A 72,089-nucleotide genomic window follows, 5' to 3' on the forward strand; every position below is an offset into this window, starting at 1 on the left:
TGGAGTGAATAAAATAACAACTTGCAGCAGCTAATTTACCTCCTGAGCTGCCATGTCTTTGGAATGAGGGAGGAGCACCCGGCAGATACCCATGGAGTCACAAGAGAAACATGCAAACTGCACACGGATATCACCCAAAATCAGAATTGAACCTGTGCCTACCATTAAGCTGCAGGACTACCAGCTGCACCACTCTGCTGGTAGTACCTTAACAGAAGAATGGCACACGAAAGCCCAATGATCCACAAATCTGATGCCCTCCCTCCTACACCAAATCCTTAGCCACAACTGTATAATCTTCCTATTTCTAGCCCCACTGGCAGGTGTTACATAGCAATCGTGAGATCACAACTTTGGAAGACCTGCCCTTTAACTTAGCACCTAACTCCCTGAACTCCTTTCTATTTCTCTAACAAATCCACTATCACCACAGCTCACATCATATTCCCCATTCTCTTATGAATCACAGAGCCAGACTAAGTGCCAGAGACATGACTGCTGTGACTTTCCTCAGCTTAGTCATTCCCCCACCCCCTCCAAAATATCCAAATTGGTATTCCTGTTGTTGATGGGAGATGGCCAAAGGAGTACTTTGCACTGGCTGTTTAATCCCATTCCCTTCCTGACTGTCATCTAGTTTCCTGTGTCCTGTGCCTTTGGTGTAACTACCTCTCTGTATTTTCTATCTGTCAACCCTCAGCTTTCCAAATGATCCAGAGTTCATCCAGTTCCAGCCCCAGTTCATTAACATAGATTGTTAGAAGCTGCAGCTGGGTGCACTTCTCATAGGTTTATTCATTAGGGATACTGGAGGTCTCCCTGCCTTCCCACATCCTGCAAGAAGAGGATTTCACTATCCTGCCTGTCCTCACTACTGTTTTAAATATAAAGAAGGAAAGAACAACAAATTGTTGGGAAAACTATCTACCTACAGCTCACTGAAGCTTCGAAGCTGAAACCTCAAAATCTCCATCCTAACAATCCACTCAAACGATGGCTGCTCCACTTGCCCCTGCCTTCATTTAGTTTGTTCTTGCAAATAATGCTGATGGCTGATTGGCCGTAGCCCAAAACACCAAACTGCCACATGTCAATGCTTTATATACTCAATTGGCAAACGTAAGAGAGCAACATCTTCTCAGGCTTCATATCTCTGCTGGAAATATTCAAGATCGCTCAGTACCTGCAGAGAAAGGAAATATGCTTAGTTTCAGTAGAGCTGAAATAAGAGAGAAAGGTTAGGGTTAGAAAGGTAAAGCATAGTAGGGACAGAGCTACTGATCCTTCAATCTCATGCTGACAATCGGTTAAAAAACTTGATGGATCTTCTGTGCTTTGATCTCCAGTGGTAAAGAAAATGAGAGGGGGAAGATTCGGGCAAAGAGTGAAAAACAATAGAATATTGAGAGAGTGAAGATGAATAGAGTGGATATTAGACCATAGATGCAGGAACAGAATTGGTCTATTTTGTCCTTCTGTTCTGCTCCATCATCAAATCATGGCTGATTATTTTTGAACGCCATTCACCCTTCTTCTACACAAAACGTTTCACCCCTTTACCAATCGAGAACCTATCAATCTCTGCCTTAAATCCCCGAACAACTTTGCATTCACAGCCCTTAGTGGAAACAAATTCCACAGATTCAGGCTGAAAGAATTCCTCCTCTTTCCAGTATTAAAAAGAAGTCCCTTTATTCAGAAGTGTGCCCTCAGATCCTAGACTCTCCTGCTGATAAGAATATCCTCCCCACGTTCACTCAATCCAGACCTTTCAGTGTCCAGCAGATTTCAATGAGATACCCCGCCCTCCACCCATCCTTCTGAATTTCCTTACAAGCCAATAGAGATCAAGCACTCCTCATATATTGAGGAGAGAAGGAAGAATATGAGGGATCAGAAAGAAAAGACGAGAGCAGGTGGTCAGAAATGGTTTTGAACCCAGGTAATGTAATCTTTGAGTACTGAGGAAGGTCTAATTTGAGACTGTGATGTGGTCATATGGGGGTGGTAGTGTGACACCCTCAGATACGGGGAGAGTACTACGCTGACAGTGGGGCCATGTACTGTGGAGGGGCAGGGAAAAGTTGTGGGGTACTGAAGGAGCAGCATTGCACAGTCAGTGGACAGATACCATCTGTCGTCGGGGAGAGGTGCTTTGTTAGCTCTGGGGAATGCAATGAAGAAATGGCACTCCATCAGCAATCAGTTGCAACACATTGGCAGGGAGTAGTTCAGAGGAACATAATATGTGTTTTTTTTTTAATTAGAAAAGTAGGTTCATTATATACTACAAGTACCACATTAAACAAGGAAGGTAGGGAACAGCCCTTTCAAATAGGTAAAGAGGGGCTGCATCCTCATACACACCATATACTTTTGATACATGGTCTCTTACAGTCCACAGAAGTGACAAGCAGCTCGGACACCTATTACAGAGCTCTCTGTGTCAACATTGGGATATTGCTTTGTGCTCATGTTTCCTGCCTGGGGATGGAAAACATCATGGTCTGTAGGCTCTTGTTAGTGGGGGAAGTTAGTGCTATTGTTCTGGAGGAAGAGGGTGTGCACACATGGTGAATTGTTGGAATGGTGCCACTGAACTGCTTTCTCTTCCTCAAGAAAGAAATGAAATCAAGGTTCCCCAAGAAATAGGGAAAGTTCAGATTGTGCTAACTTCACCTATATTTTCTTATAGCTCAGGATAGTAGAAGCCTCTGGGTAAGGACATTCGAAACATGGTTCTGCACCTAATTTTATGCAGCAACAAATACTCTAGGGATATGGATACGGAGGGAAATGGACAGTTGACATTTCAAGTCAAGGTCCATCATCTGGATTTGATCCAAAATATTGACTCTCCATTTCCTTCCACAGATGCTACTTAACCCTTTGAGCTCCCCAAGGAGTTTGTGTGTGACTCCAGTTTCCAGCGTCTGCAGTCTCTTCTGTCCCCCTAGGTAGGGATCTGTTGTCTGAGATGCAGAGTTACATTTGCTGTGCACTACCCACTGCACCCCACTCCAACCCCAGCTGAGTAATGGTACACAGGTTCCACCTACTCCACAGAGCAGATGAGGAAGAAGAATAGTTCTTAGCGTCTGCATGAGGAATTCAGAGCAAGTGATAGAGAAGTGTGATTGGATGGGCATGGGGCTGTGAAACCTGTGGAGGAATGGAGTTTAGACTGTTTTTGAAGGCCTGGAATTTAGCAGCTAGAGCCTTGTGTTTGGACAAATGGCAGGGACTTAGATGGTAAAAGGAAAATCCCGAACCAAAGAAACACAGAAAAGTGCACTGGGAAACAGACAGTCCTTGTTATTCCTCAACCTGGGGCTACGATGACTGGAAGTGACAGCAATATAAACACCTCCTGAATCTATTTACTACCCTGATCTTCTAACCTAGGCGTTAAACTACTTCCCCTAATGGCCTATTTCCCCATAATCATTTTCCAGTTTATTTCACATCAATGAGGACCATAGGGCAAACGTTTCCAATTTTGTTATGATCCCCAGAGATTCCTTCTTAAGTTTTTGTTTCCCCCCAACCCCAATGATTACTTTAGGTCTCAGCCTTCTACTTATTAGACCATTTTGCTGCTATCTTTCCTATCTACTGCATCCTAGCCCCTTACAACTTTTCTTATCTCCCTTTAATATCCTGTGCTCCTAAGAAGCAACTGCATCTGTTCAATTGTCCTCAAAAACAGAAGTAGCTAGACTTTGCAGATCTCCCGTACACCCTCACTTGTGCTGTATCATTTGTGTAGTTCACCTAACATGTACCAACTTTACTTGTTGGGCAGGACTCAGTGAGCCCCATGGAGCAGGTCCCATACTACGGTTCATGGCTATGTTTGCAATGATTATTGAAGTGATGTAGAGGTACTGCTTAGAGTTAGCTGAGGCATTACTACAGGTGGGTAAACACAGATCCATTAGCTAATCCTCTTTTCTGTTGCAGTTTTGGACAACCAGTCTCATTTGTCGTTTGCAAATAAGTGTTTGGCACTAACTCAAGCACAGCTCTGAATACAGGGTGGAGCCTCAGCCTAGTTTGGTGATGAATGGCCACATATTTCAGTAAACTTAGTGTTGTGTCAGTGTGGAAACTTATTAGCTTAATCTTCCGCTGCTTTGCAATGCATCTTTTTACCAGTTTTAACTTTTCTTACATCTCATTCACAAGGTCTTATGTGAGATGAGTTGCTCTCCTCAGCTTTATCTAAAACATCGATATCATATATCAGACCATTCCTGTAAAGGGCTGTGGCCAAGGAAAGTCAGTCAGACAGAGCAGAGAAAGCTTTGCTGGGTGATTGGAAATATCTCATTGGAAGTGGGAATGCTGTGCACATTGGACACCCTAAAGTAATTCTTTCCTCAATGGCATTGCGAGTGTCCAACATTTAGCTTAAAATATGAACAGAAGTCTCTGGCTAATGGAGCAATTTGGTTTGAGATAAGAGTTGAAAATATTTGAGAATCATAAAATAATTGTAGATAGATACATGAATATGCATGCGGCAACCCGTCTCTCTTTCTTGCTTCTGCCAAAGGAAGGTTCTTGCATTCTAATGATCTATCTCTCTCCCTCAATGCCGTCAGAGGATGGTGCCAGAGCAGGGTTAGTTTTTCTGGTGGGTCACTGTTTAGTTACTTGTTTGTGTGATAGTGGCACATATACATGCAGCAGTTTCTCAGGGGCTAATGAGAGGAGCTTTAATCTTTGTTAAAAGTGTTTTTATACATAGTAAAACTGTTCTTGACTCGAATAACTACAAGTGCAGCAGGTCTACTGCATCAGTGAGCTGCTCATTGTTTGGAGTAGTCGGCTGGGGTGCCATAAGTGCCAGCTGGTGGTTCAGAGAATGTGAGTTGGCCCATTGGGCTAAGGAAGTTAGGTCAGGCTGTTGGGCCAAGAGATGTCAGTCAGATCATCAGCCCAAGGGATTCGAGTGGAGGCACATGATCTGGATTGGGTTTGGGAGATCTGACCTGGGTGCAGACCACGCTGCTGCCTGCTACTTGACGGCATTGGAGTTGCTGCCTTCAAGATGACACAAAGATGTTGTGTCGTGAAATTGGCTGTATCCATGTATGGTTTGAATGACAATTAAATTTGATTTGATTTGATTTGGTCAGATTTTGATTTGATTTTGAATCGAGACAGCCTGCAAATAAGGAACACTGAGCTGAACTGAACTATGTGTTTGATATTGTGTTTTATATTCTGTGTTTTTTGCTTGGTTTGTTGCTGTTTGTGTGATTTGTTTTTCTTTTGAGCATGGGGGGAGGCACACCCAATGTTATTTTCTCTTTGAATATGTTCCCTGGTTCTTCTTTGTTTCAAGGCTGTCTGTGTGGGGAAGATGAATTTCAGGGTTGTATACTGCATAAATACATTGATAATAAATGTACTTTAATTCTTTTAGAGTGAAAGGATGTGGATCATGTGAAGACAAATAGATTTAGTTTACTTTGGCATCATGGTCATCAGAGACATTGTAGGCTGAACAGCCTGTTGCTGTGCAGTACTGTTCTATGTTCTAAAATCTAACACAATGATCATTTATTTCCCTGCATCATGTGTACCATTTGCTGTTACTGGGCAATCTACAATGACAGAGATTTGCCTTTGCTATTGCCCTGTGATAACACTGTTTGGATGGGGGAACCAGTCATTTCCTTGCTATTTGAAGCTCGTGCCTTAGTACTCCAGAGATCCAGGTTCAATCTGATCTCCAGCATTGTCGGTGTGATTTTTTTTCACATTGTCCCTGTGACTGCTCAGAGGTTCCAGTTCCTTCCCCTATCCAAAACTTGGTCACTGTAAAGTTTTTCTGGTGTGTGTAGTAGAATCTGGGGGCAGTTGAGAAGTGTGAAGGAGAGTAAAATGGGATTGTGTACAGGGATAGATACTCAGCACAGGCTATGTAGGCTGAAGAAAGTGTTTCCATGTCCTGATGCAAGGGAAAGAACCCCATATGAAGAAGTGTCTGTCTTCACCTGATGTTTTTAAGAGTTCCTGCTCTGGCCCTTTGCCCTGTTCTGACTGAAACACAGGCTGTGATGGAGGGGCAATAGCAGACTGGAGACTGACCTGACTGTGCTGATTACCTCTACAGGCATAGGGGGTCCCGAGGATTTGGAAAAATCCCTGTCCAGCTTCAAGTGACTAACAAAATGTACTCTCACCTTACTGCATGAATGCTTGAAGCAGACATGGCATCTCTGTGTTATCCAGTGCTACCTCCCTGAGTTTGCGAAGCACCTAGGGGAGAGTTATTGGGGGAATATGCATGATCCCAGCCCTGAATATGGTCCAGAGAGGGTCTGGGTTCAGCAAGTGCTTCAGTCCCACAGGTTGTTCTGAAACTTGAGGTAAGATCATCAAGTGCTACAAGTAATTTTTTTTTATTATCCATGTGATTTCTGCATTTAATGATCTTTTCAGATATACAGCTCCTCTAAGGCTTTAACCCCTTCCCTACGTGGGATGTCCAGGAATGTTTTGCCGTCCATTAATCCTGCTACAGTGTAGCCAAGTTGTGAAGTAGGAGTGGGGATATTCTATCTGTGAACAGCGGGATCCCACCCAGAGCAATTAAATAATTACCAGATGCTTCTTAGCTGTGGGCTGAGGGGAACATTGGCCTGAATGTGGTGACAGCTCTCCTGCTCTTTAAAACATACTGTGGGATTTTCTACACCCGAGGTGCAAAGGAGGATTGGTCTAATGTCTTAACTGAAACACAACACCTTTGACAGTGTGGAAAACCGTCTGAACTGCTCTCTGATCGTGTAAAATTCCCCCAATACCAAGACTCTGACAAGCCACCTGTACTCTCTATGGGGGATGGGAGGTGACTTAGTAATGGTGTGAGAGAGCCATCAATAAAGTGAAATCTCAGCAACCTTTTCCCAGGCAATCGCCAATACCACCAGACATCATTTAAGGTGAATTGAGGGAAGTTTATGGAAGATGTCAGAAGTAGATTTTCTGAGACAGTGAATGGCGGGTGTCTGGAATGCATTGCTGGGGGTGGTGGTAGATGCTAATACAATGGGGATATTTAGAAGTCTTTTAGTTGGGCATATAGATTTAACAAAAATAGATGGTTTGATGCAGTACTAGGAGGAAAGATTAACACTGATCACACAGTACATTTATATCGGTCAAAACAACATCGTGGGCCAAAGGGACAGTACTGTTCCATGAAACACAATTGCAGAAATATTGCTGAACTGCTCTCTAATCATGTAGCACAGCACCCCCCCCCCCCAAGGGTGCAGACATGCAATGCTGCAACATTGCCCCACTACCAAGTCTTTGATCATGCACTGCTCGCTCCGTGCAACAGTGCAGCTCACCAATGCCACAGTGCTCCCCTAGCACTGCACCTCTGACACTGCTGCACTCTCTCGGCAATGGTGGATAATTCACTTCTGAATGTGAACCAGTGCCATTGCTCCAGTGGTGGAGACCATCACTCCAGAGGTGCAGTGCTTCCGTGTTATGATCAATTTGGATTAGACCAGGTGAAAAGGAATTTCAATGGAATTAATCCCAAATCCATGTAGCCAGACCAACCATCTCCCAGCACTCAAAGGGCAAAAAGCGTTGTGATCCATCTGTGCATGTTCAAAATGTTTGGATTTGACTTCTAGAAACATAGAAACATAGAAAATAGGTGCAGAAGTAGGCCATTCGGCCCTTTGAGCCTGCACCGTCATTCAGTATGATCATGGCTGATCATCCAACTCAGAACCCTGGAGCTTTCGCTCCATACCCCCTGATCCCTTTAGCCACAAGGGCCATATCTAACATAGCTCTGTTCTGTCTTCCCCAATCCATCTCTTCCCACTTCTTTTCATAACATCACTTAGCCATGGAGAGACTGGCCCTTCAGCCTGCTGAGTCTGTGCTAACACCCACACCCCAGATTTTCATACTCACTCACACACTAGGAGGAACTTACAACTGTTTGCTAACCTAACAAGGAACATAAGGGACATTTCTTAGACAGGGAAGGAAACAGGGAGATCTGAGGAAAACCATTGTGGTCACAGATTTTGCACCAAAGCAAAACGAGGAGAGGAAGTTGTTGAGTTACACAAGGCACCTGCTCCAGATAATTCAGATTTGCTCGTTCTCCCTGTATGCCCTTGGAATTCTTCCTGGGTGGTTTGGTTTCTCCCCCCATCACAATGATGCACAGGTAGGTGCATTAAATGGCAACTGTAAATTGCCACTAGTGTCTGGGTGAGGGGCAGAATCTGAGCAGAAGATTGTGATAACATGGGGAGCATGAAATAAAAATATAGAACTAGTAAAACTGGTTGCTTGCTGGCAGTGTGGACACTGGGCTGGATAGCCTGTTTCTGTCATTTTTTTTGATGTTTTGCTTTTCAAACAGGCATTCAGCTTAGTTGTCTCAGTTGAGTCTTTTTGCACAATTAGACTGGTAACTCCCTGTTGCTTTCCTGCACATAGACATAGACTCATACAGCACAGAACTGGACCCTTTGACCCACAAAGGTAATGCTGGCTATCAACCACCTATTTGCTCAAATCCTACACTGATCCCATTTTGTTTGTCACACATTTCGATAATTTTCCCCAATTCCCACACATTAGAGACAATTTGCAGCAGCAAATTTATCTCCAAAGATGTTTTGTCTTTGGAATGTGGAGAGAAAAATGATGCATTTGGGGGAATCTTGTGGGGTCACAGAAGTAAGTTGCAAACTCTTTGCTGACAGCACCAGAAGTCGGGATCAAACTTGGGTTTCTGAAGCTATGAGGCAGTGACTCTCCCTTGCACCACTTTGCTGGATGAGCTTTTCTGCAAGTGAGAGTGTTTTCTGAAGGTTGCACACAGAGTGACTAATAGACATTGGACAGCACAGTGGGTGGAGGCAAAGCAGGAGTGAAGTGTGGGAGGTAGAGAATGTGGTTCACATAATGAGTGGGAGAGGTAGGGGAAAGTGAGTAGTAGAGGAGTGAGGGTGACATGTTCAGGACTGAAGGTGAGTGGTGCAGAGTAAAGGAGGTAAAGAGTGACAGTGCAGGAATGAGGGTAACTGTAAGGAGTGTGGGTGAACATTGAGGGCAAGGCTTCAGGAGATGGAGGTCTACAGGAGAGTGAGGGATCTGAGGTATACGAGAATGAAGGATATAAAATTCATTGAAAATTTATTATCTAAACTATATAAACTACATTTCATGTTACCATATACTGTACTAACTACAGATTCCTTTTCTTGCAGGCATGTAAGGGAAAGAAAGAAATACAATTTTTAAAATAAATAAATGAAGGAAACCTGACAAACAACCACTGTGGAAAAGAAGACAAATTGTAAATACAAAAAATACTGAGAACATGAGTTGTAAAGAGTCCTTGAAAGTGAGTCTGGAGCTTATAAAACCAGTTCAGAGTAGTGGTGAATGGTTATAATGCCAACTTAGGAGCTGATGGTTGTAGGGCAATAACTGTTTCTGCCCTGGTAATGTGAAGTCTAAGGTGTCTGTACATCCTACCCAATAGTAGTTGCAAGAAGACTGGATGGTAGGGGTATTTGAAGATAGATATGCTTTGTTTTAACAGCTCTCCATGTAAGTGTACTGTAATGGACTGGTCTGTATATACCACTTTCAGTAGACTTTAAAGCTACTGACCCTCTTCACCTCTGATCAGCTAATAAGGACTGGCTTGTGAACCTCATGCTTCTTCCTCCTGTAGTTAATAATAAACTCTTTGGTTTTACTGATGTTGAGTGAGAGATTGCTATTGTTCTACAAGCTCCCAAATCAATCCCTCCCTTTCCAATCGTAAATAAATCCTGTTCCTTGGAATTTATTCTAAATGACTTCCCTACAACTCAGATAATGACTATCAGCCTCTAGTTACTTTGCACATTCCTGGTGCTCTTCTTGGGTAAAAGAACATTACGTATCCTCCAGCTCTCTGCTGCCTCACTGTGGCTAACAAAAATGAAAAATTCTCCACTTGGCCCGAACTAACTCTAACTTTACTTCCTCTATTATCTGAAGATAGACCTTCTACCAATTTAGGACAGGATATCGGTTGTGGTTGAAACCTGGAAAGTATGGCACATTGGGGAAGAGGGAAGAATGTGGCAGGGTGGGTGGTGGGAACGGGACTACAGTAGGAGGAAGAACACCCGATGGATGGCGAAGGGAGAACGAATGGGGAGTGCAAGTGCACAGGGAAGGAAAGTCATGGCCATACAGCATGAAACAGGCCATTCAGTCCACCATGTCCATGTCAAGCAGTGAGTAACCTACCTTATTAAACTGATCTTCCAACAATTGTTCCTTTGTCTTCTGCAGCTGGGAGATACACGTGTTTTGTCCAGATGCAACTTCAGTGCTGTCAGTGATTCTGCTTCCAGAACTAACTGGCAATGTGTTCCAGATACTCACTGCTCTCTGGCGGAGAAGGTCATCCACTCTTTTCCCTATTACCCAAGTCAATCCCCTCAATAAATACCTGTGACACGAGGAGTACAGTCTTGTACTCTATTTATACACAATGCAATTTCAGGCCCCCTCAAACAGCCTCTGTCCCGGGGAGAACAAACCCAGCCTCTCCAGGCTCTTCTCATATATCAGCCATTCTAGATGCACCTCTTCTCCATCCTCTATACTGTTCACAAATCCTTCTTGTAGTGTGGAACTGCACGCAGGCTCCAACACTCAAGAGGGAGGAGAGCGCACACGGCGCAGTCGACAGTGCATGAGGGAGGGTAGGGATGCATGAATGAACGTGGGAAAGCGTACGGGGGTGGGGGAGATTTGGGGAAAGAGCGTGCGGGGTTAGAGTGTGCTTGGGCGGCACGGGGGCGCGTGCACGAATGAAGAACGCACACGTAGGAAAAGGGTGTAGGCAAGTGGGGGAGGGAGAGAGAAAGGTGCAGCTTGGGGAGCAATGAGTTTGCAGGGAAGTCCGCACTGGCGTCTGGCAGTGTGTTGTACGAAGAGCGGGGGCGCAAGACACGAGATCCGCAGAATCGAGTGGATAGAGCCTCGTGAGTGTACAGTCGCTAGAATTTAGAGCAGAATCTAAAATTCTGGGGGATCTCGTGTGGAGGGAAGTGGACAGTCGACATTTTGGAATCTTATCTTTACTCTCAGTCCTTCACCTAGCTGGCTACCTGCCCTTTGACCTTCCAGTCTAGAGGAGGGATCTCGACCCAAAACGTCGTCTGTGCATTTCCCTCAATAGATGCATCCCGACCCGCTCAGTTCTTGTATCAGTTTTGTTTTACAGCAGGGGTTCCCAACCTGGGGTCCATGGGCCACTTGCTTAATGGTACTGCTCGATGGAATTAAAAGGATTGGGAACCCCTGTTTTATACAGTGGCTGGAGACGGTTTTTGGCGAGCATCTACTGGGAGGATCCTGGAAACCTGCCCAGAGACATGTCGGTGACTGGGTGTTGCTGCCTGCGCCCCCTTTCGCTGTCTGCACGTGTCCACATCCTTACATGAAGAGGTTTGGCTCCGCACCCTGCCTCTGCACATCCTGTGCCTGGCCGGCTGTCTACCGCCCCACCTCCCTCCCTCCCTCTCTCCACACTCCGGAGCAGCGGCGGGGCTGTTTATTTCTGCAGGAAGATTTTTAATTACAGGAGTTCTTACTGGTTGTTCCTTGTAGAGAGCGCTATTTATCCCCGAATTGCCTCCGTGAATTTTATCTGCGCCCTCAGCAGTTTATTGGCAAACGAGTAGATTTGTCGAGGTGCGGTGACACCGCAATGGAGAGTCGGAACGGACCGGGATCGCTTCTTTTTACCATATTGTCTCTCTGCGGGAAGCCAGGCTGGGAAGGCAAGGCTGTGTGATTGTTTTAAAGGACTGTGGTTGCGATTTGGAAACTCACCGCTAATCTCGAGAGATCCCAGGCTCTCCATTAAAGATCCTCCATTAGACTGGAGAACGGCTACATCGCACTGATACAGAGGAAATCCAAGATGCTGGGGAATTTCTGGAGTCTATAAGTTCGGGATAAAATTATCACTGAAAATGTTCAACTGGTCTTTGAGATTTGTCGCGGATTCCAAAAGATCTCTTTTCTCTATGAAGTTTAACAGCAGTTGGCAGATCTACATAAGGTGCATTACCGCCACCTACTGAATTGCGGTGTGGAGTAAAGAGACGGGACTAATATCCACGATATCACCTCACCCCGCCCCCCAACACAAACCATCACCAAGAAATCCTCAAATAATATCAAAATGAAAGTTAATGCTCACTTAAACACATGAGATGGCAGTGGTATCATAACAAACTTTCTACGTTCACCTGTGTGCCAAAGATCGCAATTCAGCAATAAGATGTTTCCTTTCCACCTCTTAGGAACTACATTCAAACAATGTATGCTGCACTGTTTCTTGACAAATATACTCACTGCAGATGCTAATGTCATGCATATTATTCAACTTAGTATTTCCAATATGTAAATGTATAAGTATGACTTCTTTCCTTTCATACCCATCTGCTAGTTGAGTTCCCACCATCCTATGAATTTTATTTAAAAGCCATTGTTTTATTCCCTTATCCCAACTAAAAAGGTACTTCACCTATTTATCCCACTAATAGTGGTATTTGGGAAATTAAATAGTACCACAACATAATCTGAATGCATGAGCTTGAATTTTATTTAGAGTCTTTAAGACTTCTAGTGAGGCTGATCCATAAGTAACACATCCATAATCAAACAGATCTGATTAAAGCAATATACATTTATTTAACTGACCTCCTACTCACACCCAACTAAGCAACTGAGCACATTAACGGCTTTTTATATTTCTCTGGAATTTTATTCACATACACTTTTCATGTTACCCTTGAATCTATCCACATATCTACCACAAATATAAAACTTCATCAGTATCTTTTGTTTAAGTGATGTAGTATATAACTTGAGATCATGTCTGGGTGTAATGTTCCTTTCAGAAAAGCAAATAAATTTAGACCATGCAAGAAAAAATTTAAACACACACGGACATCACACAGACCTCCTCTCCAGCATTAACTCAAAAGAGTCCGGATTGTAGCTAAGGGTGGATCCAGCCTTTCTGATGAGTCTATTTAGGCTTTCTGCATCATCAGCACCGATGCTGCTCCCCCAACATAAAGCAGCAAAGGAGACTTGCTACAACAGACTGGTAAGTGATTTCCAATATCTTGCTGCACACATTGAAGGATCTCAGCTTCACTAAATTTCAACCCACAATTGACTCGTAAACAACCCAAAACTCAAAAGTCTACTGAATATGCTAGCTCATTTTTGTTAAATGTAGCCACTCCTCCAATGCCCATTTTCCAATCATGGCTTATGTTAACATAGTTTTGTATTTTGAAACTTACAGGATTTCAACCAGGTTTCCTGTACACATGACATGAGGTTTATTAGTAAATCTTCAATAAATGTCTTAACATCTTGACCAATAGATAACAGGCTTCTAGAATTCCATTGTAAGATTAAAAAGCCATTAACAACTCTCCTTTGAAATGTGAACATTTTTACTCCTTGAAAGGCATCATTAATAGCTTCTGGAGTCTTTTTTCTCAATGTTTTCTTCTGCTTTTCACATCATTTTAATATTTTGTTCTATTTTAGTTTGTGCTGTACAATTCACCACATCTGCCATGAAAGTTTATCAACAATCAGAGAATCCCTTATTATACAATAATGCACTTTACACAATGCCATTAAACTATCTGCATTCTGGATATTAATCGATCCCATTGACACTGTCTTCTATACTTTCTGCAGAGCCTCTGCATATGATATGCCTATTTGCATCCAAACACAGAAATATGCAGGACATCCCGGATAATCAAGCTATGTCTTCCTTTACAGTTGCTACAATTTAGCTTAATGCTTTCTCCACAATTGCCATAATCACCACATCTACCACACTGCTTTTTACCCTTACACACTGCTACTACACGACTGAACAAGTTTTAACTTTGCCATGGATACATCTAGAGGCACTCCAGAGATTACACCCCAAAGCCATTGTGTATAATTATTTGGTGTTATTTTTTTCCTCCCACTGCTTTTAACCCCCTTAAGTTTTCTCACATTGCTTTCTATCCTTGTAATATCTCTATAAAGGTTTTGCATGCACAATATTTCACAATTTTTCAGATCGATAATTACTATGATTGGACTTATATTGGAGGCAGATCCACATTCAAAACCTTAAACTCTTCCTTCTTTTAGTTAAATCCTGTCGACTGCCATCGTCACTGGAAGATAAGCCTCTACAATCTTCAAAGAGCTTTTTAATTCTCAGTTTCCCAGAAATCTGCCATTTGCCTTCCTCCATACACCTCTCAGTCGCTACTGCCAAGGTCCCCGTCGCTTCCAGCCATTTCTACCCCCTCCTGCCTGACAGAAAACTCCCAACGGTGGGCTTAGTCCATTGTTCCAACCCCAGTCAGCTTAATTAGCTCTGTGGATGACTTGCAAGCATACACAAACCTTCCCAGCCCCTCAGATGCCCAAGGATGACAACCGCATCACCTTAAGAAAGACATCACACAAAAACCACTGATTTCCCTCAGGGTAGCAAACACCTCCTCCTCTGTAATCTGTCCAGGGTCCATGAAGTTGATGCTGCCTTGCCTCACTTCTGTTAAGTCTGTGTCTATCTCCAGAGTAAATATAGATGGAAAGAATGTATTTAAGATTTCTCCCATCTGTTTCAGCTCCACACTCAGATTACTATTCTGATCTTCCAGTGGACCAAAGTTGTCCCTTGCAATCCTTTTGCTCTTAATATATCTATAGTATCCTTTAGGATTCTCCTTGACCTTCTCTGCTTGAGCAACTTTATGTCTTAGCCTTACTGATTTCTTTCTTAAGTGTTCTCTTGCATTTCTTGTACTCCATCAGCACCTCATTTGTTTCCCCACTGCCGATGCCTGCTAGACACTTCCTTTTTTCTCTTAACCTGGGACTCAATATTTCTTGAAACCCACGGCTCCCTGCACTTCTTATCTTTACCTTTTATTTAGCAAGTACATACAGCTTTGTACTCTCAAAATATGTTTTTGAAGGGGTCTCACTTTCCAAGTACTCCTTGACAAGAAAATAGCCTGTCACAAACCACACTTACTAGATTCTTTCTTGTACCATTAAAATTAGCCTTTCTCCAAGTTAGAAACTCAACCAATGGACTGGACCTATCTTTTTGCATATTTACCTTGAAACTAAATGCATTATGGGCATTGGATGTAAAGTGTTCCCCTATACAAACTAATGTCACCTGCCCTGTATCATTGTGTATATGTGTATGTGTGTGTGTGTGTGTGTGTGTGTGTGTGTGTGTGTGTGTGTGTGTGTGTGTGTGTGTGTGTGTGTGTGTGTGTGTGTGTGTGGCCTTCATTGTTCATGGTCGTCCATGGGTACTGCACCTCTGGTAGTCACTGCAGTGGCCTCTTCAGGGTGCAAGCCAGGGCAGAATTGATATGGAGATTCGTCTGTTGCCCATGCAGTGGGACCCCTCTCTCCATGCTGATGACAGGTCCAAAGGAACGATGAAGGTCGATACAATTTGGTGCCTGCAGCATTGCAGGAGTTGCCCTGCTGGTTCTGGGTACAGCAGTCAGCCGCTTTCGAGACTCTGATTCTGGATTTTTCCTCGGGGTTTACCCCAAACCCTTTCCCATGAGCAGGTATAGTTGCACGGCAGCGGAGGTTTGAAATTGGAGTTTTCCTTCTCCAACATGAGCTACCATCCATGGTTAATGAGCCCCACCTGCCCAGTCATTCCCTAATAGCAGATCAAGTATCCATAATGCCATAAGACATAGGAGCAGCATTAGGCCATCTGGTCCATCGAGTATTCTCCGGCATTCAATCATGGCTAATCCTTTTTTTTTTCTCCTCCTCAATCCTAGTTCTCGGTCTTCTCCCCGTAACTTTTGATGCTAAGTCCAATCAAGAACCTATCAATCTCTGCCTTAAATACACCCAGCGACCTGGCCTCCACAGCTGCCTGTGGCAACAGATTCCACAAATTCACCACCTTTGAGGGGAACGGCCACAGGGGTGCTCTGCTGTAACTGCCTATTTCTATTTTCCTAACTCCTGCAGCTTCGGGGTGCATACTACCTGTAACTTTGATCAATTATCTGCTCAGTCTCCTGTATAATCCAAAGGTCATCCAGTTGCTGCTCCAGATCCCTAACACTGTCTTCAAGGAGCTGCAGGCAGATGCACTTCACGCAGGTGTAGATCTCCGGAAGAATCTGGGTCTCCCAGTTCTCCAACATCTGGCACGAAGAGCACATTACAGCCATTTAAATAGTACTGTAAAAGAGGATTTAAAAAAAAAACAAAAAGCAAACGTTAACAGACACCTGATAGACCCACCCAACCTCAATTTAACTGTATATTGCTTAAAGGGAAATTACACACTGCAGATTGCAGTGAGAGTAATTCAAAAGAGATATATTTAGAAGTATTGTACATAGCCCACAGAATGTCTCCATGATTCACCGGCACCATATTGCAGCTTTAGCAAACCCCATTTTTAGAGTCACCCCATAATGTATGTGTGGCGTGTCATGACGAAGGCCTCTTCCATGTCCGACCTGACATGGGAGACATCCAAACCTCTCTTCAGCACTTAGTCGATGATATCCCTGAGAAGCTCGAGTCTGTCAGAGATTTTCCTGCCCGGTACAGAATACTGAAGAGAAGTGCTGCGGGAGCTCTGCGCTGTCAGAGCAGCGGTATTTAGTGACTTCAGCAGTGGTCGGAGACAATACTGAGAGAGCACTGCCGAGTGAAGCGATCGGCACTGATGGGCTTGTTGAGGCTTCTGTCGGTCAGCGTTGACCATGGATGTGGCATCCTAGCTGTCCAGATACGCAAGCCTGGGCAATACAATGTGGAGAACGAGCTGTTGCCCATGTAGCAAGCTCTCTCTCTCCGGGCATCTGATGAACCGAGAGGAACAGCAGAGACCGATACACGTTGGCACCAGCTGAGTCGCGGGATTTGCCAGTCAGCGATAAACTCAATGTACGGACTGCAGCTCCAGATTTTTCCCTCAGGGTTTACTCCCAAAGCCTTCCCCATGAGTGGGTATAGCTGCAAGGCAGCAGAGGTTTGAGATCAGAGTTTTCCTTCTCCTAGATCAATTGCCAAGCAGGGCTGGCGAGCCGCATCTGCCTGAGGTGACTGGTTTTAAAGTGACAGTACGGTAACCCAGCTTTGGTCCTTCTCCTGTCAGTAGAAACAGTTCCGCTGGGCGAGGTAGCTGAACCACACAGGAAGATCAGGAACTGGACTGGGTTGTCAGGCTATTTGAGTCGCACCCCATTAGACAGTGGCAGCGTATCCCCATTGCCACCCCGGCGATAGCAACCTTAAGGAACTAACTGATGGACGTCCGCACTGTTAGAAGGACAATAAAGTAACACTCCAATAATCAACTAACTGGCTTTGCAGCGATCACAAAGGTTCAGTATCCAGCTCAGCAGTTAATGTTTGCCGGGCTCCCTCTCACTCACTGAAGCCCTGCTTCTTCCGGTCCATCACTGAAACCCGTTTCCTGCGCACCCTTTCTGCTTGGCTGGTTCATGGCAAAATGTATTCTCATATTATGTAATAGTTCTTATAAACGAGTTAAGAGGCTGGTGAGGTACCAATGCAAATAATCCTGAGAACCTGCGGATCGAACCCCACCAGAAAACACCAGAACATATGAAGGTTTCAATATGCAGGTCGTTCCCGGGTCCTGTGAACTGGCCATCACCCGAATTCCTTTGTGTGTGGGAAAGGATTGTGGGAACAGGAGAGACGGGAGAACGATGTAGACACGGAAACAGCAGCCGCCAGAGGGTTACAACCATGCTTAGGTGTCCCTGGAGAAGGCGTATACGTGTCCATGGCTTTTTCAGAGATCGGTGGGCACCTCAGGGGCACAAGTGCGTTTGGACAGTGACTTCTTCTTCTGCTTATCGTGGAGAGTGACGTTCGTATTATAATATGAAATTGTAAATAGTGTGTTTGTCCTGTAAAACGTATAATATTGTATTCTTGTGATATTGTAATGGTATATATAAACCTTGGTTTAAATATAAAGTGCGTCCAACAGCTGGCCTAGTTGACTCAGCTCCACCCAGAACCCAATTAGTGCAACTTTGGTTGGGGAGCGAGCAGGCACGGTAGATGCCCCGTACCCTCCCGGCAGAAGGTGCCCGCAGCTCCGTATAAGCCCCAATCCACCCTGGTCTGGAAAATGCTCGATTCCGTGAGTGTCTTTAAGTGTCCGTAAGTCGAGCGTTTGTAACTGGGGACTGCCTGTTCCGCGAACAGAAGAAAGAATCCCCAAGAATTCCAGCAGCACAAGCGAAGTGCTGAAGGAACTCCAGAGGCCAGGACCCAGGTGAATCTCCACCGCATTCCCTCCATAGTAAGTCCTGTGAAGCTCCGATATCCCAGCACGCTCAAGACTTTAGAGGAACCAGACAATCAGATTTTCACGAGTGCTGAATTTTAACCCAATTTAATATCCCAGTGTGTATTTACCTCTTTTAAAGATCTTAAGCAATGTTATGATAAATTTTCCCTGACCCCGGAAGAGTGCACGGGATCAGGAGCCTGGTCAATTTACAGAGAGCGTGGTATCCGGGACACTAACAAGTTTCTGGGGAGGCCGAGAACAGGAACTCCAGTTGTGTTCCGGGGACCCTGTGAATTCAGTAGAGAATAACCGGTGAGTTTGAAGGGAACACAGAAAATAGAAGTAGAGACCCAAGTGAGTCTCCTCGAACTATGGGAATTGAGGCAACAGTGAGGCTCAGGGAGCAAGGGATATGTTATATGTGACCCAGATGCTGATAAATCAGATTAATCAAAATCTTATCTTGTATAGCTCCTCCCTGGAGAATGAACACCCAATTTTTGGACAAACATGAATGAACTAACTAACGAAATTTCAATTTGCCTGAAGGTTTCCTATAATTTTTTTTAACAATTTTAGAACTTCCCTCACTTTAGAGCTGAGATTCGTGGTTGAGTTTGTGAGCTGAATCCAGTGATCTGGATTTAGCCAATGTAGTCAGAGCCTGACCATGCATGCAGGCACTTCAAGATGGGGGTAAGGAACCTGAAACAGGAGTGACAGGGTTTGGGGGGGGCTATACCAGCAAAAGCAATTGCAATCAGCAGAACAACATCTGATAAGCTGGCGGTGTATACAGTGGAGATGCTGGCAGTGTTGGTTGCGTTGCATTGGGTGGAGAAAGCTAGACTAGTCAAAGCATTGATATGCTCAGATTCATCCTCAGTTCTAGCAAGGTTAAGGTCTTGTCACTCAAACAGCCGGCAAGATGTACTTCATGAAGTTCTTCAGTCAGTCACAAGAGTTGCAAATCAGGGAGGTCAGGTTAAATTTCTATGGGTTCCAGCTCATGTAGGGGTGAAGGGGAATGAGAGGGTGGATGAGTTGGCAAAGAGGGTGTTAAAGAAAGAAAATATAGAAATGTACATTAGTATCAGTAAAGCAGAGGTTAAGTGTGTTATCTGGGTAAAAATCAACCAAATGTGGCAAGAAAGATGGGACAGGGAGGGGAAAGGGAAGCATTTATATCAAATACAAAAAAGTTTTGCAGGTACTAGGGTAGGTAGTAGATACAGAAGAGAGGAAATTGTCTGGACTAGGTTAAGGTTGGGGTACTGTGCACTAAACCAAACATTGAAATTGATAGGGAAACACCAAACAGGACTGTGTGAGGAATGTCAGGAAGAGGAGTTAGTAGAACATGTAGCGCTGAGTTGCAGCAAGTATGGGATATAGAGAGAGATGATGAGAATTAATCTAAGGGAATTGGGGGTGCAGGAATTCACATTAAAATGGTTGCTGAGCATGGGTGAGAGAGCAGCAGGTTAGGGGATTTTTAGCTTTCTTAAGGGGTACAGGGGTTTTTGTTTTTTATAGTATATGATAGATAAACAGGAATGGGTACTAGGATGGCTAAAGATGGGAGGATAAAGTGTAGGTTAGGGTATGTGTGTATGAGATTGGGTAAAGAATGTGAGACTATCGCAACCTCCGGAGCAGAAGGTGGCGGTAGTGCACCACTAAGCTGGGTGCCAACCGCCATAAAACAAGGAGAGAGAGAGAGAGTGCTCACTTTCCCATTTCTGTTCAAAGTAAAGATATTATCAGAGTATGTATATGTTACCATATACAACCCTGAATTTGGATTTCTGTTGGGCATACAAAGTGAATCCAAGAAACTCAACAGAATTATCTAAACAAAAAAACTGTGCAAAAAAGCTGTGATGCAGCCAGACAATATACTCTCTACCATCCATCTATAAATGTTTATCAAGGTTTTATATTTCATGCCGAATCTTTGCAAAATTAAGGAAGTAGAAGCACTGCTGTGCTTTCTTCATGATGGCACATATGGCTAGGCCCAGGACAGATAATCTGAAATGAGAACACAGAGCAATTTCAAGTCACTAACCTTCTCCAGCTCTTATCCCCCGATGAGGACTGGCTCATAGACCTCTTGTTTCTTCCTCCTGAAGTCAATAATCAGCCCCTTGATCATGCTGACATTGAGTGAGAAGTTGTTGCTGTGGCACCACTCTGCCAGATTTTCAATCTGCCTCCTATATGCTGATTCATCACCACCTTTAATTCGGCCAACAACTGTGTCATCATCAAACTTACATATGGCATTGGCGCTACGCATAGCCTCACAGTCAAAAGTATAAAGCAAGCACAGCAGGGTGCTAAGCACATAGCGTTGTGGTGTTTCTGTGCTGATGGACTTGTTGCTAATCTGATGGACATGTTGCAATCTAAACTGACTGGTGATAACATGCGAGGACATTGAGAATCCAATTGCACAGAGATATTAAGGCCAAGGTCCTGAAGCTTATTGATTACTTTGGAGGGAGTGATATTATTAAAATGCCTAGCTGTTCAGTAGTCTATAAAGAGTATTGTGATGTATGCATCTTTGTTGGCCTGATGCTCCAGGGTTGAGTGAAGAGCCAATGAAATGGCACCTGTTGTGATGATATGCAAATTGAATGGATCCAAGTTGCTTCTAAGGCATGAGTTGATATGTTTCATCACTAACCTCTCAAAACACATCATCACAGTGGATGTAAGTGCTACAGGATGAAGGTCACTGAGGTAGGTTACCACATTCTTCTTTGGCACTGGTGTGATTGAAGCCTGCTTAAAGCAGATGGGTACCTCACACTGCTGAAGTGAAAGGTTAAAGCTTTAAGTGAACACACCAGCTACTTGATCACCACAAGTCTTCAGTACTTGGCCAGGTACCCCATTGGGGCCGGATGCTTTTTTGTGGGTTCACCTTCCTGACGAATGCTCTCACAGCACATCTGTGACTCACTCCACTTGCACTTCGCAGGAATGGAATTCATTCATGATCCATGTGTTATCTTTGTTGTGAAGCCATGCAATATAGGAGGATCAATAGTATGGAAAGCAGCATTTTCTGTGCTGAGTCATCAAGGTACAGATAGAGGGAAACACCCGGAGTGCTGCACTGCTGGGCTCAGTTCTCAGAATGCTACTTGCGGAGGCCAATTTTGAGGGAGTGTTGCATTGTCAGCTGGTAATATTACCCTGTCAGAGGGCAGAACTGAGGAAATATTGTACCATTTGAAAGAGTAATACTAAGCAAGTGCTCCACTGTAACAGGACATTCCAAGGAAGCACTGTAACAGCAGAGGTGTGTACTGAGACAATGAAAGGGAGATACTGAGAGACTGTGCTACTGTAAAGATTAAACTTAAGGAAGCAGTCAAAGAGGGATATCGAGGGAGAACTGTTCTGTTGAGAGACAGTGCAAAGGGAACACTGTGCAACTGGAGGGGTTGTGCCAGTCTCCACTGTTGTAACTAAGGTTCTGATTCACACAAAGTGGATTATCTGAAGGACCATTGCCGAGGGTCTGCTATAGTGTCAAAGGTGCAATGCTTGGGAGCATTGTGCTCCTGTCAGTGCTGAGGGTGCAGTTCATATTTAGAGACTCAGTCATGGAGAAATGTTGCGGTATCGCATGTCTGTATCCTTAGAGGGGCTGTGCTGATTATGGATTATAATTTAATTATTGTGTTCATTTCAGGCCATTTCATTAAGGTGCACTGGAGGTTTACCAGGATGCTGCCTGGATTAGTGAGTATGTCTAATGAGGATAGGTTCAGTGAGCTAGGGCTTTTCTCTTTGGAGCAAAGGAGGATGAGAGGTAACTTGATAGAGATGTACAAGATGATAAGAGGCATAAGAAAAATAGATTAAGTGGGTAGCCAGAATTTTTCCCATGGTGGAAATGACTAATATGAGGGGGAATAATTTCAAGATGATTAGTAGAAACTATAGGGGGATGTCAAAGGCAAGTACTATTTTTACACAGAGAGTGGCGCATTTAATATTTGACATTTATAGTTTGTGGAAAAAAACTGACTATCCCATCTCTGTATGTCCTCAGGATTATATAGATCTCTACCAGGTCTGCCCTCAACCTCCAATTCTCCAGAGAAAATATGAGTTTGCCCAACCATACAACAGGGAAAGTAACCATGTTTATTCCATTGTATAATCCTCATATTTTGTACTCTCTCATTCTCCAAATTGCCAAAAAAATCCCAGAGTTTCTGCTCATATTATAAACTAAATGTTTGACCCTGCCAATCTCTGATGAAGAAAAGAATTACTCTTGGGTGTGCAGCGTTCAAAACAAGCATTTGTACTTCAGAGCAATGATTTGACATTTGGCATTTGTGGTGGAATTAGGACTGGAGGGAGGAACTCAACTCAAGTGGGTCCTGACAGACCTTACAGTTCACTGCAACACTGAAACTTGAATACTTTCTCAGATGTAAGAAAAAGTTAAAACATAGCTAAACGGGAGTTCGTTAAAGCAGCAGAAGATTCAGCCAACAAGTTCCCACAGTGGATGTAACACTAAACCTATCCTTGTAGAGGGATCAGAAGTGGAGAGGATGAACAAGTTCAAGTTCCTGGGTGTCAACATCTGAGGATCTAGCATGGATGCAACATATTGATGCAGCTATAAAGAAGCCATGACAGTGGCTATATTCCATTAGGAGGTTGAGGAGATTTTGTTGTTCTACTAAAACACTCAAAAACTTCTACAAATGTACAACGGAGAGCATTCTGACTGGCTGCATCACCATCTGTTATGAGGGACTACTCCACAACTTGTAAAATTAGTCAGATCTATCAGGGGTACCAGTATCCAAAACATCTTCAAGGAGTGATGCCTTAGGAAGGCTACATCTACCACCACCCAGGACATGCCCCCTTCACACTGGAGCCATCAGGAAGGAGGTACAGAAGCCTGAAGACAGACATACTTTATTGATCCCAAGGGAAATTGGGTTTCGCTACGGCTGCACTAACCAAGAATAGTGAAGAAATATAGCAATATAAAACCATAAATAATTAAATAACAATAATTAATCATGCCAAGTGGAAATAAGTCCAGGAGCAGCCTATTGGCTCAGGGTGTCTGACGTTCTGAGGGAGGAGTTGTAAAGTTTGATGGTCACAGGCAGGAATGACTTCCTATGACGCTCGGTGTTACATCTCAGTGGAATGACTGATTGGAAAGCACAGCTTCTTTCCCTCTGCCAGCCGATTTCTAAATGGAAATTGAACCCATTAACGCTACTTCACTACTATTTTTATTTCTGTAATTTTGCACTACTTATGTTAACTTAATAGCCATAAATATGCTTTATGTAACTCAGTTTTTTCCTTGATGTTTATTTATTGTTAATTTCATTTTAATTTCATTGTACTGCTGTTGTAAATTTAACAAATCTCAACACCTATGCCAGTGATATTAAATCTGATTGTGATTAAGCTTGCTGAGGTGTGCAGTCACTCATCACAAAACCTGTTTGAGGCTCCACCCTGTGGTCAGAACTGTGGTTGAGTTAGAGCCAAATGCTCACCTGCAAAGGAGAAAAGAGAAGAGATTGAATGTACAGTATAATACTGTAGCAGGTTTAACAAGCCATCTGTATGTTTACCCACCTCCAGTGATGCCTTGGTTCTCTCCTTACTGCACCTCTACATCACTCCAAAGATTATCGCAAACACAGTCATCATCCCCAACATGGGACCTGCACAATGGGGCTCACCAACTCCTGTCCACCAAGTAAAGATTGGTAAATTTATAAATTATGTTATTATTGTCACCAGTTACCAGATACAGTGGAAATACTTGTTTTGCATTCTGTCCATACAGATCTTTACATCAGGATATTCAGGTTGTACAAGGGAAAGCAGTAACAGAATGTAAAGGAATGTATTACTTTTACAGAGGATGTGTGGTGCTGGCTGGCAATAAGATGCAAGATCAAATAAAAGTTAAACTGTGAGGTCAGATGTCCATCTTACTCTGTTTGGAGACTATTCAGTTTTCTTACACCAGCAAGACAGAAGTGTTCATTGATCATAGTAGTACATGCTTTCAGGCTTTTGTATCTTTTGCCTGATGGGAGCTGGGTGAAGTGGGGTGGGGGGGGGGGGGGGAGAATAATCCTTCTTCTTCTTCTTCCTTGAGTTTTTAAGGCAGTTGGCATCCACATTTTTGCCTTACTGCCATCTTCAGGATTTATGGTCCCTCATTGTCCATTCACTTGACTGCCTAAAGTAGTCTTTCCAGTCCCGTCACCGTCACCACTTTACTCCCCTACTCCTTCCCATATCTACTCTGTTCTGAATTGAATGTAAATGTCTTCCTTTTATTGCTCTATCGCAGTGCTGCTGCCACTATTGATTTATCCTTCTCCACACTATGCTCTTCCCTTCTGATTTTGAAAGTTTATTATTGACCTCTACAAAACCTTTTTTGACTGCTGCTTTTGCCAGCTTATCTGCTGTCTCATTTCCCATAATACCCGAATGTGCTGGAATCCACATGAATGCAATATTTTTGCCTTGTCTAGCCAGTCTTGAATTTGCAAACAGGATTTCATAAAGCAGATCCTGGTGTTCTCTAGCTGTACCTGCCTTAATGCTTGCAAGGGCCGATACAGAATCGCTACATATCACAAAATTACTACAGTCAACCTGCGCACTCTATTCTAGTGCTAATAGTATGGCAAACATGTGAACTGCATAAACACTCAAGCAATCCGGCGTGCTCTTGCTAATTTCCATTTGATAACTTGGCACAACAATTGCAGACCCTGTTGCACCCATTTCTGGATTCTTTGATCCATCCATAAAAATCTGTACGTCCTTGTATTTACATTCCCTATACCTATAATATTCACTGAGTATAGAAGCCGTTTTATTACTGCATTTAATCTGAAGCAATTCAAAATCTACAGAGCGATTTTCTACTACCCAGAAAGGTCTGACAGGCCACACCACACTTGGACAAAACTCTTTAACATATACACCCATTGTCATGATTCCAGTTGGCTGTTCCCCTTTAACACTTCTTTCTCCCTGATCAAGCCCCAATTTCAGTCAATTGCTGCTAGTTACCCAATAATTGTACACCTGGCTTTCATCAGAGACTGGGAAATAAATACGAGGACAACTCTATCACAGGTTGCCAGTTCATTGGTCAATTCTCCTATGATACTTTGTTCCCTGTTCTGATTAGAACCGTTAGTTCTAAGTTCTGCTCTAGTTTTTAGTGAGTCCCTGTGAATCCCGTCTCCTTATTAAGATTCCTCTGGTTTCCTGCTCTACGTTCAGGTCTACGCCAGCCTCCCCAACTGAGTCGATGTGCCAGTGTCCTGCACTTGGGTTCTCCTCGGTCGCCCCTGTGTAACAGAACAAACTGACCAGAATGAACCCAGCGGACACGGACCCGGTGCAACAGGCCCTCGTTAGCCAGGGCTCCTGACTGGGCATACATGACCAACTACTCGGAGAAATCATGAAAGATCTTAGTGCCCTATCCGAGGATGTAAAGAAGGTCAGTGAGCAGGTTGACTGGGTATCCGCTCCCCTGACTCCGTCCCTTCCAAGAACCCAGTCTGACCAAACCGCACAGCCTGGGATGGCTACGCTCCTTGGCTTGGCAACACAATCACCTTGAGAGCCTTGCGTAACCGAACCAGAGCCCTACCCTGGGGACCTAGGGAATTGCCGGGTTTTCTTACTGCAGTGCTCTCTGGTTTTTGAGCAACAGCCATGTATGTACAGCTTGGACAGATTAAAAATTACGTACATCATGGGGATGTTAAGAGGGGATGCCTTAACATGGGCCACCACGATCTGGGGCAACTGGCCAGAGGTCTGCTCCTGCATCTCCACCTTCATCTCCAAAATGAGGAAGGTTTCTGAACAGCCGTTTCGCGGGAAGGATGCCGCTAGGCGCCTTCTGACTCTCTGTCAGGGCTCGCGAAGCGTAGCAAAATACTCCGTAGAGTTCCGAACATTAGCGGCCGACTCTGGTTGGAATGACGAAGCACTACAATAAGTGTTTCGACTGAGTCTCTCTGACAAGATAAAAGATGAATTAGTGGCCAGGGATGACACGAACAGCCTGGACTCTTTGGTCTCTCTAGCCACCAGGGTAGATAATCAGTTTCGAGAACATCTGAGAGAAAAGACTGGTCACCCCGCTCCTCGGGTCATCCTACGGCCCACCTTACCATCTGCGGCCAGCCTCTCTTCCCCGTCCGCTCCTAGGGTAGCCCCCACTCCAACTGTTCTGGTGAATCAGACGACACTCCCTTCTGTTCCCCAAACCCAGATGCAGATCCAAGCTACTGTAACCTACAACCAACAGTCCCTATCCTTGTCTACCTTGATAGACTCCGGTGCTGAGGGGAATCTGTTGGATGAAGACATAGCTGCCCAGGCCAGAATTCCTCAGGAACCGTTGTCTACCCCTCTGGAAGCCCGGGCACTGGACGGAAGACTTCTGGCTCGAGTCACTCACCGTACTCCACCACTGTCTTTGATCCTCTCTGGGAATCATCAAGAGCAGGTACAATTTAGATAGATAGATAGATACTTTATTCATCCCCAAGGGGAAATTCAACATTTTTCCAGTGTCCCATACACTTATCGTAGCAAAACTAATTACATACAGTATTTAACTCAGTATAAATATGATATGCATCTAAAATCACCCTCCCAAAAAGCATTAATAAATAGCTTTTAAAAAAGTTCTTAAATAGTTTACTAAAGTGCGTTGAGTGGTAACTTAAGCTCAGTCCTAACCCCGGCACTTTAACATGTCTTGCCCCTGGTGGTTGAATTGTAGAGCCGAATGGCATTGGGGAGTAATGATCTCTTCATCCTGTCTGAGGAGCATTGCATTAACAGCAACCTGCCGCTGAAGCTGCTTCTCTGTCTCTGGATGGTGCTGTGCAGAGGATGTTCAGGGTTTTCCATGATTGACCGTAGCATACTCAGCGCCCTCCGCTCTGCCACCGACGTCATACTCTCCAGTTCTGAGCCCACGACAGAGTCCGCCTTCCTTACCAGCTTATTAAGACGTGAGGCATCCCTCTTCTTAATGCTGCCTCCCCACCACAAAGAAGAGGGCGCTCTCCACAACTGACCGATAGAACATCTTCAGCATCTCACTACAAACATTGAATGTCGCCAGCCTTCTGAGGAAGTACAGTCGACTCTGTGCTTTCCTGCACAGGGCATCTGTGTTGGCAGTCCAGTCTAGCTTCTCGTCTAACTGCATTCCCAGATACTTGGTCCTAACCTGCTCCATACATTCTCCATTAATGATCACTGGCTCCATATGAGGCCTAGATCTCCTAAAGTCCACCACCATCTCCTTGGTCTTGGACGTTGTCCCAACGTTCGGGCCCGGAACAAAACGACATCCCTGTGCCGCCTTCTCTCGCCGACTGTCCCCGCTGAATGAAACTACGACGTGGGGAACCGGGAGCTACTAGCGTTCAAACTGGCGTTGGAGAGGAGGCACTGGTTGGAGGGGGCGGAACACCCGTTCATCATCTGGACAGACCACAAGAACCTTGAATATATCTAGACTGCCAAAGGTCTGAAATCCCGCCAGGCCCGTTGGGCATTATCTTTTGTCCGGTTCAGGTTTTCCCTTACCTATCGTCCAGGGTCCAAGAACGGAAAGCCCGATGCCCTCTCCTGCCAATACATTTCCAAGAAGGACCTTCACAACCCCAAGACCATTCTTCCACCATCCTGTATAGTGGCTGCCCTCACCTAGGAGATTGAGTCCAGAGTCAAAGGCCCAAAGGACTCGACCCAGGCACCGGACTTCCCAATCGCCTCTTTGTACCCGATGCTGTTCGATCACAGGTTCTACAGAGGGGGCACACTTCTCGTTTTGCCTGCCACCCCAGAATCGATCGGACCTGACACACCTGAACAGGCATTTCTGGTGGCCCTCCATGGACTCTGACACCCATTCCTATGTTTCTGCATGTTCCGTCTGCGCCCGTGGAAAGGCCTCCCATCGGCCACCTGCGGGATTACTCCGTCCCCTACCTGTCCGTGGGCGTCCCTGGTCCCACATCACTTTAGATTTTGTCACCGGTCTACCCTCTTCACATGGAAACACTGCCATACTGTATTGGACCGTTTCTCGAAGTCGGTGCATTTTGTAGCCCTTCCTAAACTACCTTCTGCACAGGAGACCGCAGACTTTCAAGTCACCCACGTTTTCCAATTTCATGGAATCCCTTCGGATATTGTCTCCAACCGGGGACCTCAATTCATTTCACAAGTTCGGAGATCCTTTTGTCGAACCCTTGGTGCCTCAGTTAGCCTGTCCTCCGGGTTTCACCCACAGACGAATGGGCAGACGGAGCACATCAACCAGGAGTTAGAGGCGGCATTACGTTGTAGACAGCCAACAACCCATCTACCTGGAGCAACCATCTCGCATGGGTAGAATACGCCCACAACTCCCTGGTCAGCACCGCTACCGGAAAATCTCCGTTTGAAAGCTCTCTTGGGTATCAACCCCTGCTGTTGCACACCCAGGAAGAGGAAACTGTGGTGCCGTCAGTCCAGGCCCATATACACAGGCGGAAGATCTGGCAAGACACACGCACGGCCCTGCTTCGCTCCGTCAACCTTAACCAAAAAATTGCCGACTGCCATCGTACCCCTGCTCCTGAGCATTGACCTGGGCAGATGGTGTGGCTCTCGTCCAGAGACATTCTTCTCAAGAACAAGCCCAAGAAGCTTGCCCCCCACTTCCTGGGACCCTTTGAGGTTGAGAGCATTATCAATCCCACGGCAGTGCGGCTCAAACTGCCTACGTCAATGCAGATCCATCCTACATTTCACGTCTCCCAGTTAAAACCTGCTTCTGTCAGCCCCTTATGCCTTCTGACTGAACCCCTCCACCACCCCCTCCCCCCGGATCATCGACGACCATCAGGATTACACCGTCCAGCAGTTATTGGATGCCCACTGTTGTGGCAGGAGTGTCCAGTACCTGGTCAACTGGGAGGGGTACTGTCCAGAAGAACGTTCCTGGATCCCCCGCTCCTTCATCCTGGACCCCTCTCTCATTCGAGATCTCCATCGGGACCATCCAGAAAAGCCTGGGGGGGTCACCCGGAGGCTCCCGTTGAGGGAGGGATACTGTCATGGTTCCGGTTGGCCGTTCCCTTTAACACTTCTTTCTCCCTGATTTTTGCCCCAATTTCAGTCACTTGCTGCTAGTTTACCCAATTACCACACACCTGGTGTTCATCAGAGACTGGGGAACAAATACGATGGCGACATGATCAAAGGTTGCCAGTTTGTTGGTCAATTCTCGTGTGATACTTCGTTCCCTAGTCTGATTAGAACCGTTAGTTCTAAATTCAGCAGCAGTTTCTAGATAGTCCGTGTAGATCCCGTCTCCTTGTCAAGATTCCTCCAGTTTCCTGTTCTATGTTCAGGTCTATGCCAGGCTCTCCAACTCAGTCGATGTGCCAGTGTCCTGCACTTGGGGTCTCCTCAGTTGCCCCCCCCCCCACAACAGTAACAGGAACCTAAAGGGCAACATTTTAACCCATAGGGTGGTCAATTTATGGGTGCTAGAAGAAGTGGTTGAGGCAGACAAGTTAACATCTTTTAAAAGATACATCCAACAGTAGATGGATCTAAAGGGTTTAGAGAGATATGGGCCAGGATATATGGGAGTTTCTTGAAGGGGAATCTTGATTGACAAAGGTGTGCTGGGCTGAAGGATCTGTTTCTCTGCTGCCAAATTTTATGAATCTATGACAATCAAACACTCAACAGCCAGGCAGTGACCACTTGACAGTCAGGTCTTCCCCACAGTCCCAATTGCTTCTTAGTTGTTCTTTCTGTTGAGTTCCTATTGTGTTTCTTTGACCAACAGCTCAACTGTTTCTGTAACAGCTGGTGAGCAGAAGGAACAGATTTAATTTGAGTGGCAAAAGAGCATAGTAAATAATAACTGACAAAATGGAAATGGGATATGTTCTTAGAATTAAGAAATTTTCAGGTGTGTGAGAAGAAGTGGGGCTACTTGAGCAAGTCTTTCAAAGTAGGGGACAGGGTGGTGAAGATAGCCTACAGGATGCTGGATTGCATTGATCAGGGCATAGAATTCAAGAGAAGGGAACTAATAGTGTAGCTTCATGGTGGAGATCCTTGATTAGGTCTTTCAAAGAGTTAAATAGGGTGGTGAAGGAAGTGTACAAGATAACAATTATCAGTGCTTCGAATACAAGAGCACAGAAATTATGGTACAGCTTTATAAAACATTGGTGAGGCTACATTCTGAGTATTGTTTACAGTTCTTGTCACCAGAGGAGAGGTAAGATGTGATTGAATTAGACAGAGTGCAGAGGAGATTCATCAGAATGTGGCTCAGATGGATTGGGAAGAGAAAATGGATACACTGGGTTTGTTTTCCTTAGATGGGAGGAGACTGAGGGTGGACCTGATGGAGTTATACAAAATTATTAGGGTTGTAGATAGGAAACACATAGAAAATGTTGGAAGAATTTTTTTAAATATATATTAATTCTGTTATTGCACTATTTTCAAATCTGTTTAACATATATATATATATATACATTATAGTTGATTTACTTATTTTATATTTCTTCTTTCTATATTATCATGCATTGCATTGTTCTGCTGCTGCTAAGGTAACAAATTTCACAACACATGCCAGCAACAATAAACCTGGTTTTAATTCTGAAGAATGCTGCAGGTTTTGCTTGCTGCAGTTTATGCTTCCATTTCATGTGTTTGCTTGAAATGTAGTAAACTTTTCCCCATAGTAAAGGTGCCTGTAACTCGAGGTAGGTTTAAGATAATGATTAAGAAGTTTGTAGGGAATCTACAGATGAATGCTTTCACCAAGGGGGTGTTGGAGTTGGGAATGGACTGCGTGAGGAGATGGTGGAGGCAGAGACCCTCATAATTTTCAAGATGTATCTAGATGAGCACTTGACTCATCAAGTTAGAGAAGGGGACGGGTTGTGCTTTTGAGAACTAGAAGGTTTGCATGAATCAGGTAGGCTGAAGAGCCTCCTTCTCTGCTACATGAGACCATGAGCCACCACAGGCAGAATGAAGCAAATTCTGTACCGTATAATGACCTACCTCCCTTCACCACCAGTGCCTGTGTCAGGCTGCTGTGCTCGACGCGACAGGCATAGATGTTTGGGTTGTTGCCCTGCAGCTCAATGACTAGTTCCATCCAGTATGTATCATTGAAGTTCGGTAGCACGGTCACCTTGTAGCCCTCAGAAACAACCTGCCCATTCTTCAACCACGAGGCCTTGATAGCACGGGGGTAGAATGGAGTGATGATGCATGAGAGACTCTCGCCTGCAGTAGCTGTTGGCCTCCTTGTCGACACCTGAGCCTCTGGAGCAACTGGGGAAGAATCAAAGATTATGTCACCATCTCAACACAGGCTGATGTTACCTTACTGTTACAGGCTGAAGTTACAGTGTTCAATTTTGATATTACTCTCACATCCGTCACTACCTCAGAACGTGATCTTTCTCACTATTACACTCACTATCTGATCTGAAATCTGCCTCCCCAGACCAAGCTCATGCAGACGACAGACAGAGATTACGTTCATTCATCTGACAGGTCCAGATCGAGGTCACAGGTACTGTTCCCAATCCAACTGTCATGCAATATCCCAAATTAAGATCATCTTCAAACTGCAAGATGGAGAATGTCCTCAGCACAGCGGTGGTGATGAGAAGGTCTCTCACTGCCCCTGATCGGGAGATCAGTCAATGTCTCGATTTGGGGGCGCCCTCACTCAAAGATTTGAAGTACATTAATTATCAAAGTGTGTATACAGAATACAACACTGAGATTTATCCTCCAATGCAGCAAAGAAACAAAGAGACACCAGCGAACTCCTTCAAAGAAAACATCAAACACCAAACATGCAAAGAGAGAACAGATTGCACAAACAGCAAAGTGAGCTAGCAACACATGGAATATCAAACATCTGAGCAGGAGTATTTCTGTTCTTAATTGTCCATTCCCCATCTGTTAGGGCATAATAGTGACAATGACTCCAGGGGCAGTGTCTTGTACTGTGTGAGAGATGTGAAACATTCAGTGTCTCAGATAAACACACCTGCACCAGGTGTGTCAAGCTGAAGCTCCTCAGAGAATGTGTTAAGAAATTGGACCTGCAGCTCAATGACCTTAGCTTCATATGGGAGAAAGAGGAAGTGGTAGATAGGATCTACAGGGAGGTAGTCACCCTAGGTTGCAGAAGATAGATAAATGGGTGACTGTCAGGAGAAGGAGCCTGTGGACATTCCCCACAATATAGTGTGCCACTTTAAATACTGTTGAGGGGGACAACCTACCGGGGGTAACCATAGTGATCAGGTCTCTGGCACTGAGTCTGGTGCTGTGGCTCAGAAGAGCAGAGAGGTGAAGAAGACTGCAGTGTTGATAGCAGATTACATTGTCAGAAGAACAGAGACAAGATTCTATGGTTACTATGGAGACAGCCGGATGTTATGTTGCCTCCCAGTTGCCTGGATCACAGATGTCTCAGATCAGGTCCATTGCATTTTCAGGAGGGAGGGTGAGCATCCAGAAATCTTGGTGCATATTGGCACCAATGACATGGGTGGAGAAGTTGAGGAGGTCCTGAAGAGAGATTTTAGGGAGCCGTGTAGAAAGCTGTAAAACAGGACCTCCAAGGTAGTAATCACTGGATTTCTGCCCATGCCACACACCAGTGAGGGGAAGAATAGTATGATTTGGCAGGTGTATGTGTGGCCAAGGAATTAGTGGAGAGGGCAGGGGTTCTCTTCTGGGTATGACCTGTACAAAAGGGACAGGTTACACCTGAACCCAAGGGGGCCCAATATCCTTGCATGCAGGTTTGCTGGAGTTGTTCAGGAGGGATTAAACTAATTTGACAGGGGGATAGGAACCTGAGAGATAGTGCTGAGGATGGGGTAGTTGGTTTATAAACAAATGAAATTTATAATAGGACTCGTAGCAAGGAGAGGAGGATGATAGGGCAAAATTGCAATCAACAGGATGAGTTGCAATGTAAAAAGTGGTCAAAATCAAAAATGGTGAATACAGGACTAAAGGTGTTATATTTGAATGTGTGCAGTATATGGAATAAGATCAATGAAATTGTAGCACAGTTACAGATTGGCATGTATGATTTTGTGTGCATCACTGAATCATGACTGAAAGAAGATTATAGCTGGGATATTAGCATTCAATCATACCCATTGTTTCAAAAGGATAGGCAGGTAGGCAAAGGGGGAGGTATTGCTCTGTTGGTAAAAAATGAAATCAAATCATCAGAAAGGCGATGCAGGGTCAGAAGACATTGAATTATTGTGGGTACAGCTAAGGAACTTCAGGGGTAAAACGAACCTGTTGAGAGTTTATACAGACCCCTAAAAAGTAATAAGGATGTGGTCTCCAAATGACAATGGGAGATAGAAACTGCATGCCAAAAGGGCAGAGCTACAATAATCATGGGGGATTTCAATATGCAGGTAGATTGGGAAAATCAGTTTGCTGCTGGATCCCAAGAAGCGGAATTTCTAGAATGCTTGTGGGATGGCTTTCTGAAGCAGCTCATGGTTGAGTCCACTGGGGTATCAGCTATTCTGGATTGGGTGTTGTGCAATGAACCAGAATTGTTTACAAAGCTTAAGGTAAGGGTACCATTAGGGGTAAGTGATCATAATATATTAGAATTCACCGTGCCATTTGAGAAGGAGAGCTAAAGTCAGGTGCATCTGGATTACAGTGGAGTAAAGGAATTACAGAAGCATGAGAGAGGAGCTGGCCAAAATTGATCTGAAAAGAAGACTGAAAGGGATGATGGCAGAGCATAAATGGATGGAGTTTCTGGAAGCAATTCAGAAGGCGCAGGATATCTACAACCAATAGAGGAAGAAGTATTCCAAAGGCGAGATGACATAAGGCGGGTGGCTAACGAGAAGTCAAAGCCAACATAAAAGCCAAAGAGAAGGATATAATAGAGCAAAAATTAGTGGGAAGTTAGAGAACTGGGAAAGTTTTAAAACCCAGCAAAAGGCAACTAAGTAAATCATTAAGAAGAAAAAGATGGAAAATAAGAGTAAGCTAGCCAATAATAAAGAGGATACAGTAAGTTTCTATGGATAGATGAAGTGCAAAAGAGAGGTGAGGTTGGATTTTGGACGGCTGTAAAGTGATGCTGGAGAAGTAGTAACTGGGGACAATGAAATAGTGGATGAATTGAGGAAGACACTAGCAGTATGCTGGAAGCTTGGCAGTGTCAGGGGAGCAGGTGTGTGTGAAGTTGCCTTTACTAGACAGATGTTTCTTGGGAAAATGAAAGGTCTTAAAGTGACCTGGACAGATGGTGTTAATGCCAGGGTTCTGTAAGAGGTGGCTGCAAAGATTATGGAGGCATTAGTAATGATCTTTCAAGAATCTTTAGATTCTGGAATCATTGCAGAAGATTGGAAAATTGCAAATATTATTATACTCTTCAAGCAGGGAGAGAACCAGAAGAAAGGAAATTATAGGTCAGTTAGTCTGACCTCAGTTGTTGGGAAGATTTTGGAGTTGATTGTTCAAGATGGGGTTTTGGGGTACTTGGAGGCACATGATAAAATAGGTCGTAGTGGACATAGTCTCCTCAAGGGAAGATCTGTTGGAATTATTTGAAAAAATATCAAGCCGGATAGACAAAGTAGGATCAGTGGATGTTGTGTACTTGGATTTTCAGAAGGCCTTTGATAAGGTGTGACAGAGATAGAACAAGGAAAGAGGTTCTACTGAGGGAATTTGAGCAACTAGGGACCAAATTAAAAAAGCAGAACAAATAAGGTGGGAATCTCTAGATTACTACTGAGCCACTAGCAAATTGGCATAGGGTTTAGAAGATTAGAGAGTAAAGTGTGTGGCTGAAGGATTGGTATGGGAGAAGTAGGTTTGAATTCATGGGAAATTGGCACAGTATCGGAGAAGGAGGGAGCTGTACCAATGGGACAAGCTCCACCTGAAATGTGATGGGAACTGGATCCTAGTGAATCGCATAACAAGGGCTGTGCATAGGAATTTAAACTAAATAGTAGGGGGGATGAGTTCAACAGATTAGAAAAATATAGATAAAGTAAAAGAGAAAAGTGTGGATAAAGAAAATGAAAAATCAAAAGATAAAAAAGAGAAAAGTAAGAGTGGAGTAAAGAAAAGTCAAGTCCAAAAGAGAAAAAGATTACAAGATTTTAAAAGCACAATGAGTGGAAGGGCACTTTATCTGAATGCCAGTAGTAAGGAAAATGAGGTCTGTGAACTTTTGGCACAAATCAGTACAAAGGGGTATGATTTCATGGGCATTACAGAATTGTGGTTGCAGGGTGGAGAGGATTGGGAAGTAAATATCCAAGGATATCAGGTAATACGGAAGGATAGGGAGGAATGTAAGGGAGGTGGGGTAGCACTCGTAATTGAGGATCAGATCAGGGCGATAGTGAAAGACAATATATCTAATGAGCAGAATTTTGAATCCATCTGGGTAGAGATTAGGAATAGAAAAGGGAAAAAAAATCACTGGTGGAAGTTGTCTATCGACCACTGAATTATAACATTACAGTGGCACAGGCAATAAACAGACAAATATCTGTAGCATGTAAGAATGGAACAGCAGTTATCGTGGCGGTTTTTAACTTGCGTATAGATTGGGTGAATCAAGTTGATGGAGGCAGTATTAAGGATGACTTCATAGAATGCATCCATGATGGCTTTCTTGAACAGCATGTTAATAAACCTACAAGGGAACATGCTATCTTAGATCTGGTCCTGTGCAATGATCAGGTAAAATTAGTGATGTTTTAGTTATAAAAAGTGATCACAGTGTGATTGAGTTTCTCATACAAATGGAGGACGCAATAGTTCGATCGAAAACCAGTGTATTATGACTAAACAATGGAAACTACAATGGATATAGGGAGGATTTGGCTTGTGTGGACTGGGACCACAGACCATATGGTGGGAGGTTTGAGAAACAGTGGAAGATTTCCAAAGAGATCTTTCCATAGTGTTCAACAAAAATGGATTCCAGTCAAAAGTGGGGAGTAAGTAAGGGTGGGGAGAGCCAGCCTTGGATAACTATGGAAATGAAAGAAGGCATCAAACTAAAAGCTTATTTGTACAAATTTGCCAAGAGTAGTGGGAAACTGGAAGATTGGGAAAACTTTAAAAAGCAACAAAGAACCACTAAGTGAGCAATAATGGAAGGGAAGACAGATTATGAAACTAAACCAGCACAAAATATTAAAACGGTTTGTAAAAGTTGTTATAATTATATAAAGCAGAAAGGGGTGGCTTAAGTGAACATTGGTCCCTTGGAAGATGAGAAGGGGGATTAATATTGGATAATGAGGAAATGGCAGAGGCTTTAGATCTATGTTGTGTCGGTCTTCACAGTGGAGGTGGAGGACACGTCTAACGTGCCAAAGACAGATGTTATGGATGCGATGGGAGGCAGGAACCCTGATACAATAGCTATCACTGAAGAGGTAGTGCTGAGCATACTTGTGGGCCTGAGGATAGATAAGTCCCAGGGTACTGAAAGAAATGGCAGAAGTTATAGTAGAGGCTTTGGTGATAATTTACCAAAATGGAACAATAGAGTTGGGGGTAATGTATTAGCATGGATAGAGGATTGGTTGACTAATAGAAAGAAGAGAGTTGGGATACCTGGGGGTTACTCTGGTTGTCAATCAGTGGTGAGTGATGTGCTGCAGGAGTCTGTGCTGGGCTTGAGACTGTTCACGATATACATTAATGATCTGGAAGAGGGGACGAGTGTAGTGTATCTAAGTTTATGTACGGTGTGGAAGCATCCTGAAATTTGTCAATAAGGTCTAAGCAGGAACTCCTGACACCTGAAAACTGCTGAATTGCATGTATTTTAAGGTATAAAAGATCATACTTGTGCTCACTTTAGCAGAGTCTTTTACTGGGCTCTCTGTAGTCATGTAATTAAGTAATTGAACTGAATACTGGAGTCTGTGTCTTTGTTTAATCGGCAATAGTAAATTTCTGTGACACTCAGTGTAGAGGAGCATCCTTTTAAAATGGAGATCAGGAAGTATTTCTTTTGCCAGAGAGCAGTACATCTGTGGAATTCGTTGCCACAAGCAACTTGGCAGCTGTGGAGGCCACATCTTTAGGTATATTTAAAACAGAGATTGATAGATTATTTATGGTCATGACATGAAGGGATACGGGTGAAGGCAGGACTTTGGAACTGTGAGGGATAATAGAGCAGCATGATGAAATGGCAGAGCAGACTCGATGAGCCAAATGGCCCCGTTCTGCTTCTATACCTTATGGTTTTATCGAGTCAAGATGTATTCAGTTTAGTTCAGTGCCTTGCCACTAGCCAAATGCAGGCTGCAGAATCAGTCTTCACTGAAGTGCCCAGTGTACACTGATGCACCCTGATCAAACCGCTCAGAAACAGCAAAAAAAGGGGAACCAGAATCCAGAAACACATGAACCCTAAAGTTCCCCAAAATGAGTCACAACCATGAGCCTCACCGATCAATCTGCAATGTGTAACACAAGCCTCCTCCACTTTCCTCCAACCGCAGCTAGGAAAAGGGAGAGGAATAGCAGCCAAATGCAATAGATGGCACCAAACACCAGCCTGGCCTCCGCCCCCGGCCTCGTCCACTTCAACCTTGCTCAACGCCTCAGTCAGAGAGAAGCAATGGAGCCAATCATGGGCTCACAGTCCTCCTCCAGGCCGGCGGGCTGTACACTCCAATCAACTCACTGTTTCAAATTAGATCCCTCATTACGCCAGGTGGGAAACCCCTAACCATTTTGTTTTGGGAGCTTCCTCTCTTTCCCATATCAGGGGATCCCTCTGCATCTCAGATTGGGAGCTTCCTTACTGTCCAGATCAGGAGATTCCTCTCTGTCCCAGATTGGGAACACCATCAATTTGCTAGATCATCAAATCCTTCAGTATCTCGAATCATGACAGCCCACACCATCTCAGTCTCAGAGCCCCATAATCGTCTCAGACTGAGGTATCCCTTATGTCGCTGAATTGGGAGTTCCTTCACCATTACAGTATGTCTCCCTTACCTTGCCTTTCAAATGTTTCTTTTCCAAGCTGAACTGCTCTTTGCAAGGACTGAATGCAGTTAATCTTGAACGCAGTCACGACAGTGAAATTGAGTTGATTCAATTGATTATTGAACGCTGCTAGGACACCAGTGCCAGTGCATTTCTCTTCGTTGATATCACAGCTGACCTCTCCGAGATCCGGGATGTTGAATCTTAGAATCGCATTGAACATACTTCCAGATTGTGTGCAGCCCCAGAGTCCCTGTATGTAGCTGAAGCCTGTAAAGCACCAACAGATTAATTAACATCAACAGCTGAAGCTTCCAACACTTAAATCTGATATCCATTTGGATAATGGTCTGCTAAATACGTAAATGCTATGTGACAAAGAGGTGCACAAAGTAGTGGGTCACAGTGAGGGACTGTGTACAGTTAAGGCTGAGAGCATGGGGTGACAGTGTACCATATAGAACGTTTGTCAGTGTGTGGCACAGATCACAGGGTCTTGTGGAATCAGTAATCAATGTGAGCAACTGTCTACATGGCAGGATGGGGGGGAAAGTTTAAAGAGATTCAATTTGTCATCAAAGAATGGCAATGTTTTCAAACGTACAGTGAAAAGCATTCGAATTGGTTACATCACAGCTGGTAGGTAAACGCTAAAGCCCTGAAAGACAAAAGGCTGAGGGGGTGGTGGACTCAGCCAGTCCCATCACAGGTACAGCTCTCCGCGTCGTTCAGGACATCTGCTGAAGGCAATATCCCAGGAAGACAACATCCATCATCTGGAACCACACCCTCCCTATCACCCAGGACAGACCCTCATCTTGATGCTCCCACCAGGAAGGAGAGACAGAGGCCTAAGGCGAGCACTGTGAGGGTCAAGTTTTTTTTTACTTTTACAGTGCATTCAACACGATCCGCCCTGCTCTGCTGGGTGAGAAGCTGACAGTGATGCAGGTGGATGCTTCCCTGGTGTCATGGATTATTGATTTCCTGACTGGCAGACCACAGTGCATGTGCTTGCAACACTGTGTGTTAGACAGGGTGATCAGCAGCACTGGGGCTCCACAGGGCACTGTCCTGTCTCCGTTTCTCTTCACCATCTACACCTCGGACTTCAACTACAACACAGAGTCTGGCCATCTTCAGAAGTTTTCTGATGACTCTGCCATAGTTGGATGCATCAGCAAGGAAGATGCGGCTGAGCACAGGGCTAAGGTGGGAAACTTTGTCACATGGTGCGAGCAGAATCATCTGCAGCTTAATGTGAAAAAGACTAAGGAGCTGATGGTGGACCTGAGGAGGGCTAAGGCACTGGTGACCCCTGTTTCCATCTAAGGGGTCAGTGTGGACATGGTGGAGGATTACAAATACATGGGGATATGTATCGACAATAAACTGGACTGGTCAAAGAACACTGAGGCTGTCTACAAGAAGGGTCAGAGCCGTCTCTATTTCCTGAGGAGACTGAGGTCCTTTATCATCTGCCGGATGATGCTGAGGATGTTCTACGAATCTGTGGTGGCCAGTGCTATCATGTTTGCTGTTGTGTGCTGGGGCAGCAGGCTGAGGGTAGCAGACACCAACAGAATCAACAAACTCATTCGTAAGGCCAGTGATGTTGTTGGGGTGGAACTGGACTCTATGACGGTGGTGTCTGAAAAGAGGATGCTGTCCAAGTTGCATGCCATCTTGGACAATGACTCCCATCCACTCCATAATGTACTGGTTAGGCACAGGAGTACATTCAGCCAGAGACTCATTCCACCGAGATGCAACACTGAGCATCATAGGAAGTCATTCCTGCCTGTGGCCATCAAACTTTACAACTCCTCCCTCGGAGTGTCAGACACCCTGAGCCAATAGGCTGGTCCTGGACTGGTTTCCACTTGGCATGATAAACTTATTATTATTTAATTATTTATGGTTTTATATTGCTATATTTCTACACTGTTCTTTGTTGGTGCGACTGTAATGAAACCCAATTTCCCTTGGGATCAATAAAGTATGTCTGTCTGTCTGTCTGTCTAAGGACCCACACCTCAGGTTCTGACAAGAGTTCCATGTCCAATACCAACTGGTTCTTTAACCAACCAGAAAAACATTAACATGACCCTAGATTATATTTTCTCTCTTAATCTTGCACAAATATTGTCACATTTATTTTGTTGTATATTTTGCACATGTGCAGGTTGTGTATATTTATTTAAAATTGACTCCATGCTAACATGTCCTGTAATACAGACTTCTGCTGCTGCAAAACAGTAATTTTATGGCATTTGTACCCTGTGTACGTAAGCCTATGATCAGAAATAAACTTGAGCTTGAACATATGCAGAGTGCACAGTACAGAGATCATGTTGAAACACTGTGCATACAAAGCAGGGGGCACATCGAAGGACTCTGTCAATATGTGGGACAGAGCAGGAGCTCAGTGAGAATCTGCGCTGTACAGTCTGCGCTGAACCAGGTCCACTGCAGAGTTACGGTGGAGAATTGTGAAAGCAACGTGTTTGTATTCAGTGTCAATAAGCACAGAGTGTGCACCACAGCAGGTCTGGTCGCTCTGTGATGGTGAGGCTTTGGAGAAGGTGCAGAAGATGCTTACCAGATGCTGCCTGCATTGAACAGCATGTGCTATAACAAGAGATTGGACCAACTTGGGCTGTTCTCTGTTTTAAAGTTGACAGCTGGTATCATGTTTCCCTCAGGATTAGATCAGTTTGGGATTTGATTATCAATATAATTAGTTCAGCAGAACTTTGTGGGCCAAAGGGCCTATTCCTGTGCTGTTGTGTTCTATGTTCTAATGCACGGAGTCCCAGCACCGAATTAGATCTGGAAAGTGTCACTGTGGCAGGTGACTAGGTAAGCCATGGACATCTTAGTTCCAAGCCATCTGAGACATTCCCAAGTCTGGAACTGGGGAGTAGGCTGAGGATTGGGGTTAGAGCCAGACAAGGCCTGTGTGGACAGTGGGTTTGATTTTCACTGTTTCTCTGAAGAGGTCAGTGGGGAATGAAGACTGGATAATCAGCTTATTTTCAAGGGTCAGAACTTAGCCAGATGATTAGGATGGAATTCTTGTAATTGGAGTTAAGGAAGGTAGAGAGCAGAATGGAGATTTGAGAGATTAGAAAGAGTGAAGGACTTTAAACTTGATACAACAAAATCAGATCCAATATAAGATCAAGATATTAGCAATATGCAAGTCACTGTGATACTCAAAGGGCAGATACTCAAAGACACTCACTAAAGAGTGAGGTGAATTGCTGCAGATGTGACGAGAGGAACTCATGAAGGCTGTCGGTTATTTCTTTCTGTTCTTTCTGGTAGTCAGTCAATAAGCCATCTGCAATCCACTGGCGCTTGATTTCTACTTCACGGAGGGTGCTGTCATAGTAGTCAATCTGCAAGTCATCCAACATCCCAATCCTGAAGAAGGCTGGCAGTTCAGTAATGTTGATGGATTGGAGGTAGAAATACATCAAGCTGTGTGAGCCTGAGTAAAATGAGAGAGAGAGAGAAAGAGAGAGAGAAGTGTCAGAAAACAACAAAGGATGTTCACAATTTCTAAGGCATAACTCGGAAGTTTGATGGCATACTCACCACTTGAATAGATTAATACACATTCAAGCAGACATCCGACCAGATCAGGCAGCCCCCCCCCCCCCTATTAGCTCCCCAAACATGAACAACAAACACTACTAAAACATGCTTCACTGCTCTGGCTGTGTACAAAATCCTAAGCAGATACTCAGCGAAGCCAATCCAACAGAACAACCCAAACCCCAGCACAAAGGAGGTCAAGGGCAGCAGGCAAACAGGAGCCCCAACACCCACTATAGGGTTGCTTCTAATTCAGAGGCAAACATACTGGAATATGTGTCCACCATGATAGAGAGGAAGCCAAAGTTCAAGGAGAAGCAAAAGAAATTTCCGGGGCACCAGTTTAGAAATTCTCATCATCACAGCAAAGGTGACAGAGAAAGAGGACAGAAAATTGGTCATGGAGTCCCACAAGAGGCAGAGTGGGAGGATTAAAAGTAAAGATAGTTGTGTGAGTCTGTAGGTGGATCAGACATTTGTGAGTGCACTGAGGGTAGGAAAGACTTAGATATGCCCTGTATGAAGAGGAGAACAGGCTAGGAATTGGGAGCATCGAAAATGACAATTTCCAGTTCGGTCTGAGTGCAGGGAGCAGCACCAATACAGTGATCAATGTAAAAGGAAAGGAGCTGAGTGAGGGAGCCCAAGTGGGATTGAAACTTAGCACTCATTTCAAGAGGACTAGAATATAAAAGCAAAGGTGTAATGTTTGACTTCATAAAGCACTGGTGAGGCCTCATGTAGAGTATTGTAAGCAGTTTTGGAGCCCGTATCTTGGGAAGGATGTGCTGAAACTGGAGAGGGTTCAAAGAAGGTTCATCAAAATGATTCCAGGATTGAAAGGTTTGTCACATAAAGAGCATTTGATGTTTCTAGGCCTCTATTCACTAGAATTCAGAAGAATGAGGTGGGACCAAATTGAAGCCTGTCAAATGGTGAAAGCCCTTGACAGAGTGAATGTGGATAAGATGTTTTCAATGGGGGGAGAGTCTAAGACCAGATAACAGTCTCAGAATAGAGGGGTGTCCTTTCAGAACAGAGATGAGGAGGAATTTCTTTAGTCAGGGAGTGGTGAATCTGTGGGATTCTTTGCCACAGGCAACTTAGCAGCAGTGGAGTCCAAGCCATTATGTATATTTAAGGCAGAGTTGATAGATTCTTGATTGGTCAGGACATGAAGGGATACAGGGAGAAGGCAACATATTGGAGCCGAGAGTAAAATTGACGTAGCAGAGCAGACTTGATAGACCAAATAGCCTAGTCTGCTCCTATATCTTATGGTTTTATGGTACAACACTGTCACAGGTATCCAAGTGCAGAAGAGATATTCCAGAATGCTTCCTGGATTAGAGGACATAAGAATTGAATTAAATTGAATTGACTTTATTACTTACATCCTTCATATACAAGAGGAGTAAAAATCTTTGTCTCTGTTCAAGTGTGCAATGTACAATTATAATTATTTATTATAAATATTATGTACAACAGGATAGTCAATATAACAGAAATACAGTTGTGTCTGCATGAACTAAGCAGTCTGTTGGTCTGGTGAAAGAAGCTGTCCTGGCTCTCATACTGTGGTACCATTTTCCAGATGATAGCAGCTGGAACAGTTGTAGTTGGGGTGATCCGTGTCTCCAATGATCCTTTGGGCCCATTTTACACACCTGTCCTTGTAAATATCCTGAATAGTGGGAAGCCCACATCTACAGATTTGCTGGGCTGTCCGCATCACTCTCTGCAGAGTCCTGTGATTAAAGGACGTATAATTCCCATACCAGGCTGTGATGCAGCCAGTCAGGATGCTCTCAATCGTGCCTCTATAGAAAATTCTTAGAATTTGGAGGGGGCCATACCAAAGTCCTTCAACCATCTGAGGTGAAAGAGATGCTGTTGTGCCTTTTTCACCACACAGCCAGTTCATAAAAACCACGTGAGGTCCTTGGTGATGTGTATGCAGAGGAGAAGTTGTTCTCTGGAGTAGCAGAGACTGAGGGAAGATTTCATAGATGCTTATAAGATTACAAGACCATCCCAGGGTCAAAATATCTAACACTACAGGGCATATACTTAAAGCAAAAGGGAATAAGTTCAGAGGATATTTGTAGGGCAATGTTTATTTTACACAGAGTGGTCAGTGATGAAATCAGCCGTGAAGGCTGGTGGTGGAAGCAAATACCACAGAGGTATCTAAGAAACACTTAGAAAGGCTCAGGAATTGCAGAGAATGGAAGGATTTGGACATTGGCAGAAGGGTTTAGATTAGTTAGGCATTTAGTTACTGGTTTAATTAATTTGGCACAACATCTTGGGCTGAAGGGCATATCCCTATTCTGCACCGCCCGGTGCTGTAATCCCAGAGAAAGATATCATAGGATTCTCCTGGTTGCTCTGAATTCCTCCCACACCCCAAAGATGGGTGGATTGGTGGGCTAATTGGTTGCTGTAACTCACCCTAAGATGTGTGTGAGTGGTCGAATCTGGGAAGGTGTTGATGCGAATGAGGGAAGAATAAGTTTAGATGAGTGTAAAGGGGTGGTTGATGGACCCAAGATGACTGTACTGACTCTGCAGAAGAATCACTTTCTTTAAAATCTTGATATTACTGACTAGCTGCATCATAACCTGATACAGAAACTACAATACACAGAAGACAAGAGCTGCAGAGAATGGTGGACGCTACCTGATCCACCACGGGCACATCCTTCCCCAACACTAGCAGTATCTACAGGAGGCACTGCCTCAAGAAGGCAGCATCTACCATCAAGGATTCTCACCATCTACATCATGTTCTTCAACCAACCTGCGCAATCCTAACCCTACATCAGCAATGCAACACTACAGACTGCCTCTTGCACCTTTAAGACCATAAGACATAGGAGCAGATTTAGGCTATTCAGCCCATTGAGTCTTTCCCGCATTTCATTTTGGCTGAATCCGGATCTCACACAACCCCATACACCTGCATTCTCGTCATATCTGACCATCAGGAAATGATCAACTTCCGCCTTAAATATATGCACAGACTTAAGAGTCTGTGGCAGAGCATTCCACAGATTTAATGCTCTCTGGCTGTACATTAAAAAAAATACTCCTCCTTACCATTGTTCTAAAGGGACACCCCTCAATTTTGAGGCTGTGCCCTAGTTCTAGATACTCCCACCGTAGGAAACATTCTCTCCACATTCACCCCAACAAGGCCTTTCAACATTCAGTAGGTTTTAATGAGATCACCCCACATTTTTCTAAACTCCAGTGAGTACCTGGGCAAGCTCCTCTCTCATGCCTCTGTAATTCCCTTTATTCCATTACAATACTGATACATGTGACTTATGCTTCTCCCTCTCAAACTACAGTAAGAATTCAATCATATTTTGATCACTGTCTCCTAAGGAATCCTTTATGTTAAGCTCTCTGATAAGATCTGGGTTATTACAGCATATCTGTAGATGTGAACTTCCCACTATTCAGGACATTTACAAAGACTGATGTGTAAAAAAGGCCCGAAGGATCTTTAGGGACCTGAGTCACCCCAACCACAAAATGTTCCAGCTGCTACCATCTGGAAAATGGCACCACAACATAAAAGCCAGGGCCAAGAGGGACAGCTTCTTTCACTAGGCCATCAGACTGCTTAATTCATGCCTACACAACTGAATTTCTATGTTATATTGCCTATCTTGTTGTACATACTATTTATGATAAATTACTATAAATTAAACATTGCACATTTAGATGGAGATGTAACATAAAGATGATGAAGGATGTAATTAATAAAGTCAATTCAATTCAATACACGTCACCCAATCTATGATAGCCTTTCCCTGAGTAGGCTCAAGCACAAGTATTCTCTGACCCTATGTCACCCTTTTCTAGAGATGTAATTCCAACTCTTACCAACAGAGTCACACCACTGCCTATGCCATTTTGCCTGTCCTTTCGATACAAAGTATATCCCTTGACATTAAGCTCCCAACTTCGGCCTTTTTTCAGCCACAGCTCCGTGATCCCCACAATGTCATTGAGACCAATCTCTAATTGCGCCACGAGTTCATCCACCTTATTACAAATGCAACACCTTCAGTGCTGCGTTCTTCACCCTTTTGAATTTTGCCTCTGTGGTATAATTTAACTCCTTGTTCTGTCCGCAATTGTACCCAATCATTGTCTTGTCCTTCCTTACATTCATGTTACACCAATCATCTTCTTGTAAACCTGCTGGCTCATCCTCAGCTCCATCATCCTGGTTTCCATCCCCCTGCCATATTCATTTAAACCATTCCCAAAAGCTCTAGAAAATTTACCTGCAAGAATATTGGTCCCCCTTGAATTCAAATGCAACGTGACCTTTTTCTACAGGTCTCACCTGCCCCAGAAGAGGGCCCAATTATCCAGAAATCTGAATCCCTCTCCCCTGCTCCAATTCTTCAGCCAGACATTTACCTGCCACCTCATTCTATTCCTATCCTCATTGTCATGTGGAACAGGCAGCAACCCTGAGATTACTCCTCTTGAGGACCTGCTATCTTCTTAACTCCCTATATTCTTTTTACAGGACCTCGTCCCTTTTCCTTCCTATATCATTGATACCAATATGTACCACGGCTTCTCTCTGCTCACCCTCCCTTTTCAGGGTATTGTGGACGCATCCAGAAATGTCTCGGACCCTGGCACCTGGGAGCCAAACTACCATCTGTGTTTCCCTTTTGCATCTACAGAATCACCCATCTGTCACCTTGCCTACAGAATCTCCTATTACTGCAGACATCCTCTTCAGTTCCCGACCCTTCTGATCCACAGGGCCAGACTCAGTGCCAGAGGCACAACCACTGTTGCTTCCCCACGTACTGTTGCAGCTGGGCATCTCTGATAGTGTTTTATTTGCTCTGATGTCTCAGTCTGCAGTTGTTTTTGTTCATTGACTTTGTGTATTGTCATTCTGTGTTTTCCCTGAATATGCCTGCTTGTAATGCTGTTGCAAGCAAGATTTGCATTTTATCTATATCTAGCCATTCTTATGCATATGGAAATGAATTTGACTGAACATAACCTAAAATCTGCCTGAACATCCTAAATTCCCTGCTACCTAAGGTAACTGAAACTGAGCAATATTGTTCTTTGTGATTTATTGCTCCTATTTCTTCTGCTTCCTTTTTCATCATATTTCTGTAAGCAGCCAGTGCAGGCACAGAACACTGTCCCATAGTCTGCCATGTGTAAACATACTGACTAACCACCCCAACACCAGAGATTTGATAAACTCGCCACTCATGTCCAGTGCCAATTGCCTCCACTTCCTGCAGCATCATTCGCCATGAGCGGTGTTAACCTGGCGATTCACTTGAGAGAGGCCTTTTATCAAACCTCCCAGAAGTCGTTGTACATAACATGCATCGATGTTCTCTCAGTCTATGACCACAGCAATCACCAAAAACTTAGAGCCAACTCTTGATGCATTTTGAAAATAGGAAGAAAAACTTCTGACAACAGTCAACAGGTCAGGCAGTATCTGGGGGAAAGAGGAACTGTTAATGTCTCAAGTTAAAGACGGAAAGCTCCGCAGTTCCAATAGCATGCAAGGACAGAGAAATAAAACTAATGTTTAAGGGCCAAGATGCAAACTTGCAACAGTTGGGGTAGCATCTGTTGAGAGACAAACAATAAATGTTTCAGATTCGGGAGCCTGAGTCAGAACTTGGAATGAGAGAAATCAAGTTAGTTTTTGTTAGCAGAGAAGTCATTCACACATAAGGCGCAAAAAGCGGCCACTCGGACCGCTATGTGGGCGCAGACCCTTAAGGAATGGGTAGAACAGGGTTATTTCTATGGTATTGTAAAACAGACTGCAACTTGGCAGTTAAGGGATAGTTAAACTCATATTAATTACTTTAATGTGATGCCTCTGTTAAGATTGTGGGACTTTCCTCTTTGGAAACTGGCGACAATTCCTACCCACCGGTGAAACATATTCAAGGATCATTTTGCCCCGAGTTTATCGACTCCAGAAATGTCGCAAGAGTGAAATAGAACACAGGAGTGCGATGAGTTCGTCTTCCCGTCTAATGCAGCCACAGCCAGGAACTCTGAAAGATTTAAAGGTGAGTTTCCCGACACAACCCCCGACCATCGCCGTCACATACCCTCGCCTCACCTGTCTGGCTTCCCGCGACAGAGCAGAGAGAGAACGCGGTGACAAGGAGCGACACCGGTCCGGTCCAACTCTCCATTGCGACGACTCCTCGCATCGACTGAACCCTGATCGTTAGTCAGTGAAGTGCTGAGGGTGGAGTTAGACTCACAGACGCGGATTGAGGTAAACAGGGTTATTACAGGTGCAGCCAATAGCTGAAAATCCTTCTTCAGAAATGGACTGTGGACGCAGCGGAGAGTCGACTGATCGCGCGAGGAAGCGGAGCCAAACCGCTTCCAGCAGAGTTGCATCAAATCCAACGAGCGGAGATTTCAGGAACCTCGAGGGAAACCTCAAAGCCCGAGGGAAGCTGCTCAGCACAAACCTTCACCAGTCACTGGGTAAAACAAAACTTCTAGAGGAAATCGGCGGGCCAGGCGGCAGATGTGAAGGGAAAAGCTGGTTAACACAAAATGTCCACTGTCCATGTCCCTCCACAGCTGCGGCCAGACCCGCTGATTCATAGTCATACTTCATGAAACAGGACTGAATGGGGAATGATCACAGAATAGGGTTCTTCCGCCATTGGACAGGGAGTGGCCAGGTTCTCTGAGAGAGCCCCTCAATTATTCTAGTAAAGTTCCCCCACCCCAGGGTCTCCCACCATCACTGACCTTATTATGTATTATGAGAGTATTCGTATGTATTGTGTATTATGAGAGTGCGTATGACGTCAGAACGCTGGTTTTGTAAAATGCAAGTCTGGTGAATAAACGTTTGTTTATTTGTTTAATATACTGCGGTGTCCGAGTCACATTAATGCTACATGGTGTCAGAAGAAAGCGAAAAGGAAAGGGAAGAGAAGACACGTAAAAAGATGTCACAGTTACAGCCACCGTCGAGTTTAAGCCTACGAGGTAATATTGCTGAGAATTGGAAGGTATGGCTCCAGCAGTTTGAGCTGTTTTGCACCACTAGTGGCGTAGATGACAAGACGGAGAAAGTGCAATGTGCTACGTTTCTGCATGTGGCTGGAGCAGAGGCAATAAAGGTTTGCAACACGTTTGTCTTCCAAGAGGGTGAGCGAGTTACAACTGAAGTGTTGAAGAAAAAGTTTCAGGATTACTGCGAGCCGAGAGAAAACCTACCGTACATTCGCCACGTTTTTTACGAGGCCTCAAGGACCGACAGAGACTATAGACGCCTACGTAACAGATTTGAAGAACAAGGAAAAAAACTGAATTCGGACAACTACATGATTCTTTAATACGCGACAGGATTGTATGCGGCATATGGGATGATCGTGTGAGAGGCAGGCTAATGAGAGAGGCGGAGCTTACATTGGAAAAAGCGATTGATATGTGCCGTCATGTCAGGTTAAAATGCTTAATGAAGAGACTGAAGTATACAAAATAAAAGCTGTGAAAACTGACAAGAGTAGGACAAAGCCAGCTCCACAATATAATCAAAAGGAAGTTAACTGCAACAGATGTGGTTATAAACATGGATACAGAAAATGTCCAGCCTTTGGTAAGAAATGCAAATTTTGCAGAAAGAAAAATCACTTTGCAAAGATGTGCAAATCGCAGGAGCAAGCAAGGAAAATGCATGCTGTGGAACAGAGTGAGTGCAACGGTGACATGTTCATTGGAACAATTGAAGTGGAACAGGAGGTATGCATCAAGAATATTGATAATACAGAGATGGATGTTGAAGATGAATGGACTCAAGATCTGATAATAAACAGGAGGAATGTGATATTTAAGCTTGACACTGGGGTGAAGTGCAATGTAATGTCAGCAGAAACATTCTACTCACTGGACATCAAAGGAAAACTTGGAAAATCCACCTGCAAGCTTGTTGGATATTTTGGCCACAAGACAGCATCATTGGGAAAGAAAACACTCACCTGTGTGTATAAAGGACAGAAAGGATAGAGTGTGAGATTGTGCAACAGCATGTTTCGGCAATACTAGGCAGAGCAACATGCATAGAGCTAGGCCTGGTGAAGCGAATCTAAGGTTTTGAGAAAGAAAATGACTTTCTCAAAGACTTTGCTGACTTATTTTCTGGACTAGGATGTTTACCAGATTGATCCAACTGTTGCATCAGTCGTGCATGCTGCAAGGAAGTTTCCAGTAGCACTCAGGGATCGAGTAGTGGAGGAGCTACACAGAATGGAACAGATGGGAGTCATAACGAGACAAATTGAACCGACCGACTGGGTGAATAGTATGGTGACAGTGGTCACAAAAAAAAAAGATTAGGATTTGCATGGATCCACAGGATCTCAACTGAGCCATCAAATGAGAGCACTATCCACTGCTCATGGTTGAAGAGGTTGTCTCCCGTATGCCTAATGCAAAATACTTTTCAGTATTGGATACAAATCAAGGTTTCTGGCAGATCAAGCTGGATGAAGAAAGTTCCAAATTATGCACTTTCAGCACGCCCATAGGGAGATATCGTTTCCTGCGTCTACCCTTCGGGATTTCTTCTGCATCAGAGGTATTCCCGAGGTCAGTGGCACAAATGATTGAAAGCTTGGATGGAGTGGTCAGTATCATTGATGATTTGCTGATATGGGGTGACACCATTGAGGAGCATGATCAGAGTGAGGAAGCTCCTGGAGAGAGCATGTGAGTACAACCTAAAACTGAACAAAAGTAAATATAGGATCAGAACTACAGAGGTCAAATACATAGGTCACGTACTCAGCGCTGATGGGCTAAAACTAGATAATGAAAAAGTCAGGGCTGTGGTACAGCTACCACCACCTGAAGACAAGCAAGGACTTTTGAGGATCATGGGCATGATACAGTATCTTGCCAAGTTCATTCCCAACTTATCAGAGGTCAGCGCTCCACTTCGAAAGCTACTAGGGAGCAACACTGAATGACATTGGGAAGATGAACAAAAGAAAAGTTTTGACACATTGAAGCAGTTGGTTACCAATGCACCAGCACTCAAGTTTTATGATGTCAATGAACCAGTGACAATGTCTGTGGATGTCAGTTCGGAGGGAATAGGAGCTGTTATACTGCAGGATGGGAGGCCTGTGGCATATGGATCATGAGCACTTACAGACTGTCAACACCGATATTCTCAAATCAAGAAGGAATTACTTGCCATAGTTTTTGGGTGTGAGAAGTTCCACCAATATGTATATGGCAAAGAAATCCAGGATGAGAGTGATCATAAACCACTTGAGATCATCTTCAAAACGCCACTTCATCAAGCTCCAATGAGGCTGCAAAGGATGCTTCTCAGGCTACAGAGGTACACTCTCACAGTCGCCTATAAGCCAGGAACAGAACTGCACATCGCTGATGCTTTGAGCCGTGCTTACCTCAAAGAGCAAAAGGAAGAGTTGCTAGGAAGAGAGCTGGAGGTCAACTGGGTTACACCTCAGCTACCCATCTCTGAGGAGAAGTTGAACAGGTTCAGGAAAGCGACTGCAGATGATCCTGAAATGCAAATACTAAGAGACATTACAATGAATGGATGGCCAACAGAAAGAAAAGATGTTCCAAAAGAGATACAGAAACACTGGACATTTAAAGAGGAAATTAGCAATGCATCAGGACTAATGTTCAAAACGGCAAAACTCATCATATCAAATCAAATGAGACAGGAAATGCTCAATAGAATTCATGAGTCACACCTGGGGATAGTGAAATGTAAAGAAAGAGCAAGGGACATTCTCTATTGGCCAGGTATGTCAACTCAGATAGAGGACATTGTGTCTCAGTGTGCTGTCTGTATTGAAAATAAAAACAGCAATCCAAGAGAGCCTTTGTTTCCACTACCAGGAAGACCATGTGAGAAGCTTGGCATAGATCTCTTTCGCTACAATAGTGCAGAATATCTGCTTTGTGTGGACCGCTATTCAAAATATCCGAAAATCACCAAGTTAAGTGACACGTCCAGTCAAGGTGTCATTACCGCAATGAAGTCGACATTTGCAAGACATGGTATTCCAGATATTGTCATCAGTTACAATGGTCCACAATATGCCACTGGTGAGTTTAGAGAGTTTTCAGGAAGCTGGGAATTTAAACATGTTACTTCCAGTACTGGGCACACTCAGTCTAATGGACAAGCAGAGAGAACTATACAAACTGTGAAGAACATGCTCAAGAAGGCACAAAGCAGCAACAATGACCCGTACATTGTTCTGCTTGAATACCGCAACACACCGATTGAAGGTGTGGGGTTCTCCTGCACAGCTGTTGATGGGACGTCGTCTGAAGTCCAAGCTGCCAACATCCCCAACTCTACTGACTCCTGAAAGTAATGCTCAAGTACATGGCAAGCTAAAGTACAAGCAAATAAAGCAAAAGAGCTACTATGACAGACATACAAGAGATCTGCATATAGGTGAAAATGTCAGAATACAGAGAGGAGACACATGGCAGCCAGCTGTGGTTGTGAACAGGCATCAGCAACCAAGATCCTTCATAGTTCGCACGCCGGATGGAAGAGTCTTCAGGAGGAACAGGAAGCATCTGCTGAAGACAGGTGAGAGGGTGTTTCCACGTACAGATACACAGGACATTTCCATGGATACAGACATGGAAACAAACGACACCAAGAGTGAGGGGCGTGACGAAACCCCACGACACAATGACGGTGAAAGTTCGGCACAGACTGACCGAGGTGGAAATGCAGACACAGAGGTTACTTGAGAGACTGACTCTGAAGGACAAGCACAGTCACAGTTCTATCGCACAAGGTCTGGAAGACAAGTCAAACTTCCAGCTAGATAGAGACTAGATCTACCTACAGTCTCGCACAGTTTGAGACAAAATCACACATGATATAAGTTCCAAGGTGTGAAATAAAAGGTTTATTAGACTATGTTAGTAAAAGAAAATATACTGCTGTTAGTATTGTAAGATACAATGTAGAATACAGTATAAGAAGTTAAGATTTTTATTAGTTTATGTCATGGCTGTTGTAATGTTAGAAAGTCATACCTAGAGGCATTGGTTTGGTAATTCACAGTATTGTAAAAAAAACTTGAGAAGGGGGATGTAATGTATTATGTGAGTATTCGTAGGTCAGAGTGCGTATGACCTACTGTAATGCGGGTTTTGTAAAATGGAAGTCTGGTGAATAAACGTGTGTGTTTAATACTGCGGTGTCTGAGTCACATTAACGCTACAATCTACAGGTGCAGCCAGTAACTGAAAATACTTCTACAGAAATGGACTGTGAGCTCAGTGGAGAGTCAGCTGATCGCGGGGGGGAGTGGAGCCAAACCACTTCCTGTAGTGTTGCATCAAATCCGGCGAGAGGAGATTTCAGGAACCTCCCAATAGCCCGAGGGAAGCTGTTCAGCACAAACCTTCTCCAGTCACTGGGTAAAACAAAACTTCTAGAGGATCTCGGCTGGCCAGGCGGCAGATGCAAAGGGAAAAGCAGCGTCAACACAAAGTGTCCACTGTCCATGTCCCTCCACAGCTGCGGCCAGACCCGCTGATTCATAGTCATACTTCATGAAACAGGACTGGATGGGGAATGATCACAGAATAGGGTTCTTCCGCCATTGGACAGGGAGTGGCCAGGTTCTCTGAGAGAGCCCCTCAATTATTGTAGTAGGGTTCCCCCACCCCAGGGTCTCAGAAGATTGTCAACAGTCTCCCACACCATCACCGACCTTACTAACTGATGCACCATCAATAACTCACACTGAGACGTAAGGCGAGATATCGGCTTTTATTGACTGGAAGAAGGAACCAGGAGTGAGTGTCCATCATACTATGTCCTGGAGACTGAGGCCGAGCGTCAGGCCTCAGATCGCCTTTATACAGGGGCCTGTGGGAGGAGCCACAGGAGCAGTCAGCAGGGGGCGTGTCCAGACAGGCACATAGTTCACCACACTAACTCTGGAGATCTCCCATCCACTGCCACCAACCTCATAGTTCCTGCACCCTATACAATCCGTAACTGCCCAAGATCCACAACCCTGCCTGTCCAGGTAGACCGATTGTTTCTGTTAGTTCCTGCTCCACTGAACGTATATCTACATACCTCTACTCAGTTTTATCCCCCCACCCGCCCCCGTTCAGTCCCGTCCCACCTACATCCTTGACAATTCACACCTTCTTGATCTTTTCAAAGATTTCAAGTTCACTGGACCTGATCATATTTTCACTATGGGTGTCCAACTCTATACACCTCCATATCCCACCAGGACAGTCTCAAACCCCTCCATTTCTTTCTGGACACCATACCCCACCAGTTCCTCTCCATCACCTCTCTCCTCCACCTAGTGAAACTGTTCCTCACTCTCAATAACTTCTCCTCTGGCTCCTCCCTTCAAGTAAAAGGTTCATTATGAGGACTTGTATGGCTCTCCGGTATGCCTGCATTCTTGTTGGCTATGTGGAATAGTCTATGTTCTAACCCTAAACAGGTTGGTGCTGTTTCCTACACCCATGTGGAACTTCTCAGCTTCATCAACTTTGCCTCCAGTTTGCACCTTCAGATTTACTTGGTCCACTTCTGACACCTCCCTCCAGTTTCTCGATCTCACTGACTCTATCTCTGGAGACTGCTTAGCTATTGATGTCTTTTATAAACCCACTGACCCTCACATCTATCTGGACTGCACCTCTTCCCACCCTGTTACTTGAAAAATTGCCACCCCCTTCTTTCAAGTCCTCTTCCTCTGCTGCATCTGCTCTCAGGATGAAGTTTTTCATTCTAGAGCTAAAGAAATGTCCTCCTTCTTCAAAGAAAGGGGCTTCCCTTCCTCCACCATCAATGCTGCCTTCTGCTGCATCTCTTCTATTTCACACTCCTCTGCCCTCACCCCATCCTCCCACCACCCCAACCAAGGTTCCCCTTCTCCTCAGCTACCACCTCACCTGCCTCTGCGTTCAGCACAAAATTCTCCATAATCTGCCATCTCCAATAGGATCCAATGACCAAACACATTCTCCTTCCCCACCACCTCCCACCACACTTTCTGCAAAAATCGCTCCCAACATGACTCCCTTGTTCATATGTTCTTCCTCACTGATTTCCCTGTTGGCATTTATCCTTGCAAGCAGAACAAGTGTTACAGTTGCCCCTACACCTCCTCCCTCACTACCATTCAGAGCCCCAAACAGTCCTTCCAAGTGAGACGACATTTCACTTATGAGTCTGTTGGGGTTATCTACTGTATCCAGTGCTCCAGGTGTGTGGCCTCCTGTGTATTGGTGAGACCTGACATAGATTGGGAGACTGCTTCACAAGCCCTGACACTCTCTTCACCAGAAGAAGCAGAATCCTCCAGTAGCCACCCATTTTAATTCTACTTCTCATTCCCATTCTGACATGTCAAGCCATGGTCTCCTCTATTGCCGTGATGTATTCCGTCTGGGTAGCCTCCAACCTGATGGAATGAACATTGATTTTCCAACATTGATTTTCCAGCTTCTGGTAATGTCCCTCCTCCCCTCTACTTCACAACTCCCCATCCCCATTTCCCTTTCATATGTTATCACCTTATCTGCCCACCACCTCCCTCTGGTGCTCCTTCCCTTCACTTCCTTCCATGGCCTCTTGTCTTCCCTTTTTTAGCCCTTTATCTCTTTCACCATTGGAGCCCCTAGCTCTTTACTTCACAGCTTCCTCTCTCCCAGTTTTATCTATCACTTATGACCTTGTACTTACTTCTCTCTAGCCCCCACATTCTTACTGTGATGTCTTATCTCTTTTCTGATGAAGGGTCTCAATCTGAAACATAGACTGTTTTCTCTTTTCCAAAGATGTTACCTGACTTGCTGAGTTCCTCCAGCAATTTGTGTGCATGGCAACAAACATATTAATTTTAGCAAATATAATAGAACTCTAAACATTCACTGTGACTCCATGAATAAAAAGACATTCCATGGTTTATTCTTGTAAATATTTTTATTATGCATAAAAGTTATTTTGATATTAATAAAACATGAAACAGGCCTTTCTGTGCAACCATGATGCCCATGTTCATTCCATTTGCCAGTGTTTAGCCCATAACTTTCCAAACCATGTACCTGTTTTTTAAAAGCTGTTTCTTTACCCATGTCAAGCAATTTCTTTGGCAGTTCAGTTTATGTACATAGAATACTCTGTTTAAAAGTAAGAGTTACCCTGACTTTCAACAGCATTTTGGCTTCTGCTCCACACTTCAGCATCTGCAGTCTCTTGTGCCTCCATCTGCCCAGCACCCCTTTCCGTACCTCCGTCCCTCTGCTCAGTTGTTCCTAGAAACACAAGGACTGCACTTCAGTGCAACATACTCTCACACACTGCAGACATCCCTTCATCAGATGTCCTCAACACATGTCCTCAAATCACAACATCCTTATAAATTTCCTCTGTACTCTTTCACTTTTTGTTATCTTTCCTGTAGTTAGATCACGTCAACATAGTATCCCAATGCCAGTACTCAATCCTTTGATTTATGAAGGTCAATGTGCCAGAAGATCTCTTTAAAACCCTATATACCTGTAACACCACATTCAAGGAAGGTTAGTGGTGGTGTGGATAGTCTGGAGGGCTGTCATAGGTTACAGCGGGAAATCAATAGGATGCAAGACTGGGCTGAGAAGTGGCAGATGGAGTTCAACCCAGATAAGTGTGAGGTGGTTCATTTTGGTAGGTCAAATACGATAGCAGAATATAATATTAGTGGTAAGACTCTTGGCAGTGTGGAGGATCAGAGGGATCTTGGGGTCTGAGTCCATAGGACACTCAAAGCTGTTGCGCAGATTGACTCTGGTTAAGAAGACAAATGCCAGTGACAGTGGTGGAGGTGGATATGACAGGGTCTTTTAAGAGTCTCCTGGATAGGGACGTGGAGCTTAGTAAAACAGAGGGCTATGGGTAACCCTTGGTAATTTCTAAAGGAAGTACATGTTCGGCACAGCTTTGTGGGCTGAAGTGCCTGTTTCTGTGCTGCTGTTTTCTATGACTCAATTAAGTTCAAAAACCAGGAAGTTGCAGCTTTATAAAACTCCAGTTAAACCACATCTGGAGTGTTGAACACAATGGCCCAATTGTGAAAGGATGCCAAGGCTTTGGAAAGGGTGCCAGAAAGGTTTACCAGAATGCTGCCTGAATTGGAGCGCTATAATGAGAGGATGGACCTATCACCTTCTCTCAAGGGGCAATGCTTGAGGGGAGATCTGAGAGAGGCTTATAAGATTTTGAGTGTCAGAGAAAGAGTAAACAGAACATTAAACCAGAGGGTATGCATTTAAGATGAGAGGGTATAATTTCAAACAGGATGTGAGGGGCAAGTTTTTTTTACACTGAGTGGTGGGTGCCTGGGATGCACGGCTTGGGGTGGTGGTAGAGGCAGACACATTAAAGACTTTAGAGAGATATTTAGATAAGCACATTAATGTGAGGAAACTGCATGGATATTGACATTGTGTAGGCAGAGGGGATTAATTTAGTTGGCCATTTAATCACTAATTTAATTGGTTCATCACAAATTGTGGTCCTGTCCTGTGCTGTTCTGTGTTCTGTGTACAAGAGAAAACAATAACAGGCATACAGCATGTAGTGTTACAGGTACAGCAAAAGTAGATAATAAGGTGTAAGACCAAAACAAAGTTGATTGTGAGGTTCAGAATCCAAAATATCGTACAAGTGGACTGTTCAATTTTCTTATAAATGTGGGCTAGAAGTTGCTCTTGAATCTGGGGTACCTGCTTTCAGGCTTTTGTATCTTCTATCTAATGGTAGGGGGAGAATGAAAATTCTAGGGTGCATGTGGTCTTTGACTGTGCTGGCTGCTTTAACTGAGGCAGTGAGATGTTTAGACATCTCTATACATAGTGCCTAGTGTCCACCCGGGGAAGACTAGTTCTGGAATGCACAAAATGCTTTAAGAATGCAGATCTTGGTGAGCTGATTCACAACAAATACAGCCAGAAAGGAAACTGGTGCTCACCAGGAAGAGCAGCAAGTGCTGGCAAGTTGTGTGGTTATTACACTCACAAACAGCTAAACCATAAGACTTAGGAGCAGAATTAAACTATTTGGCCCACTGAGTCTGCTCTGCCTTTCCATCGTGATTGATTTATTAATCAACTCATTCCATTCTCCTGCCTTCTCCCTGACATCCCTATGAGTCAAGAACCTACCGACTTCTCCTTTAAATACACTCAGTGACTAGGCCTCCACAGCCATCTAAGAAATTCATCCTCCTCTGTTCCCAAGGTATGTCCTGTGGCTGTTCCCTTTTGTCCTAGAATTACCCTACTATAGGAGGCACTCTCTCCACGTCCACTCTATTTAGGCCTTTCAATATTCGATAAGTTTCAATGAGCTCCTCCCCCCCCCCCCCCCCGCCTTTCTTCTAAACTTCTGTGCGTACAGGCCCAGAGCCTTCAAGCGTACCTCATATTTTAACCCTTACATTCCCAGAATCATTCTTCGGAACATCTTCTGGACCCTCTTCAATGGTGGCACATGTTTTCCTAGATACCTGTTCATAATATAAACACAAGAGATTTTGCACATACTAGAAATCAGAGCTGGAGGAACTCGGCAGGCCAGGCAGAATCTATGGAAATCAATAAACAGCTGATGTTTCAGGCTGACACCCTTCTTCAGAACTGGGAAGGAAGGGGGGAAGATACTGAAATAAAGGTGGGGAAGGAGGACTTGCTAGGAGGCGGTAGGTGAATTCAGTGGGTGGTAGAGGTAAAGGGCTGGAGAAGAAGGAATCTGAAAAGAGAAAAGAGTGGACCATGGGAGAAAGGGAAGGAAGGACACCAGGATGAGGTGATAAGCAGGTGAGGAGAAGAGAATAGAAGAAGAGGGAAGGGAAAGGGTAAAAAAGTACTGGGAGGAAAAATCGATGTTCACGCCATCAGTTTGAAGGCTTCCTGGACTTAATATGAGATATGGCTTCTCCACACGAGAGTGGCCTCATTGAGGTGAAACCACTTTGTACTGGGCATCTCCGGAAATATACCCGCTAACCCCTTACTAACAGCCACTGGACTCTGTGGCAAGAAACTCACCTTTCTTGGGCTTTGTACGTCCAGAGTGTATACAACTTTGGTCCCGCCAAATCTGTGAAGTTAGGATGTCTTGCCCTCCCATACCCTGGTTTGTGTGAATGCTGGGTGATTCATTGCACATGGCAATCAGCCATCAGCAAGAATTAACAGATCATACTACAGACAATTATAAAGAAGTATATTTAAGAACGTTAACTTAAGCAACCGATTTTTAAAGGAAAGAAAGAAGAAAATGAAGAAGGTGCATTATACTTAAACAGTCACACGCTGGAGCTCACATCTTCCAGAAGCCATTGGTGTTGATGTACACACTGTATCTTCCAAATTTCACTTGAAATCCATTTTGAATAAACAGGCTCCTCCACTGGAATATTTGTCCTTCCTCCTCAAAGCACCTTGTGCAACAGGGACAGCATCCTCAACCATCTTCCCACCTTCTCCCAGTTCCCACCAATAAAGACCTCAACCCACACCAGTGACCCTCACAAAATCTCTCCACCCAGCGCTCTCTACAATCTTCTTTGAATTCCTCCATTCTAATTGGCTGACACCACATCCCAAAGTTGAACCACAAAGCCCCTTATCTCAGATTAAACCCTAAAAGACTGAAAGCAGAACAGACTGCTCTTACAGAACTGCTAAATGAAATACCTGCAGTGTAGCAATGAAAATCTTAACTAGAGCTTTATTCTACCACCAAAAAGTAGTCATGTCCTCATGACTTTGAAACTTATCAACCCATCCTTAATAACAGTTTTCAAAGAAATTTCCTGATGTCAGGACCTCCAATCCATTTGTGAATGGTAGTAACATATCTCAATAGGGGGATAGAAGCAAAACTCTGTTACCCCGGTGAAACATAGGCCAACCTATCTGGGGGTTTCCTGACTCTTTGAGACCTCCTTATCCAATCTTCAACTCCTCAACTTTTATCCACCCCTTGTGACCCTTCCTGTCTTCTAAAGGGTACATCTCACTTATATCTTCCTGCTCCATGACCAAATTTCCTCACCTCCTGCTGGTGCTAACTGGCAAGACTTTTCTCAAAAAAGGAGTGTCCTCGGTCTCTCCCAAAGTGTGGCAAGTATTCCTGGAGTAACCAACATCAGCCTCGTCAATAGAAAAGATATCTTTGAACCCAAAATTTTCTCAATTAAACACCTTTTCCATTCCTCAGACATTCCGACAAATCTGGGGGGTTTAGACTGGGTGCAACACATAGCTCCTCGTTTCTGCTCAACGTCCTGCTTAGGAGAAACTTGCACCTTCTCAGAAGCAGCTCTAAACAGAATGTGATTGGACAATGTTTTCAAAAAGTTCTCTCCATTTCTCTCCTTGCATGCTCCCAGGAGCCTTCTTATAATGCAGTATTTGTTCTCACAAAAATGGAAGCTCTGCCCTTTTTCAACTGGCTCCAGGCAGACCAACACTGGTGTGTCAATAGTTACTCAGTTACTCCAACATCTGCTTCTGAAAACTCCAGCTTCAATGACAAGTAACCATCGTATGGATACTCATCAGCACCAGGCCCCCGAATCTCAAGAGCACTGAATGGCGTCAATGGTAAATGAGTCAAATACCAGTTGTGAAAGGATCTATAAAACAAAGTAACTTGAGAACCTGTGTCAAGTATGGCTCTGGCATAAGCACCTTCAATCCATATGGTTACAGCAGAATTTGGCCCCTAAACCTTCAGGAATAGTGTTTGGTATGTTATGTACCCGTGACACGTGACAGTGGTGTACTTGTCACGTGACGGATGCTGAAACTATACTGGACTTGAGGTAATGGTCTTGTGATGGTGGAGTGATGTCATTTTCCCGCCAGTAGAGGTCATGCGACAGGTTTTTTTTACAGGGTATATAAAGAGGTCCCCTCCCTGTGAGGAGGGGCAGTTCGTGGCTGGATTTGCCATGTTGACTTCATGCCACTGCGTGATTTAATGTTATGACGCAGTTTAGTTGAAGGATGAAGTTTTATTTAATGCCTAAAGTTTAAAAGGTCATTGCCAGCAGTTTCTGTATAATACTGCTAGTTGAGAATCAGTGGACAGTGAAGATCGGAGTTCGGGAGTTAAAGATCGAGGAGAATCGATTTCGACGGTACAACAGGTTCGACCTTGTTTGATCCTCATTCGGAAGGAATTCATTGACTGTGCCCATGTTAATCCCTGTGAATAATAGCAGAAAGGATTGGGAATAGTTTTGTAAAGGAAAGGTCAGTGCCTTTAAGCCATTACATATCACCTTCGTAAAATTCTTCATGGGAAAAGTAGTTCGACTGGGAACTGCAATGACACGACGTGAAAGAGAATTTAAATTGTCTTAAAAAGTCTCTCCCTTTAATGGACTGTAAGCATTTTTAACTTTTGCAATACTACTTTGAAGAACTGTTTTTGCAACATCGCTTTAAGAACTGTTTAAGCTGCCGCACAGCAGCTGATTTCCAGTTACATTAGTGATTTGTTTACTTTTGGGGGGTTTGTTTTCAGTGTTTAATAAACGTGTTGTTTGTTATAAAAACCCCAGCCTAACTCATATACTTATTGTTGCTTGAACCCATAACAGGTACTTTAGTATTTCCCTTGATACACTGATGGGAATGTATCCTCTCTGAAATGTCAGCCAGTTCCTTTACTGGGTTGTTCCATAGTTTTACCTCTTTTCTTCTCTGTTTGATTAACTACTGATTTACTTTCTGAAGATCTTCCTCTCCTTCACACTCCTGCTTGAATTCTGTCCACAATTGTATCAGAAAATACCGATCACTCTGGTCAGGGTCCCCGCTCAGTAGCAGCCCTTGCCTTGGTATGTCCCACCAGTGGGTCCTGTTTCCTATCAGCCTTGTCATTCTTGGTGGCAGCATCATACCGACTATCTTGCTGGCAAGCACGCAGTCTCTGGTGAATAAAATCGATAATCTCAGAGCTGGGGTGCTGAATCAGAGGGACATTAGGACCGCATGTGTCCTTTATTTCATGGAATCCTGGTTAACCCCTTCCATACTGGAAGCAGCGACTCAGATCGATGGGTTTAGTACACACCGTCAGGATAAATCTATAGAGTCTCTCAAAAGCAGAAGTTGAAGAGTATGCCTCATGATCAACTCTTCTTGGTGCACAAATATATCAGTGCTGTCCCAATTCAGCTCACCAGAATATCTAGCAGTTAAATGCTGTCCTTTTTACCCACCACGGGAGTTCTCTGGGGTAAATTTGGCAGCAGTTTACATTCCACCTCAGGCCAATGTCAAGCAGGCTTTAGATGATCTGAGCAATGGGATCAATATGCACAAAACAGTGCAGCCTAACACCTTCAACATTGATTTGGGAGATTTTAACCAGGCCAGTCTGAAAAGATCACTAAGCAATTACCATTGTTACGAACCCCGTAACTGGGTGTCTTACCAGCAAAGATAGAAGTGTCCGTTGGAGTCCGTTATACTATTTTCAACAGTATTTATTAGTAAAAATACACAAAAATAATATCAATGCAAATATACAGATAATATACGTCCTCAATACTAAACCTAAAAGTGCGGGTACAATAATAATCAATAAGAAATAAGCTCTATCGTTGTCTAGGGGATAATGAATTGTCAGATGGAAATATAAAGTTCAGTTCAGTTCATGCAGGCTGCGGTAGTTGTTGGTCGCTGTGTTGCAATTGTTGGAGAGAGAGAGAGAGAGAGAGAGAGAGAGAGAGAGAGAGAGAGAGAGAGAGAACAGTAACAGCTATTGACTTGCCAACTTTACGATTTTTGATCCGTCGATACGTTGTTGCTGTGACCATTCATGTATGACCCCTCCATCCTTTAGCTAGACTGTTCTTCCGTGGTGGACTCGTCACCCAGGCAAGGGTGGACAGACAGACAAGCCCCCACCGGTCTCGTAGCATCTCTCCTGGTGTGTCTGAAGGGGTGTTGCCCCAGACCCTACTTTTATCCTCACTCACGGGGTCTCAGGTGTCAATCAGGTTGGGATGATGCAACCCATCAAACCAGCCCACACTGGTTGCCCACTGAGGGGTATCAATGAATAGAACAGTACTCAATAAACAACCCTTCTCCAAGAGACAATAGCAGTAAATCTCCCCTTTTGTCAATAGGAGACATTCCAACCTGAGCTGTGTCTCTTCTCTCATTAATTTTCATGGGCTGTTATCAATAACAACTGCCCTGGCAGCTGTCCTGTCTCTCTCTCACTTCCTTGATAACAGCATCGGAATAGTAGCGATTTCCGATTCTCCAAAGGGGGGGGGCATTGGTGATTTTGTATCCTTCTGCCCATCAGAGTTGTTCATACTTCGTAACACCATCAACAGATCACTTACAATACCAGTAGAAACAATACACTGGACCATGGCTACACGACCTTCAAGGATGCCTACCACACTACTCCATGCCCTCACTTTGGGAAGTCTGACCACCTGGCTGAATTTCTACTCCCTGACTAAAGGTAGGGACTGAAGACTGTAGCACCAGTAGTGAGGACCAAGAAGATATGGACAAGGGAAGCACAGAATCACCTACAGGACTGCTTTGAGTTGGTGGACTGGACCATATTCATGGATTCACCTTTGAATCTGGACTTCATTAAAACCTGTGTCGATGAGTGTGTGCCTACAAAGACCTGCTGCACATTCCCAAATCAAAAGCCATGGATGAACCAGGAGGTACATCATCTGCTGAAGGCTAGATCTGTGGCATTCAAGTCTGGCAACCCAGGCCTGTACCAGAAAACCAGATTCGCAGAGGGTTATTTCAAAGGTGAAGAGACAGTTCTGAAATAGTATGAACTCAACGCCTTCTATGCCTGTTTTGAAAGGGAGAACACAACTGCTGCACCTGATGACCCTGTGATCTCCGTCTCTGAGGCCGATGTAAGGCTGTCTTTAAAGAGATTGAACCCTCGCAAGGCGGAAGGTCCTAATGGAGTACCTGGTAAGGCTCCGAAAACCTGTGCCAACCAACTAGGGGGAATATTCAAGGACATTCTCAACCTCTCACTGCTACAGATGGAAGTTCCCACTTGCTTCAAAAAGGCAACAATTATACCAGTGCCTAAGAAGAATAAGGTGAGCTGCCTTAACGACTATTGCCCATTAGCACTCACATCGACAGTGATGAAATGCTTTGAGAGGTTGGTCATAACTAAGCTGAACGCCTGTCTCAGCAAGGACCTGGACCCATTGCAATTTGCCTATCATCACAATAGGTCAATGGAAAACACAATCTCCATGGCTCTCCACAAAGCTTTAAACCACCTGGACAACACTAACACCAACCTGAGGATGCTGTTCATCGAATATAACTCATCATTTAATACCATCATTCCCACAATCCTGATTGAGAAGTTGCAGAACCTGGGCCTCTGTTCCTCCCTCTGCAATTGGATCCTCGACCTCCTAACTGGAAGACCACAATCTGTGCGGGTTGGTGATAACATATCCTCGTTGCTGATGATCAACACTGGTGTGCTCAGGGGTGTGTGTTTAGCCCACTGCTCTACCCTCTATATACACATGACAGTGTGGGTAAGCATAGCTCAAATACCATCTATAAATTTGCTGATAAAACCATTGTTGGTAGAATCTCAGGTGGTGATGAGAGGGTGTATAGGAGTGAGATATGTGAACTAATGGAATGGTATCACAGCAACAATCTGGCACTCTACGTCAGTAAGACAAAAGAACTGATTGTGGACTTCAAGAAGGGTAAGATGAAGGAACACATACCAATCCTCATAGTGGGATCAGAACTGGAGAGTGTGAGCAGTTTCAAGTTCCTGGGTGTCAAGATCTCTGAGGATCTCACCTGGTCACAACATATCGATATAGTTATAAAGAAGGCAAAACAGTGTCTGTACTTCATTAGGAGTTTGCAGAGATATGGCATGTCAACAGATACACTCAAAAATCTCTATAGTTTTACTATGGAGAGCATTTTGACAGGCGGCATCACTGTTTGGTATTGGGGGGTGGGGGGAGGTGAGCTACTGCACAGGACCAAAAGAAGCTGCAGAACGTTGTAAATCTAGTCAGCTTCATCTTGAGTATTAGCCTACAAAGTACCCATCTTCAGAGAGCGGTGTTTCAGAAAGGCAGCATCTATTATTAAGGACCTCCAGCACCCAGGGCATGCCCTTTTCTCACTGTTACCATCAGGTTAGAGGTACAAAAGCCTAAAGACACACAGCCAGTGAATCAGGAACAGCTTCTTCCCCTCTGCCACCCAATTCCTAAATGGACATTGAACTCTTGGACACTACCTCACTTTTTTAATATACAGTATTTATGTTTTTTTTGCACACTTTTAAAAAATCTATTCAATATACATATACTGTAATTGATTTACTTGTTTATTTTTTTTTATTTTTTTTTCTTCTAGATTATGTATTGCATTGAACTGCTGCTGCTAATTTAACAAATTTCACGTCACATGCCGGTGATAATAAACCTGATTCTGATTCTGGTCAGGGGTCGCTTTAGCAAAAGATGTTACTACCAAGGACAGTGCCCTTCTGCCGGAGGCCTCCCGCTCCTGCATTGTGTTTTCCTCCTAACTTCACTGCTTTTCTTGGTAAAAGATGGAGGAGGGTGCAGCTTGTGGGTCATTCGAGTAAGTAGAGCAATCATGGGACAATGCGCCCTTCACAAGTTGCTGCATTCTCAAGCAATTCCTCTGAGACAGTTGAATGCCCCCTTTATGGCACAAACAGTGCAGTGGATTCTTCAACTTGAAAATGAAGGCAGATAATTTCTTTCCTTCCTCCTGGAATATGTGTCTAAACTTCATCCTAAGATTGGCTGCACTTCCAGCAGTGCCAGAAGCATCTTCCAGAGCTTGCAGGTAACTAGCTGACATGGCTAATGGGTTTTCTGCCTTGGGTAATCTTACAATATCAGCCACGGCCCCTTAATTTCTCTATCAGTCTCAGTTTTTTCATATTATCTGAGCACTCCAGTAACTGAGATATCTGCTCAGCCCAAGCCTCACATTCTGCTTCCCCGTCGGGTGTAGGTTTGGCCACGGTGAACACTTCCAGCCTACAATAACCTTAGCTCTCCACAGATATACTTCTGTATTTCTCAACCGGTGATGCAATAGCCAAAACGAGCCCAGAATTTAAATCAACAGCTGAAGTACTCATTAGGCCTATTACATCAGACATCCCCTTCCCCTCACCCCGCAGAAACAAGAACAACTTTTCTTTAAAGTCTTCACCATCAGCTACAGGAAACTTGACTTTCAACTCAGCACCCTCGCCTACACTCCCCCTTTCTTTGAAAGTATGGATGGCCCATGGCCCTGCCTCTCCAGGTACTCCAGTGGTACCAGGCAGATCCACTCCCATTATGTCAGATCTAGTCTGAACAAACTCCACATCATTCCCTTCTGTTTGGTCAAATTGCTGCTTCATGACCGTAGCTTTTCCTAATACTCCAACAGTACTTAAAACCCTATTCAACAGTTCATCTGTGCTGCAGATATCCAACCTGCTCAGAACACAAGCATTAGTTACAGGCAATGTCTTTGAATCACACCAACACTCATTCCCTGCAGCGTCCATGAGCATGTATCTTAATCACTTGCCTGGACATTAATTTCACACAGGCTTAAACACAAAACCCACTTAATCAATTCGTAGGGCAGTCACACAGCTTTCAATGAATTCAATCCAGGATGACGCTCCCACGATGAAACCCCTTTGTACTGGTCATCTCTGGAAATGCCACTCGTTCTCCCCTTTCTAACAGCCACTGGACTCCATGGCGAGAACCCCACCTTTCTCAGGCTTCATATGTCTAGAGTGTATACAAATTTGGTCCCGCCAAATGCGTGAGGTTGGGATGTCTCGCCCTCCCAAACCAGGGTTTGTGTGAATGCTGTGTAATTTACTGCCTTGGCAAGAAATAACAGATCGTACACTGCAAGAAATTATAAAGAAGTACATTTAAGAATGTTAACTTAAGCAACCAGTTATTAAAAGAAAGAAAGAAGAAAACGAGAAAAAAGGCCTATTGTACTTAAACAGCCACATGTGCACGGTAGAGCTCACATTTTACAGAAGACACTGTTTTCAATGTACACACTGCAACTTCCGAATGTCCCTCAAAAATCATCTCAAACAAATAGGCTCCTTCACTGGAGGACTGGTTCTTCCTCCTTGAAGCCATTCATCTGCACAAAGCACCTTGTGCAACTGAGATGGCATCCTCAGTAATCCTTCCTCCTGCCTTCTCCCAGTTCCTGCCAACAAAGACCAAGACCCACACCATTGTCCCTCAAAAACTCTCTGCCCAGGGTTCTCTAGAACCTTCTCTCAATTCCAACACCCTGACTGGCTGACACCACATTCTGTAGTTGAACAACAGAGCCCCATATCTCAGCTGAAACCCAAACAGGCTGAAAGTAGAACAGAGTGCTCTTACAGAACTGCTAAATGAAATACCTAGAGCATAGCAGTAAAAATATTAACCAGAGCATTACAGTGGAATGGGAATTGCAGGGAAAAATTAAAATGTTGGCCACCGGAAAATTAGAACCATAGATCCATAGAACACATTAGCACAGAAATACAGGCCATTGGGCCCTTCTGGTCTGTGCCAAAACTTTATTCTGTTAGTCCCATTGACCTGCACCCAGTCCATAGCCCTCCAGACCTCTCCCATCCATGTACCTATCCAATTTATTCTTAAAACTTAAGAGTGAGCCTGCATTTACCATGTCAGATGGCAGCTCATTCCACACTCCCACCACTTTCTGAGTGAAGAAGTTCCCCCTAATGTTCCCCCTAAATCTTTCCCCTTTCACCCTAAAACATGTCCTCTCATATTTATCTCTCTTAATCTAAGTGGAAAGAGCCTACTCACATTTACTCTGTCTATACCCCTCATAATTTTGTAAACCTCTATCAAATCCCCCCTCATTCTTCTATGCTCCAAGGAATAAAGTCCTAACCTGTTCAATCTTTCCCTGTAACTCAACTCCTGAAGACCTGGCAACATCCTAGTAAATCTTCTCTGCACGCTTTCAATCTTACTGATATCCTTCCTATAGTTAAGTGACCAGAACTGCACACAATACTCCAAATTTGGCCTCACCAATATCTTATACAACCTCACCATAACATCCCAACTCCTATACTCAATACTTTGATTTATGAATGCCAAGATGCCAAAAAGCCTTCTTTACAACCATGTGCATCTGTGACGCCACTTTCAGGGTATTATTTATCTGAACTCCTAGATCCCTTTGTTCCTCTGCACTCCTCAGTGTCCTACCACTTAATGAGTATGTCCTACCTTGATTTGTCCTTCCAAAATGCAACACCTCACACTTTTCTGTATTAAATTCCATCTGCCATCTTCTGGCCCATTTTTCCAGTTGGCCCAGATCCCTCTGCAAGCTTTGAAAGCCTTCCTCGCTGTCTCCAATCTTAGTGTCATCAGCAAACTTGCTGATCCAATTTACCACATTCTGCTTTTGGTGGATAGAGTGGAGATGCGCGACAAAGCAGTCCCTCAGCTTATGTCAGATCACACCGATATAGAGGAGGCCACGTCGAGAGAACCTAATACAATGGAATACCCAAACAGATTCACAGGTAAAATGTTGCCTTACCTGGAAGGACTGCTTGGATGGTCATGGGGAGGTAGAAGAGGACAAGTGAAAGTCTATCTCTGTTAAGGTGGTGGGAAGATGGGGTGAGTGTGGATGACCAAAAAGAGAGCAAAACATAGTGAGGTAATGTTCATGGGCTGATTCAAGGTCCATTCAGAAATATGATGGCAGAGGGGAACAAACTGTTCCTAAAATGTGTGTGCTTGTCTTAAACCTCCTCCATGATGGTAGCAATGAGAAGAGAGCATGTTCCTCTCCTGTCACGCATCCTCACCTGGATCCACCTATCGCTTGCCAGCTGTTGCTGCACCACTTCTTCCCACCTCTTTAAACTGATTATCATCTCTGTATCTTTCAATAAAGATGAAGGATCTCTGCCCTAAATATTGACTGTTCGTTTTCCCCCACAAATGCTGCCGGACTGCTAAGTTCCTCCAGCATTGTTTCTTTCTGCTTACCTCATCTCTTTGATTCTGTTCGTGCTGTTTCCTGTTCTCAGGTGAAATCCCAGCAATAGCTAGAATGTGGGTAAACCTGTTAGACTAGTGGGGAAGTACTTGAAAAGCAATTTTAATTTCAGGGGATAATGGCTAAAAACACACATACAGTGTTAACTAAGGAACTCAGTATGTCGGGCAGCATTTAGGGAAGGAAGTGGTATGTCAGGCAGCATTTATGGAAGGAAGTGGGCAGTCAAAATTTCTGGTCAAGACACTTTTCTTCCTCTTTCCTTCTCTATCTGCCTATATTCCTCCTTACTAGCACACACTATTGTCTGCCAGCTCTTGCTCCACCCTCTGCCACCAGCTACAGAATTAGAACTGTTTAATGTCATTACCTTATATGTTGAGAAATGGGCTTTCCCTTCCTCCATCATTGATGCTAATCTCACCCACATCTCTAACATTTCCCAGGCATCAGCACTCCCCCCATCTCCTACTGCCAAAACACAGGTAGAGTTCCTCTTGTCCTCAATTACCACCCATGAGCCTTCATATTCGACACATCATATCTCTGCAACTTCTGCCATCTTCAATGTGACCCTGCTACCAAATACACTTTACCTTACCCCTCTCCACACTCTGGAGGGACTTCTCTCTCCATCTTCCTTTGTCCATTCATCCTTCCCCACTAATCTCCTTCTTGGCACTTATCCTGTAAGTGGCCGAAGTTTCTATTCTTGGCCACTCACCTCCTCCCTCAACTCCATTCAGGGCCCCAGACAATCCTTCCAAGTGAGGCGACACTTCACTTGTGAATCTATTGGGGTGACATACTGTATCTGGTGTATGTAGTGTGGCACCCTCTACATTGGTGAGCCCCAATGCAGATTGTGTGTCCTCCTTATGAAGCAGGTCCATCAGCAAAACACAGAATTTCCAAGTAGCCAACAATTTCAATTCCTATCCCTATTCCTGTTCTAATGTTGGTCCACGGCCCCCTTTTCTGCCTCTTCATCAAGGTAGCCTCCAATCTGATAGCATAAACATCAACTTCTCCAACTGCCTATAATTGTTTTCTCTCTCCGTTCCCTTTTCCTCATTTCCCCAATCTGGTCACTTTTTCTCCTCACCTGCCTATCATCCTCCTTTCCTTTCTCCCATGACCTACTCTTTTCTATCAGATTCCTCCTTCCCAGCCCTTCACAGTTTCTGCTCATCACCCCCCCCCCAGCTTCTTACTGTACCCCTACCCCACCCACCTGGAATACCACCTTCTAGCTGGTCCTCCTCCCCTTCCCCCCTCCTTCTTATTATGGTTTCGTCCTCCATCCTTTTCAGTCCTGATGAAGGCTTTTGGCCGAAACGTCGACTGCTTATTCATTTCCATACCTGCTGTCTGACCTTCTGAGTTCCTCCAGCAGTTTTTGTGAAATTTATTGTTTTGTGGCTAAGACCTAAAAATTGCTGAATGTTACAAAATATATAAATAGAGCAAATGAGGTAGTATCCATGGATTCATGTAATATTCATTAATCTTAATACAAAGGTGAAGAAGCTGTTCCTGCATCACAGAGTGTGAGTCTTGGGCCTCCTGACATATTGGCATTGGAGCAGCCATTGCTGGAATGGACACTGTCAGAGAGTTAAAGAGCGAATGGGAATGAAAGTGCCAAAACAGATAGTGGAGAGGTTTAGGAGACAGATGTTGCTAAGACCTCAGACAAAGTCAGGAATCAAAAGATTGAACATGGTGCAACTAACGTCCTGAACTGCATATATTCAATGCAAGAAGTATATTCCTTGCAATCTGCAGCCTGGTCATGTGTGAGGCTGAAGTATGCAAGTGTTTCCAATGAGTGGACAGTCGCAAGGCTTTGGGACCAGATGGCATCACTGGTCAGGTACTCAGAGTTTGCTCGGCACAACTGGCAGGTGTGCTTACAGACATGTTTAATCTCTCCCTCTCCCAGTGTAGAGTGCTCTCCTGCTTCAAAACATCCGCCATTGTTCCTGTAACGAAAAAGACCAAGGTAACATGTCTGAATGACTGGCATCCTGTAATAATAAGCAAATGCTTTGATACACTTCAATAATAAGCAAATGCTTTGATAGGCTTCTCAAGGACTGCATCTGCAGTTTGCTACCACCCAAAATGGACTACCTACAGTTTGCCTACAGACACAACTGATTGACAGATGATGCAATAGCTACAGCTCTTCACACCATGCTTACAAACCTGGAAAAGAGGGATGCTTATGTGAGCATGCTGTTCCTGGACTACAGTTCAGCATTCAACATCATAATTCCCTCCAGGCTCAACAAGAAGCTCATAGACCTCGGCCTTCACCCTACTTTGTGTAGCTGGATCCAGAATTTCCTGTTAGAGCATTGGTAGGTTGTAAGAGTGGGCTCCCTCACTTCTGCCCCTCTGCCCCTCAATGCAGATGCCCCTCAAGGCTGTGTCCCAAGACCCCTCCTTTACTCTCTATATACACATGACTGTGTCACTACCCACAGCTCCAATCTGCTGATTACATTTACTGACAACACTACACTGATTGGCCTAATCTCAAATAGTATTGAGGCAGACTACAGATAGTAAATCATCATCCTGACACTGTGGTGTCAAGAAAACAACTTCTCCCTCAATG

At 44.2% G+C, this 72,089-nt stretch overlaps 1 protein-coding gene across 1 annotated transcript; it reads right to left on the reverse strand.

The window, feature by feature from the left end:
* Nucleotides 1-23,819: 23,819 nt before the first annotated feature.
* On the reverse strand, nucleotides 23,820-48,977 carry LOC132393792 (major histocompatibility complex class I-related gene protein-like). The gene is made up of 6 exons (XM_059969186.1): nucleotides 48,378-48,977; nucleotides 41,871-42,119; nucleotides 38,633-38,893; nucleotides 31,625-31,900; nucleotides 24,107-24,219; nucleotides 23,820-24,024 (listed from the first exon to the last, which is right to left on the reverse strand). Exons 1-5 carry the CDS (start codon nucleotides 48,469-48,471, stop codon nucleotides 24,143-24,145), a joined length of 957 nt encoding a protein of 318 aa, XP_059825169.1. The 5' UTR covers nucleotides 48,472-48,977; the 3' UTR covers nucleotides 23,820-24,024; nucleotides 24,107-24,142.
* Between the last annotated feature and the right edge of the window lie 23,112 nt (nucleotides 48,978-72,089).

Source organism: Hypanus sabinus, chromosome 5, assembly GCF_030144855.1.
Source record: "Hypanus sabinus isolate sHypSab1 chromosome 5, sHypSab1.hap1, whole genome shotgun sequence".
Taxonomy (NCBI): Eukaryota; Metazoa; Chordata; class Chondrichthyes; order Myliobatiformes; family Dasyatidae; genus Hypanus; species Hypanus sabinus.

Bases quoted from the DNA above. Each gene is read 5' to 3' on its own strand.
- LOC132393792 (XM_059969186.1), bottom strand. From the start codon at position 48,471: ATGCGAGGAGTCGTCGCAATGGAGAGTTGGACCGGACCGGTGTCGCTC. The intron at 38,894-41,870 runs GTGAGTGTCTTT...GGTGCTTTACAG, and splicing joins GCAATTCACCTCACTCTTTA to GCTTCAGCTACATACAGGGA. The intron at 31,901-38,632 runs GTAAGGGAGACA...ATTCTTCCCCAG, and splicing joins AGAAACATTTGAAAGGCAAG to TTGCTCCAGAGGCTCAGGTG.